Raw genomic sequence first — 72,089 nt, 5'->3', positions numbered from 1 at the left:
CAGAAATAGAAAGAAGAGAAAAAACTCATCAGGAATCGAGAAGCTATAGCTGCAAATACTAATTTTGTACTCAGAGAGAATTGGAGGCTGATGTATGTTTGAGCAAAGATATATTAGAATGGAGCAAAGCTTCATGATATTAATGCCTGCAGTAAAGGGAGGGAAAGTGAATGTCAGTGTTAACCTGAGTGAGATAACTTGAGGGATGATACACCTGTCCTTTAAAATGAAGCGAGAGATGTTGAAAGGTTGTAACATACTTAAGTATTTTTGGAATAGAAACTCGAAATGTAGTCACACAGTAAAGAGTATTGATAGGTCTTGGTACTTACGAAGAATTTTATTTGAAAAATTGCCATGCATGGAGGCAAAATGGTTTCAAATTTGAGTTTATCAGAAAGATGTCTTAAATATGAATTCTACCTCGCAGATCGCATTTTCACATCTGCTGCCAAACTTCATTGAATGTTGGTGGGATGCCGTCATTCTAGATGTGCTTCTCTGCAATGGATTGGGTATTTGGTGTGGAATGCAGATTTGCCACTTAATGGAAATGCGTTACTACAATTGGGAAAGTATCAAGTAGGTATATATATGTGTGTGTTTGTGTGTAAAATACTTGCTTTCTCATTGTAACTTTGGATCATACAGCAGACACCCAGTTGTTTAATTATTGCCTGTCATTGGTACACTATTTGTATTTGTGCAGATAATACCTGATGTATACATTTTGTATTATCGATTGCTGGGTATGAATGCAACAGTTTAATGATTCTGTGTTGGGGAAACAGATGTGATATATACATTTTTATTAAAAACTTATCTTTCTTTTGGTTTTGATATAAGTCATTTAATGATAGTGCTTACTGAAGAAACTTAAGTTTTAATTGTTAGTTTGTATTTAATTGGCAGTGGCATTGACCACTGAGTGGCCAGTTTGATTTGATGTTGGTTTAGTGGGCCACTGTCATTAGTTGGATGGAAGCAGTGGCAGATATAATCAATTCTCATTTTAACTTGATGTAACAGAACAGTACCTACAGGTGGTAATGAGGTGAACAATAAGTTATCTTTTACAGTTCCATATCATTGTCAGTAGACAGAAAGGAGTATTGTTTCAATGAGGAACTTCTTGCTCCAAAGCATCTGTGTGGAATCCAGTCTCAAAATTCCTGGGACTTCATAAAATGGTTCTGGGGTTTTGTGATTATGATAACTTTAACCTAAGGCTAAACCTTTAATGTTTATATGCTGGCAGGCTTAAAGACTGCCTCCTTAGGAAATGCCACAGATCATCATATTAATTGTTAATTTTCTCTCTGGATCTAAGCGGTTCTCATATTTTAGTTACTTTCATGATTACAGTTATTGTTGTCAAGTGAAATAATCATCTGATCATGGCTCTGACCACATAGCCTCCAAATTCTGATCAACAAGTCCTTATTTACTTGTAGTTTTTATTTTACAGTTCTAATGTGTTTCCAGTATAATGTGGTACCTTTCATCTAGGATATTTGGTTTTTATTCACTCTTAGGTTTTAGAGCCAGCTTTGGAGACGACTGAGGTAATAGTGGTTTGTTCTTATGCAATCATGAAAATAAGAAATAATGATTTGTTAACTTAGCATAATGATTCTTACGACCATTCTGAAGTACTAAAATTCTAGAAAAATTGGAGCCTCAGTGCTTTAACAGCATGTGCTCTGTGGAAGAACAAGAGACAGAAGTGGAAGTGTATCTATATCCAGCTTATACTGTATTAATGAACGAGATAGAAAAGGAACTTTTGGACATTATGAGGGAATTTACAAATGTGTGTGAAGAGAGGAAGTTGAAATTGAATGAAGGACAAGCTGGCATTGTTTGGAAAATTTTAATCAGTTTGAGTCTTGGGTGCATCCCTAGAGAAGGTGGGGAAATGATGCCAGTTATTAGAGAAACAAAGCGTCAGTCTGAAGAAGGCTTCAGAGGTAACAGATGCTAGTTTGCCAGTGTGGCAGGGCTTGTCAACAGGTATAGTTAACCCATCATTAGTGCATGGGAGTGAAATGTTTTTGCAGTAATTGAATGACAGAAAGACTGCAACCTGTGGGCACTGATTGCCCAAGATCAGGTTGAGGAGTAAGAAAATTGACAATTGAAAACTTATATTTCAAACAGATATGGAGTAAAGAAAGGAATAATTGTGAAATTGGAGAATAGAATACAGACTCAGTTTAGGCATCTGGAAAGAACAGAACAAGAAATACTAATTAAGAGGGTGTGTATCAGTAAGGTGAAAATAGGAAAGGGAGATTGAAGAGCAGAGGATGAGAGTATGTGACTCATAGGGTTGTAATTTGGAAATTGAAAGAATAGGGTTGTTGGAGGAAAATAAATAGCCACTTTGCTGGATAGTAAGTGATGGTTTATTAGATGAAAATAGGTAAGATTTACCACTCTAGTTGTTGCTAATTTGGTCACATGCATTCAGATCCTTGCCCATGTCATTGATTTTGCTTTGCATAAAGATATAAACAATGAAAGCACAGAAATGCAGTTAAGGTATACTTTATTTTTGTGTTTTATAGATGGACATGCAGTTAATTTACAAATTCAGATGATTTCCTTTAAGTTTTTGCATTAACTTGAATGATATTTGATTACTTATTTTCGATATTTGATTACTTACTTTCTCTCAGGGATATTCAAACAACAACTGGCAAATTGAAGCGTGCTGTCCTTCAGTTTACTCCAGAATCCTGGACAGCCATGAGATGGCTAGATCCTGCCTGCACATACATGCGCTTCTTGGCTGTCTCACAGCTAGTGATATTCTGGCAACTATCTGAACTTAACACCTTTTTTCTGAAGCACATTTTTGAGATGCCTCCAAGTCATCCACTTGTTTTTATGAGAATCTTTTTGCTTGGAGCTATGTCTGCCCCAACAATAAGGTTAGTATATTTCCTGTATCAAGAATTTTTTTTTTCTTGTTCTTTTTAAGCTAGATGACCAGACTTCAAACTCATTTATTGTGTTCCTGTAAATGTAAATGTACTTTTCATTAGTGACTAATAAATTCATTCCTTACCTTCATGCTGCATCACATTTCATAATACTCATTTAGATTATGTAGTTGTCAATAATAGAATGAAGAAATACTTTTGTATTGAATACACTAGTCTTATTTCATGTACACTTTTATCTCATATGTACTCTTATTTTATGCACAGACATGGCATTGGTGGTGAATAACATATATATTTGTTTATTTATAGTTATTATACTTGATTGCCGTTTTCCAAGTTAGTGAGGTAGCACCAGGAAACGGATGAAGAATGGCCCATCCACTCATATGCACATATATATGTATATATAAATGCCCATACATGCACATATACATATATATATATATATATATATATATATATATATATATATATATATATATATATATATATATATGCATATCAGCATATATACATACATTTTTTTTTTTTTTTTTTTTCATACTATTCGCCATTTCCCGCGATAGCGAGGTAGCGTTAAGAACAGAGGACTGGGCCTTTGAGGGAATACCCTCACCTGGCCCCCTTCTCTGTTCCTTCTTTTGAAAAAAAAAAAAAAGGGGGGGGGAGGATTTCCAGCCCCCGCTCCCTTCCCTTTTAGTCGCCTTCTACGACACGCAGGGAATACGTGGGAAGTATTCTTTCTCCCCTGTCCCCAGGGATAATATATACATTCATATACATATATACACAGACATATACACATGTACATATATAGAAATACTACACTTTTCACTATGAATAAGTGTGCGGACATCAAATGGCTGGAATGTGTAAGAGGAGTGTTGGAGGTATATTTTTGTAAGGCACATTTTAGTTCTTTACCTGTCATCTATAGCTGAAGTCCTCCAGTACCCCAGGATTACATAAAGAGAAGTTTAGGTGCAGTTGTTGAATAATTTCTTTACGAGCATGAGGTCAGTGGGGAGACCTTCCGTGCAAGCCTCTCTCCTTTTTCTGTAATCCATCTAAAAATCACTCTCTAAGGCATTTACTTCTCCACATTTCTCATGTTATTCCTCTTCACTTTCTTTACAAACCAATTCATGTTGTAAATGTCCCTCCTAATAACATTTGCTCAGGTATAGAAGGATGTGTGATAATTTTTGTATTTCTTGTTCGAGTAAAAGGGAAATGTGTTTTTCTTAGTTGGAAAATATTGAAACATGGTAGTTTGGCATTTTATTTTGATTTTTTTTTAAAGTGAATGTCAGTTGGAATGTGGTAGGTTAAGAAAATTCTTATCTTACACAATTAGTTTGGAAGATATTGTGGAATATTTGTAGATTGGTAATTTTTACAAATTTCTTTCTTTCTTTTAAACTATTCGCCATTTCCCACGTTAGTGAGGTAGCGTTAAGAACAGAGGACTGGGCCTTTTTTGGAATATCCTCACCTGGCCCCCTCTGTTCCTTCTTTTGGGAAAAAAAAAATTTTACAAATTATCCTTATTATTAAACTCTTATTATTGTACTTATCATTGAAATGAAATAATTGTAGATTTTTTACTAAGTGTTATTCTTCTAATTTGATTTCTTGCTTTTGAATAAAATTTGTTTTCTCTTTCTACAGGCAGTACTACAGCTATGTGACAGATCCCAGATGTAAGCGTGTAGGAACACAGTGCTGGGTTTATGGGGTTTGTATGTGCATTGAATGTCTGATTTGTATCAAGTTTGGAGCAGATATTTTCCAGCATACCCAGATCCGCAATATAATTTTGTGGGTGCTAGTTCAAGCAGGAGTGTCAGTGATGTGTGTTTACTTATGTGTAACACACCACAGGTGGCAACGCAAACGCCAAGTCAAAATGGTAAGTGCAGTCTTTACCTTTAATATGATAAAGATCATAGTTTTGTTGAAGTTTATACTACAGTCCTCATTGTTAATTGATCAACTAATATCTTTCTGTCTGATTATTTTAACTCCATTCCCATTTGCATGAGATGAATCAAGTTACAGTTACTTGTTAAAGGTCTTAATTCTTTGTGGATGTGTTATGTTATGACACAGCCAGGGAGCGTAGTGATTGCTTGGGTAGGTTGAGCTGCCACTGCACCTGCTTCTACATGACATCACATTATTCCCTATGTGACTCATGTCACCCACTTAATGCTTGAAGGTTACATTGCTTCAGAGGTTGTATTAGATGAGCTACTACACTTTTTACTAGTATATGTGCTCGCACATGGCATGTTTGATATATGTCAGAACTGATTATTGAGGTTTTTGCACTCAGTATAAAGAACAGCCATGGTCTTAAGTTGGGCCTTTGCAATTATATCTTCATCCTTATCAAGATTACATCAATCATTTTCTATATCATTTCTGTATTAGCATCATCCCCATTTTCATTTGTCGGGTTGTAATTCATCTTTATACAGTTTATTGCATCAAGGGTCAAAGAATACATCATCCCACCTTAAAGCACCATGGCCAACAAGGACCGCATAGTGTTTCAGGGTATAGATATTAAGTGTATGGATTCATGCCAGCACTGGTTATTAACACGACCCCCTTCCCCACTCACACACACACACACCAGTGTGGTGTAGCATTTACCGCTACTGACCTTTACACATGCATGGGCTGCCAGAGATCCTACCCACATAGGTTTAATTCCTGGTTAAATGCTGTTCCACAGTCCACCCAGCTTTTCATCCTCCTCTTAGGGCTGATTGATAGAATGGGTATCCGGCACAGGCTAGGGTGTGTGTATGTGTGTGTGTGCATACATACATAGGAGTAAAGATATGGTACATATATATACAAGGTTGAGAAGACAGGGCAAACGTGTAAAACTGTTTCCAATGAAATACGAATAGTAATCACACACAAACACTTTTTTTTTAAGATAACATTAGGAACAAATGAACCACAGCTCATTTGCACACATGCTCTTTAGCTGTCACATGTAATGTACCAATACTAGAGCCAGCCATCTACAGCTAAGCCCAAAAACAATTCCTGGATCACCTTTTATACCCTTATGCATTCCATTGGCAATGCATGCCTCTTGCTCTTCTGAATTTTCAGGCCCTGATAGTACTATCAAGTCAATTAATGAGTGGGATAATAATGTACTTTCAATAATAAAGTTCATGATAGAAATATTCAGTCAATATAAAAGAAGCAAACTTAAATGTTACATTGTTATGTTCTCCAGCTAAACAAACTGAAATGAAAAATAGCTCTTCTAGAATGGATTTATAACTACTTTACAAGTAAAATTAAGGAGATGGAATGCCTGAACTACCAAGAAAAGCTGAATGAGCTGGAATTCTACTATTTTGAAAAAAGGGAATTACATTTAAGAATTTGTGCTTGGCAGCATGCACCTTTAAATGATGATAACATAAACCACATTCATTGGCAAAAAAGTTTCAAATCTAAGAAGAAACAGAATAATGAAACATGAAATTGCTCCTGGGAATGTACTTAAAAGGTACCAAACAAATATACAAAAATGTCCTGCAAGAAAGATTAAGAGACTTATTTATTTACATATGAATAGGGAATTCTTCTGATATAAGTATTTAAATCATCAAAAGAAACTCAGATGAATGGTGCCATGGAGAACCAGATCAACCAGAGTTGATGATTACAAGAACAGTGTAGCAACAGAAGGAAACAGCAAAATAACACAAGCATAATATGGAATGCTCTTCCTCTTTTCATAAGAGAGTGCCAACTTCACTGGCAGACACCAACACTATAATATGTGGAGTAAATTTGCATAAATATGATTATTGTAGGCCCACTCGCGAGTACTTTATTGAAAGGCAGTGTACATGGATGGAGTGATAACAGACCAGGAATTAATGCTAGGGAAAAGTGGTGTGGAGATGGAATTTGTTAGTAAGGTATGGTGGCTAGTGACAAGCGTTTGTGGATAATCCTGTTTTGTTTGCTGAGAGTGAATAGGAGTTACAGAAGGAAGTAAGAGTGTTTTATGATATATGTAAGCTTAAGCAATTGAAGGTAAATGCTCGTAAAAGTAAAAAAGATGGTGTGAGTAAAAGTAGGGAAATGGAAACAGAGTGAAAGTATAAATTTTGCAAAGCCCTATAGAGTGAGAAAAGAAACTACTAAACTGTGTTATAGATATGGATGAGACAGACTGGAAGAGTTGACAAAGTTTAAGTATTGGAGCTATTTTGGGTAAATTTGGTGATATGGAAAGAGAGGTAAGTGAGAGAGCAGTATAGGGTAGAAAAGTCATGAGGTCCTATAAAAGAATAATGAAGGACGGAGGTGCAGCCAAAACATGGACATGAGATTTGTCACAGAGGTCAAGAATCCAAGTTATGGAAATGAATTATTTGAGAGGAGCTTGTACTGTGACTAGATGGAATGAAGAAAGTAATGATTGGTTGTATGAGAGATTTGGTATTTTCAGGGAATTTATTGCGAAGTGGTAGAGTGAGTGAAGTGTAATACTCTGAGGTGGCTTAGGCATGTGGAAAGAATGCAAGATTAGGAGTTTACATTGTAGGAGAGTGTATGATAGTACAATTAATGGGATTGTTGTGAGAGGGAGACCACCTGTGACATGGGAAAATAGCACTGAAGGGAGAGAAATGAGGGAAGAATGCATGCAAAGATGTATGTAAAAGAGGCATGTAAGGACAGGGATAAGTGGAGAGTCTTTTGCCATGGCCAACCCCTCAAAGGGAGTTCCCGGAAGGAACGTGCATTAGAGATATAGATTGATAGAAAATGATATTCTGATACCGCTACTTAGCCTTTACCCTAGAAGTGTACTTATTAACATATCAAAGTTTCTACCTATTCTTAGCCTTATGTTTAGATAGGAATGCTCTTCGCCTTGTTGAAGGAAATGTTTTTTGGTAAAGTTTGTGTCAGATTCTGGGGACTTGTGCCATACTTTGGCTAGTTGTATGACTGCAACCTTCAGCTTGGACACTTAATGTCTGTCAGTTTACACTCTACTTTGATATCTTCCTCTCCACTGTAGTCAGTTATAAGGCTTGCCTTCATGAGCTTCCACTTGTATCAGCACTTGGGCTTTTTCATTACTTTGTGATCCATGGGCTAGATCACACTAGTTAAAGTAGGTAGGAGAAAAATACTGTGAATGCGACCACACTAACTCGCTAACTCCTTCAGTGAAGGATGGGCAGAAGCATTATCCAGGATGATTAATGCCCTGACCTCATCTCTGAGGATGCCCTGCCTTGCTTCGTGGGAACCTGGTGACTACTGGCACAAAAACTTTGTGGGACCATTCTTCAAAAATAGCAGTGGTAAGTCACACTGTGCACTACGGCTATATCATGATGCAGCTCAAAAATGGTATTTTTGAGCAAAGCTCTCCCCTGTCCTTCACCCCATGTATTTCTCCTATAAAGATGTCAAAGCCATATGGCTAACATTGACAGGATAGATGAATGCTCAACAAATAATGCCTCAGTCATACTTAATGCGCACAAAGGGAGATGTGACAAAACTACTCAGAACACTGGTTATCATCTAATGCTGTACCCCCATGCTGATGCATTCCACCACCACAGCCATCCATGCTCTCAGTCTTTAATTGGTTTCAAGTTGGTGAGGATGAATCTTCACTCTGGTCAAGTTTAGACTCAAATATGTTTGCTTTCTCTGTGAGTATGCTTCTTATTCTCTTGAATAATAATATTTTTCCTATGTTTATCTTGCTAATGTTTGTAATATAAAGCTATTTGTGATACATTGCCATACCAGCAGTGAGCAGGCATCAGTCAGACTTGTGGTTTATGATTGTCATTGGGGATGATCCCCTCATGGGTATACCCTATTTTGTGGGTAGAACCGCGTTTAACTTCCCATGCCAGCAAGTGCTCTCTCAGATGCTCATAGGGTGTTGCTTGCAGTAAAGAAATATTATATCCTTCAAAACTTAGTTCTCTTTCTCGTCCATCTCTCAGGTTGACTCTTTGGATGAAGACACAGAAACAGACTCCAAAGTAGCTTCATATATTCAGTCCCTGCCCCGCAAAACTGTGACGCTGAGCACCCAGAGGACGAGGACAGTGATGATGAAGATGAAGCGCAAGTGAAAGTACACCGCAGGAGAAAAAATCCACAGCTTAGGCGAAGTAATAGATTAGACCAGTAACTTTAAAATGAGTAGACTATTTCAATTGAACTGAATTTGATTGTCACTACAGATTTTTAACCAGTAACAGATACCAAGACTGTATTCCATAATATTACCCAAGAAGATATATCCTCTAAGGATGTACTATATTGAATTTGTTTTATTATAATAGCTTTTGGTAAGATTTGCAAAGCCTGTGTGTCTTTCTTCTTGTAGATAGTTGAAATATTGGTTTAATTGTTTCGACCAAATGTTGCCTAAATGTTGTACCAGTGAAAGTGATAAATATTTCTTCAAGTACAATCTATTAGCCAGTTATTTCTAAAAGTCTTGTGGCCATAAATTTTGGATAGCTTTATGTTCTGTAGTTTAAGAACATGAAGTTATTCTATAGGTAGATAGATTTTTTTTTTCCATATGTCCTTGTATTTTTACTGTAGTTATTTGTAAGTAGGTGATATAGGAAAGTTATGGGTAACCAGTTCATAGGTTTTATCCAGGCCTTATCTTTCATGAAATAAGCATTATTTTATATTATTTATTTATTGCTTTAAATGTGTGAATATAAGGTAGGTACAAGAAGAACAGAAAATTTTTGAGACGTGGTCCTCATGAATGACTGTTGGTTGTGTGTATCATAATGAATTAGGAGTAGCCAATAGTGATGTATAATCTTTTGTGGTACTCTTGAATTTCTAAACTTGAAAGTTCAAGGAATTCACCAAGAAATTTAGTGTGTATTGAGAAGTGGTGTATTTGATATTGTTAAAATGTTCATGTTCATTGTCTGATTAACATAAATGTGTTTATTTCAACTAATATAGTTATATTTAAACACATTTTATATCATATGTGCCATTTTTTACATCCACAAGTTTGGCTCTTAAAGAGGGTTCAGCATATGCTGAAGTCACTTTTCATGTTCATACATTTGGGTGTAAACCTCCCAACATTTCCCAAAAGACCCAGCATGTCATTTTAACTGCCTTGAGATTAAAGCCTGTGTAACCTATTGGCACTATAGGAGGTTGAAACATAGTTGTGAGTGAACAGATACTGGATGTTTGACTTTTTTCGGTACGGCACCGAGGCATTTGAGAGGGCAAGATCAAAAGCAGAGAACCATGATTAGGAAAATTGTAGGCTTAAGAAGAAACCCTTATGTGATAATCTACTTTTGCTATAATGGAATCTTCCATGAATGACTGAGTCCAATCAGTATGTCTACTGTCAATAATAATAATGATAATAGTGATAATGATTATGATAATAGTGTTCTTATTATAAGGGATCTACTGTGTATGTATATGTCAGTATCTGTGTATCTCTCTTTCCATATAAATGTATCACAAAGACTTCTGTGGCACCCCCTCAAGTGACATATGGGTGGGGGTGTCCCAGCACCCATCCCCCAATCCCCCTTGAAATGTATGGCAAAGGCACACCTGCCCACCAAAGGTGGGCCCATCTGTCCTGGCTGATAGAATTGGTAAACAGCTAGTTGTAATAATAATAGTAATTATGATAATAATGGAAACAGTGATAATGATGATAAGGGCATTATTGTTGTTAGTATTATCATCTCTCCTTTGTCCTTAGGAATAGGAAAGAAACAATACTACCAACAAAGTTCCTGCATGATGATGAAGTTTACCTGAAGTGGCAGGTGCAAGGAATTTTAACTTTTCATTCTAGAATGGAGATCAGAGGATGGAACCAGGTGAGGAATTTTGCTCAAAGGCTAATTCGTTTCTGGCACTACCTCAATGAGGTAGGAAAAGGGAAGCAGGTATATTATTATTATTATTATTGTTATTATTATTATTATTAATGAAAAATTATTATTATTACTTTAAACTTTATTATTAATATTATTGTTGAAGTACAGGTACTGATTATTACAGTCGCATATTTCCAGTCCGAATATCCATAGTCCAACAACATCAAAAATTCAACTACTCATACATTTAAGATTTTCAGTAAAGTTGCACATGACTTTCTGAAGGTCACCCTACTTTATTATTGTCAAAGCCCTCATTACTGTTTTGTCAATGTTCTTCCAGTTTGTATTCAAGGCAGTTGTGCACTGTGCTTTTTATTACATTGTTATTTCGTGGATTTTGCCCATATACAGTTTTCCCCTGCTATGCATTGGAGAGGCATGCCTGTACGGTGCATCCTTATTTTGTGGATTTTGCCCATATACAGTTTTCCCCTGCTATACATTGGAGAGGCATGCCTGTACAGTGCATCCTCAGCGAAGAAAAAAATTATACAAATTTCACAACAGGGCAAATGGGATGATAGGATCCTTCCCTCTTAGGGGAGATTTCTCTTCATTTTCACATAAAATATGGTATGAATAAAATATCAAGAAATATGTCTACCTCGCAAATGCGGGAGAGAGCGACAAAGCAAAATAAATAAATAAATATGTCATACCATACAATCTAGGTATCCCTTGTAGTGCTCTTGTTCTCAGTTGAAGCAGGTTTAGTACATTACTGTTGTCCTCACATGAACCTGTGTTCTTTCCCAGCACAAGTTATATACTGCACACATTTTAGGCTCTTTTGGTTTGCCATAGATTGCATCTCAGACAAGGAATGAGTCACTGTAGCTGCTGCCTAAAGGCCTCAGTAACCCACTAGTGACTACAGTAGATGGTTGCATTCCTTTCCTAGGGACTTTCTTCATCTTTACCACTGACTACCATGTAGCAGCCAGTGCCACTCACTGGCCTATCCCTGACCATGCTGCCCATACTTAGGATTGGCAAGTCTGGTACATGATGTGTTTTTCCTAAACCAGCTATGTTGAACTCTTAATTCATAAGACAAAATAATAGTTTTAATAGCATTTTGTACACCTAATCACATCAAAAATTTATGAAAGGTATTGCATAATTATGACTAGCCCCTCTGGTGAATAAAGTGTTATCTTAACTAGAAATGGTTTACATAATCAAAAAAAGATTTTTTTTATTCTTATACACAATAATGTTTTATGTGTAGTAGGAGGCAAAAAAAAATTTTGCTTTTCATGTGAGAAGTACAAGATTCATTTGGACACTCTCCACTCTTAGTAGTAGGAAGTTTGAGGTCATATGTAATATTTCAAGATATAGAAGTAGATGGTATAACCACTGTATAGCCATGTGTGTTGGTTTGCTTAACTTGGGGAACGCCATCACTAACAAGCAGACACTCACTTGTTAAGGTGATCACCAATTATTGCTGCAATTTCAAAATTTTCTGAACCATTTTTTCATTCTTCATTATTCTTGATTTTTTCACAGACAGCATATACGTGAAAAACTGTATAGCAGGAGATATCTGTAGTGGCATCCAAGTGATAGTGCTGAGTGTAGTGGTGTAAAGAGGAAGCATGTAACATTTACCATTATAAAGTTCAGAGATAAGGATGAGTCTGTGGCCAACTTGAGGAAGTGTTATGTTGGTAACTTGACTATATGTAATGTCAAAGAGCAGTTTAGATTATATTAATAAGACTGATTAAAATAAGGATATTAGTAAGTGCAGAAACTATATGCAGAGCTAAATTGGCCAACCTCAGTAAACTTATTTGAGAGGGATAGTTGGGGCAGCACAGTGAGCCAGCCATGTGCTGTTTGTACATTTCCCCTTCCTGTCCCAAGTTAGTGTCTTTTCTCCTTGCTTCCCCACATATATAGGTTGAGTGATGTCACAGTGAAGCCTAATCTGTTTCTTGGCCACTTTTGTGTAAGAATTTTAAGCATTTTCATCAAGAGATGAAATCAGTGAACCTTATAAGTATATGCATGGGTGCTTGCAAAGGTTTAAATTGTACCATGACATTCACTACTTGAAAGCAAGTGGTAAGAAAATGTTTACTAATGAAAAGGCTGCTTTGGACAATTTTTCAAAGTTAGTAAAAGATAAATTGCTAGATTTACCTCCTGCCTTTCCTGTTGCCTAAACCAAAGCTATTTATGATGCCACCTCCAGTGTTTCATCTTTTATGTAGTCACTAAACGTTACCATAATTTGCTTCACTAGTTAGAAGCACAAGGAAGAATTTTGAATGAATGAAATATATCATTTTTTTTTAATCTTTCATACAACAGCTACATTAAATACAAACTGCATATAAACCATGTCAGGAATAGAAAAACACTACTTTTTGCATTGTGAAATGCTCAGACCTTATTTGGGGCCCACAAGAAAGATTGTTGTGTGGAATCCAAAAGAATCTTATAATTTGAACACTGCTTGGTCCCAAGGGATTCGGACTGGAGATCTATTATTTGTATTATTAAATATACACTGATAGAGAGATTAATTTATATGAGGTTAGGAAAATGGGGCTTGCATTATAACTTATTTTTGTTAAATACAGTACAGTCTGGTCAGAGTTATCAGCATAAGAAATGCCAACTACTGTATTTGAAATACAATTGTAGAGAAGTATTTAGCTCAGTAGATTCATGGTGTTATTCGTAATATTACGTTGTTTGATTTGTAGGTGTTATATTTTTCAAATTGAAAATTCAGATGATAAGGATCACTGATGCTGTGTGTAGCAGTAGGAAGAGAAATATTTTTTTATGTTTTTGAAGGTTAGGTGTTTTAAAGTATTTGTATATCAGCTGCCATTAACTCATGCAGCAGGACTCATTTTGGGTTTCAGCTGAAGGAATGAATAATTACTACTCATTTTAACTTTATTAAGGTCTGGTGATTATATTCTCAAACTCGGATAATGTACAATTTGTAGGTGTTGTGTAAAAACTACATCCTTGAAGAGATCTTTATATTCAGTGAAATATTTGTATTGATTCCACATATGCCATGTCAATAGTTTACAAAATGTAGTTTTGCATTTCTGAAGGCATTAAGTTACCTTTAATTGTAAACAGGTGATACCAAAGCAATATTCCATTTGGAGCATCTTACAGCTGGAAAGTTCCATTCTGGTTATGTTCAGTATGTCGCATACTTACTAGAATATGATAAGAAATCATGGATGTGTGTAAATCACCAGTGATATGATCATGGTTAATGGCCAGTTGTTGATATGTAGTTGAGGCATTTGAATTGACATTGTATATATTTACTACATTTGTAGAACTTCATCAGTAGACAGTAGATTTTAGAAGATAAAAAATTATTTTATATCCTTAGTCATTTTCCTTAAGATGTGTACTTTGGTGAGCTAATTAGTATATTGTATGAAAATTGTCATACCATAACATAGCTGGGGATGCGCTAAAGAAAAATATTAAATATTTCCAAAAGGGGCAGTCCATGGTAGGTATTATATACTGACCGATTGTGATGGAAATATTGGGGGTAAGTGACACATTTAGAATGTTTATATACTCAAAATTTTGTGTATATTAGCCAAATATTCTCTGATATAACTTTTAAAAGAAGAAATAATCAACATTTAAATGTATAGCTCAGAAACATACAGGATCATTTTCCTAGAAAATACTGACCATGAATTTTAAAGGTATGTCTATAAACACTTTAGGACATATTTGTTATATACACATGAGTTACAGAGAACAAATTTCAATGAATTTTGACATTTCTTTAAAAGAAATGAAAATTAAGCTTTTTTCCGAAAGAAGATTTATACCCCCTTGAGCGAGGTTTCTCTAAATTTTTGATAGTCAAAGACTGGTTAATAAAAGAGAATTCATATTGATTTAATGTTTCAAAAAGATGAGAAAGATTTTTGAGATTGATTTTGTTTATACACACTCAGTACTTTCTGCCCTAGGACTTCCTTTTTGTCATTATGAGGCTCTTGCAGCACTCATAAAGTTAGCCACATCACCAGTCAGGACTTTAGATCATGAAGTGTTTTGATGTAGTATGTCTGTGTGCAGGAAGTGCAGAGCTATTGAGTAGTATGTGCTTGGTGCCATATTTTTGTTTGTTGCATTGTAAGTATGAAAGGTCTTGGGATATGTTGAAATAAAGTTTTTAGTATAGTAGGGATGTGTAATGTCCATTGCAGAGATGGATGTGTGACTTGTTTGTCTTAGGAGTGTGGTTTTTGAATGGTGTATGTCTGGTGGACTGGATTTTAAGACATGAATTGTGTATTTGTCACAATGTTGTATGGTTATGAGTCATGGGTATGTTAAAGATTATATGAGTCTGAGATGTGTTTGAAAACAATATATGTTGTGAGGTGGACCAGGTATCTAATGCACTCCACATTTTCCAGGTTCTCCTTATTTAAACTTACACTGAAACAATCAATAAAACCATTCTGTCTCATTCCTCTGCTGCAGTTCATTTTCTTACTTTTGCTCACGTTTGCTCTTAAATTTCTGTGTTCACACATTTTCTCAAATCCATTACCAGCTTGTGGAGGTTCTAACTGACTCTGCTTCTGGACCCTATCATTCACGAAAAGCAACTGATTCACCTACAATGCCCATCCCCCAGCATACCATAGGTCCATGGTAACAGACATCCTTCATGCTGACACTTCTTCAACAGAAACAACCTCACAGCATTTCTGTTCACATACATGCCTTTATCTCCCAGAAGAATCTTCTCTACATTTGATAACTCCAATTATCTTATATAGTTGTAAGACTTTCCACAAGGCCTCTCCTATCATGTGCTATTTCCAGATCCATAAATGATACATACAGTTCACTTTCACAAAGTGTTTCTCACACGTTCCTCAAAGTAGACACTTGGTCCACACATCCTCTACCTCTCCTGAAACCACAATGTTCCTTCCCAGTCTGATGTTCTGTGCATGCCATCACCCTCGGTTACCACTCTCCCATAAGATTTACCGGTTATACTCAACAGACTTGTACCTTTGTGATTTAGACATACTCTGTTGTTCCACTTTCTTTTATACGAGGTCATTATAGATGCATTCTCCCAATTTTCAGGCACCTCTCTCTTTGGGCCATACAGCACTGAATAGCCTGACAAATCAATCAACAAAATTTGTAACCTTCCTATTCGATAAATTCGACTTTTCCGTCCACTATTTTTACTTAGCTAACCTTTGTTTTATACAAGGCTTCCACTTCCACCAGTCTTTTCACCAAAGCACATGCCACTTTGTAGCAAGTACACCGCATCCACTATCCTGTCACCTAACACTTGACTCAGTATATATTCACTCCACCACTTTTCCTTTTCGTATAATGGCTTACCCAGTCACATGTCCCTTTTCTTCCAAACTATGCAACCTAGGAAAGACTCCTCCCTCCTGCCACACATGACAAAGCCACAGGACCTCACCAGTGTCTCCTCCCTTTTACTGTTAAACGTCAGGAGCTCTGTAACGACTCTCTTCTGCAGCACCACAAAACCCGGCAATGATCTACTTCCCATACAAGACACTTACATCAACCACATCTGCACTGACTCCACGGGACACTCGTCACCTCCCTTCTTCATGCTCCTACACCAGCAATAGCAGTTAGCCCTTGAGCTGCACTTTCCTATACGTCAGAAATGCAGTGTTGTGTTATCTGTAATATCAGACCCTTCTGTCACAACCACAAAAACTTACACCCACAAAATTGGACAGGGAACAGAAGGTCCTTGAAGCGACCCTTCTTGTGAAGGTTAGGGGTAATATCATGTCAAGGTTAAGCCATGTACAAACCGGTGTGGTATCGAAGGGAGATGAGGAAGAATTTCCCACGACATAAAGGGCGAGTAGGAGAATTGTGGGAGACACACGTGGACTTTCCGTGTGAGAAGCACTAACCTAAGAAGTACTTGTTATAGATACGAATTATGCACAGTGCCATAATTGCATCAGAGGATTTGTGGTAAAACTCCAAAAACATCAGTTTATTGTGTAAAATACGGATGTGGTTGAGTAGTGCTTTCAAAAACTGAAAAATAAGTATATTTTCAATTATATTCAGTACAACATTCAATGTGTCCTTTTATATATATATATATATATATATATATATATATATATATATTTTGTTTTCTAGCATATATTGATATTCCTGGTATTTTCATCTTTGATATTTCAAGATGGTTGATTTGATTGTCAGTGTCAGATAAGATCACCGTCATTATAACTACCATCTGAATGATTTTAGAAACACCTATAGGTGTTCAAGATAATTCAAATATCATATATCTCTCCTCTCGCTGCATGTATGGCCACTTAGTGTACCGTAGAAAGAAATATTCATTTTAGTTTCATTTGGTCTCGAATCTCTAGAGGAATATTCATGTGGAATTCGCCTTGTGTCAACAGATGTTGTTTACATTTGGCTCTCGTCCGATATCTATCATTCTGGCGAGGAATTTATAGTCATTTACACTACATAAAGAAACCAGTAGTTTTAACCTATCAAAAATAATTTCATTTTATGATATATAGATTATACGTATATATATATGATCATTCATCGAAGGTATATGATATATCTCTATTGTTATAATGTCGGTGAGGAAGTGTATGAACACATTCGGACAGCGGTTGTGTTCCAGGTCTCTCAAGTTGCAGAAGTTGGACGTCCAGGGAATGTCACATGTAACCCTCCTGTCTGTCCTAGAGTGTGACATACCACATCATGGTGCACACGAAATTGAAAATCTGTGAGTAAATGGCCCATTTTGTCAACAGTAGATGGGAAGACATTACGGTAGAATTGAAGGAATGTCGAACACTCGATATTTGATACATGAATTGGCGTATCTTATGTAGTTATTTATTATAGATGAATTTGATTTGTAATAATTGCTATTATGGTCTTGAAAATTGACGTAATTTAACCGGGTAGTTTCGACAATTCATAATAAAAGGGGCCGTCGGGGAGAGAATGAAGGGCTCAGGGTTAACCTGCTTCAAATATCTCCAATTTGAATTCTATTTGACCAAACCCCTAACTGTTGGAATGGCGCCGTGGGAGATGTACTATGTAAAGACCTGGCAATTATAGTGATATGTAAAGACCTGGCAGTTATATTGATATGAGATCTGGATTTTATTACAGGTATTAGGGCTTTAGTGGGTAAAGTTTTTCCTTGTAGTAATCACATGGTAATTTTTAGGGACTTGCTGCTTGTAGTCGATCATTACTGTGGAAAATAATATAATTGGAATTACCGTAGTCTTTATAACTCTAGATACGGTACCAGTTTAAGGGACACCACAGAAATGACTTTTGGATTTGGAAGAAGATCATATTAATGGATTTCTTATACTGCGTGTAGTGGAAGTGATTTAGTCAGCTTTAGTTCTGCAATGCTTTTAACTTTCTTTATCAAGTGATTTTGCTATGGCAAGATATTGCCTCATGATATATCAAGAAACTATGCTACCTTCTCGATGTGCTTCCATATCTTGTGTTCACTGCATTGCATTCAGACAGTTAGTTGTTACGCTCTCCATTATCTCATATCATCCGAAGTGAGGCCCCACAGTCTAGAAGGATGAGAAGAAGCAACAGAAAGTTTTTTGTAACTTTTTCTACTTTCTAACTTTGTCGTCTTATAGTTTGCCATGGTGTCTGTCTCTTAAGTGGGTTGATAGTATAAAAGTAGAATCGATCATATTTGCCATGCTCAAAATTTCATTAGCAGTTCCCCCCACAAATGCAGCTTCTCAGGTTTAGGCAACATACCATTTTTTCTGAAACTTGCATATTTCATATATAAAATTCTTCATGAATTATTCTTAATTGTATGGATGGATGATACTGGATCACTTATATAGAAATAGTTACTAACAAAAGTTTTGAGATTTTAAAAGCTGTGCAGTAGGATGAAGATTGCTTTACTGTATTACTTTTATTTTAGGGGGGTGGGAGGTCCAGAGCCCTTAGAGTTAAGATTTACAGACCTGAATGCTGCTTGAATATTATCTGATCAGGTATCACATTTTTGAAGTATTAGATAAATTATGGAAATTGAAATTACTTGTGGAGTATGCAAGAGAGGGGCACTCTTATATGTAGCAGTACTTATTGAATATGGTAAAGACTTGCGAATATTTGCAGGTGTGGTAGGGGCTGGCGTTGGCTGGTCCTTATTGCTTATTTATGTCCTGTCTTCACTAAAATGGCAACCAGGAGACATTACTGATTCCCAGCAGCGCTCTGTACGTACTAATCAAGCAGATAATGTTCCTTTAGCTCGGGCTGCTAAAAGTCATGTAAGTACTTTAAGAACAGTAAACTTAGCTATGCAGGTTAAACATAGTGTATTTGAATCAGTGATGCAGCATTGTCATCTTTTTGATGTGTTATATTTTTAACTCTATGTAGAATGAGTGCACATAGTCTCACAGTTCATTCATAACTGTCCTTTGTTTAAGTGTGGAAAAGAGTAGAGTTCTACACACTTGAAGTTGAATATTTTGTATATTTTTGCTTTTCATGTTTCATATTGCACACTGAATTGATTTCACAGGCGAGACTTACAGTTCCATTAATCCTTCTAGTCATTAATACAAAATGTCTGAACTGCTCATAATGCATATTTGATTTCATTCTGTGTCTTAAGCAATACCCCTAGTCCTGCATTTCTTATTATAAGAATCCACCTGTCTTCTTTGTGGTCTGATTGATCCCATTGTGGAGTGAACTGTGCTCATCTTAAAACTTTACAATTCTTTCATCTCCCTTCATGATTGTAACCATAATGTTTTAGGTTAAGTAATGTGATTTGCAAATGACTTCACCTTGCCTTGTTCAATTCTCATATCTTTGAGACTTAATCTGTCTTTTCTCCTATTCATACTGTATAATGTATGTTATTCATCTTTACTGTTTTCATTTTAACCCAGTTGTATGGTATGTTAACAGAGACAGTTGTGAAAGTGTTGCACAAAAAGTGTGTAGCAATTTGGCATGAGTGGATGGAACTGTAGTTCAGATTCTCAAGGAAGTGGTAGACACTGCTAATGATTGGTTAGTAAGCTCTTTGTTGTTTGTATGGCCCAGGATAAGGTGTCACAGGAATGGTAGAATGCATGTTTAAAACCTTTGTATAAGGGTAAGAGGAGAAAAAAACGAATGTTTGAACAACCAAGGTATACAGCTATTAAATATACCTTGTAAGGTGTGATGGCATACACAGAGCATCTGACTAGGGAAGAGCATTGTGGCTTCAGTAGAGATGGAGGATGTGTAGACAAGGTGTTTGCTTTGAAGGATTTGTGTAAGAAATACCTGGAGAAAGAAAGGGATTTGTAAATGGCAGTTATGGATCTGGAAAAAAGCATATGATAAGGTTGACAGAGATGCTCTCTGGAAGTTGCTATAGATATATGGCATGGAAGGGAAGCTGCTAAGTGCAGTAAGCTTTCGATAGGAGAGTAAGGCATGTGTGTTAGTAGGAATGGCAGAGGGAGAGTGGTTCCCTCTGAAGATAGATCTGTGTCAGGAATGTGTGATGCTATCATGGCTGTTTAATCTATGCACCAGTGAAGTGGAGTAGAGGATAGATTCAAGAGATTTGGATCAAAGGGTGGCTCTCCAGTATGGGAGTTGGTTGGGGAGAATATACCTCTGTTGGAAAATCCCTGAGAGAAACTCCTGAAGCTGTTGTTACAGTTCTGTTGGAAAATCCCGAGAGAAACTCCTGAAGCTGTTGTTGCAGTTTGAGAAAGTGTGTGAAAGGTGAAAGTTGAGAGTTAATGTGAATAAAAGTCAGGTAATGAGGTGCAGTAGCAGGGTGAGATAGGATGGTTTAACAATAAGTTTAAATAGAGAGGACCGGGAAGGAGTCAGTTGCTGTAGACAGCTGGGAGTGATCATAGCAGTGGAAGAAACCTGAGAGGCTGAAATAAGTCATAGGATAGAAGAGGAAAATGCGGATGAAATCATTGTCTGTAGAGACAAAGATGGGTATGTTTGAAGGTATAAGTAGTCATGATAGTAGTGTATGGATGTGTCTTAGGCCTTAGATATAAAGGAATGGAAAAGGGTAGATATGTTGGAAATGAATTGCCAGATGATGGTATGTGATTTGAAACAGGTTGATTGTGTAAGAAGGAAGCATGTCAAATGTGGTGGAAGCACTTCAGGATGAGAGCGTTGACTGGGATATGCTGAAATTACTTGGGCATAAGGAAAAGATGAGCATAGAAAAACCAGCAAAGAGGATGTATATGTCAGAAATATAGGGAGTAGGGGATGGGAAGCCTAGAAAGAAAATGGAAGGATAAGATGGAAGCTCTGGGATATCTGGGCCTGAACATTCAGGAGGATGGAAGGTCATTTTTGGATAGAATGAGTTAGATGAATATGGTATATGGTGATGACATGCTTTGATAGGGTTGCATTAGGGCAGTTGAAGTGGTGAGGCTAAACATTGGAGTAGTCTGTGAAGTTTGGCCGTGAATGGGAGACTGGTATTGGTGCATCATTCATAAAAACTAGAGATTACCTGGTACCTCTTCAAGATGAAGGCAGTTGGGTTTAGAATCGATGGTGATATTCTGATTTTTTTCTCAAAGGTGCTTCTTGGTGAGCTTATAGAAGCAGGCAAAATCAATAATGGCAGCCAGCCTAAGGAAGTGACTACAGTACAGAGAATATTGCCACAAATGGACAGCTTTGACAATGGCACACAAACCCAAGGTTAGTATGATGACGCTATAACAAATTAAAATAATAAGATGTATATATCAATTTGGATTAAGATTTTTTTTTTTCCTCAGCTTTATTCTGTTTAGATAAGTCCTCTATTTACCCTTTTGCCACACCCTATCGAAACTTTTCAGAGTATTCAACCACTTCTCACTTGGCCAGTGGCATGAATAGTTTACAGTATTCATCACTGGTCATCTCATCCCTCATTACATTATTTCATCTCACTCATTTGTACTGCAGTATTTCATCTCACTCATTTGTACTGCACCAGTTTATCTCTTTATTTTCAGGAAATTTATTTTTCATCTTTCTTCACATATCCTTATTGCCGTTTGCTTATTGAAGGAGTTTTACCCAATATTCCTGCTTGTACATCCAGATTCATTGTCAGCCTCTGATGAAGTGCAGTTTCAAATGCTTTCTACCAGTTGATATCTTTGGTCTGCGATGAAGATCATTCTACCTTAGAAATTTGAGAGATATGTGATGCATGAGTTCCTTTCTGTGAATCTGTGTTTCCCCTAATTATGAAGTTTCTCCATTGCAAGTAGTCATTCATTTACTTTCTTATTATCTTTTTTGGCATTATAAAGATCACATTTATTAGGGAGACTGATCTGTAATTCAGCAGTATGTGTGTCGAGTTTGGATATATGCCTGTTTGTCTGTTTATTTGTCACTCTCTTTCTCTATGTGTATGTGTTTATTTTTCTCTCTTTTTCTCCTACGTACACTGTGGAATGCATTTATGAGAACTTTCACTTCTCAGGGATATTAATGACTCTTTATACTTTTTTTCCAGATGAAATATCATGAGAGCTATGTTTTTAATCTTCAAACAATATGTCCTTGATTCTAGGTAAAGTGGTGAGAGTCATCATATCTGGTGATAGTGACACCCTATTGGGTGTTATAGCAGCCATGAACAGCGTAGTCACGAACACAAAATCTCCTGTCCATTTCTATGTTACATTACCAAAGATCATCATCCCAGATTTCAGGTAGGGTGATGAGTTAATACCAGAGCAGTGAAATGTGTTAAGGAAGGCTGCCATGACAATTTGCTTTCATGAAAACAAAGGAAAATGATTCAGGCAGCTAAAAAGTAAGCAAAATGAATAGGTGACACCCATTCCCTGTCACTATATGCTTCAGAATCTCTCATGTGACAACCATTTGAGTCATTTTCATTTTTATTTTTACTCTACCAATCATTAGCCCAAAGTTTTCGATTTATGCTCACGTTCATGACTTTCATGTCTGTTTTTATAAAGGTGACTTTGCACTATGAAATATGATTTATTTATTTATTATACTTTGTTGTTGTCTCCCGTGTTAGCGAGGTAGCGCATGAAATATGTTACATGTGAATTTTGTATATTTTTGTTTTTTCAGCAGTTCTTGTGACAAATTTCTCCATCCATTGCTGTTTTCTCAGTTCTGATACAATACAAATTCTGTTTGGTCACCCCTCAAGCCAGCTGTTACTGTACACTGGGTTACACTTTTGAAGTATGGGTTGCAGTCATCTTATGCTTTCTGTGATCTTATTTATTTGTAGTTTCTTATGGTACTGTAAGGTAACAAGAAAAGAACGTGTTAATCCACTCTTTTAACTTTATTACAAGACTATTATTTTTTTAACAATGTGCTCACATCTGTAACTGGGTGCATTATTGTGCTGACTGCTGTTTATAGTTTTGTATGCTATAGTAGTTGGTTGCCTGAGTGTTCTGTTTCATTATTTTCGTGGGAAATAACATTTCATACCCGTACCATTTATTGTTTACATCTGTTGTTTATTATTGATTGCCAGCTATTTCTCCAAGCAACCACAGACCACCCTCCCACAGAGTGGCAATAAACATCAACAAAGCATGTGACACTGACCCCGGACATGTCCTTACACTTAACATACTTTGATGCCACACTCCACAGCTGTGACTGGGAATGCAGTAATGTCAAAGAATTTCATATTCCAAAGGAGTCCACATATATGTATGTACTTGAAAATAGGGGCAATAGTAACAAGAGTGGGCTAGGAAGTGGTAACAGGTATAGAAGAGGTGTACTTAATATTTTGAAGAACTGTAGAATGCATTTATTGATAGGATGTGATGAGTTGGCTTGTGGAGTGAGAGAATTATGGTGAAGAGAGATGAGATTGTTAAACCATTGCATAGGGTGAAGTATGGCAGAGCAGAAGGAGATAGGACTGCAAATGAGTTTCTTAAGAGAGGAGGTGACAGTACCATTGATTGGTTAGTCTGATTTTTCCAAGTTTGTGTGGCCTGAGGTTTTGTTCTAATGACTTTTATCTCTCTATTTCACTGAAGGAAGTGGGTGGCAAATACAAAGCTGCACAAAGTAAACTACAGCGTTCATCCACATGTCCCTCAGATACCTAAGGGAAAACCGCACTTTGCCAAAATATATTTACAGACAATATTTCCAGAATTGGATGGTAGATTCATTTACCTAGATGCAGATGTCATTGTTCAAGGTAAGAATAGGTTAAAGTTGACTGAAGTTCATGTAGATAATCTTACTCATTCAGTAATGTCTTCTAATAAAATAGATATTTTATGCAGATCCATTTAATGAAGGAACATTTTAATGAAGAGGCTACACATGTAGCCAAATATTAGGAAATGTTTGAAACAGGAATTTTGTGACACAACTTCATATTGGTCATAGCTTATAGTATCAAGGATTAGATATTGTTGGTTTCCATGGAAATATGCAGTCATATTCAAGTGAGTGCAAATGTTAAGTACAGACTAATTGCCTTGGTTTTAATAGTTGGTCACTGCCACTTTACCAGCAAAATAAGTAGTTAGTTATGCTTTTACAGTTTCTTTTTAATGTCTCTGTGCAAGAACCTCATTAGTTAAGTTTTTTCAGGTGATGTCAGTGAGTTAATTGATGTACCAATGAGAAGTTCTCATTTTGGTGCTTTCTCGGAAGACTGTGCCTCAAGCTCTAAACAAGCTAGTCTGGCGAAGCCTCGATACTCAGCACATATCAACTTCAGCATCCAAAGCTCAGAGGGGTCAAGATCAAACCCAAAGCATGTACCTTCAACACAGATGTCTTTGTTGCAAACCTGAGTGTTTGGAAAAGCTCTGGTGTTTCATTTCAGTTGATGGACTGGGTTAATAGCAGCAAAGAGTAAGTATTGGTATTGTCTTTGCATAAGAATTTACATATTGTGTTAGGCATTATGAACCACACTTTCAAATCCACGGGATGATTAGGAGCAAACCACCTTTGACATCATTTACACAACCTCAGCCCATTCCCATTATGTTTACCTCTCCACGTATGAAAGTGTTTTTTGCTATTTGATATTAGATATGAAGTTGATTTGTCTACTAGCGATAGTCAGTTAAAGTGTTTCTTGCTGTTTAACATTGCATATTAAGTAGAATTATTGTGACCCATATTTGTATTCATGCCACCTTTATTAACAATGTGCTTCCGTTGAATCAAGATAGTATAGTTGTATATAATGTTTTGGAGAGTTTTCCCCAAAACGTGTTGCAGATAAACACAAGCCCTGTCCATGACCACCTTAAATGAAAGGAAAACTAAAAAGTATGAGAAAATGAATATAGACCTTACTTGGAGCTCTTCAAGTGTTTGTCTTTAAAAAAAAGGTTATTGGTAGAGGGAAAGGAGGAAGAGATTTTCACAACTTCACTTCATGAAAAGGAGGTATGGTATCATAACGGTCTGCCCTTATGAGGCTAGTCTCCACATCGAAACTTTGGGAAGCAGCAGCCAGTCATGTGATGTAGGTGTAGTCCTTAGTGGCTGGGATGAAAGCAGAAAGCTCACAGGAACAGTGGCTGAAATACTCCCTGTAGAACAGACACTGGGCAGCAACACCACAGTGGACAGAAAGGGAAGATTGAAGAGTGATGATGATAGCAGGAGAGTTCATGGGATGAAAGTCTTTTGATTCTGATCTGGCTAAGAAGGAGCTGTAAGAAGAGCCACCCGGAGTTTGTGGGCAGTACTTCATACTGGGGCAAATGAGACCCCTTTAATTATGGAATGATAAGTTTTCAGTAAAATAAGCAGATCACCTATACATCATCTCCAGCTTTTGGAAGGCAGAATTTGTGGCATCCATTATTTAGGTTGTTCAGGTCAGAGTGGAGGATGTGGTTATATCGAACTTGTTTATGTTTTTGCAGAGTTGAAATGCAATGCTCTGAAATCTATACAGGTGGTGAGAAATGAGTTATGTTTAAAAAGAGATATGATTTTGTAAAAACTGCATTTTTTCACAGTTGACTTGAGCCAGTTTACTGCTTCCTTATTTTTAGTTAGATATATAAGATATTATCAGAGACTGTTATGGGAAACATTTTTATTCATCTAGGAGGAGCTTGTACTGGACTAAAAAACTGGTTGCACTGGCTCAACTTGGCCTATAATTCAGAGCCTATGATGTTGGAAAGGTATCTTTGGGAGCGCTAGTCTTTGTGAAAAATCTTTCTTGGAACAAGACTAACATCAAATAACAAACAAGGTCTTTTGTGTTCCTTTAACACTTTTGTTGAATTATGCCTTACTCTAGAAAATCAATCTTTTGTAGTGCTGGGCTTACCAACTTTGAGCTGCACAGAGATTTGCTGTGTGCTGCAAGATAACCTTATATTAGTACCTTTATTTCTTTCTTTTCACTTATTTTGATTTTGATATGACCTTAGTTTTATTCAAGGAAAAGTAGATCTGTGTAGTAGTTCCAGCACAGCTTTAGTAATTTTTTGGACCCTATGCAGCTTACTATGAGTCAACATTGTTGAAGGTATTTTGTTGGTTATTGTTAGTCAAATATTTTTTTCTTGTAGGATTAAGAATTTTGTTAGATTAAGGTACCATAATTTTCAAGATGCTACATCTGGATTAGTGGTAGTATTATACACTGAAGTGCCTTGTGTTTTTACAATGTCTTTGTCAAACTATTCTTGTACATTAAGTGATTGATATGTTGTGTCAGGGTAGATAAAGGACTCAATACTAAAGATTTGGTAGAGGAATTGATTAAAACTGGTTTTTGTATGACAGTATGACCCCATATGAATAAATGTACAGCAGTACTCTGTGACTGAAGTATTTGGGAAATTTTTTCTGCGAGCTGCTTTATATAAAAATGTGATATATAAGACATTGTACCTAGATGAAACAAAATATTAGATGGAAAGTGCAAAAATTTAATCAGATTCTCATTTTTGGCCCATAGTGACCCCATTTATGGATTGGAACCAGAGGCGGATGAGGCAGAGGCAGCAATGCTGATTGTTATGTACAAGCGTACCTCACCCCTCCCACACCTTTGGCATATTGGAGACCTAGGTGAAGTAGCAGTTATAACCTTGTTGTCATTAGACTTTATCTTTCAGAACGAATTATTTTAGTCATCTAACCGTTTTAAACTTTTTGGCTTAATTTTGTTCTTGGTAACCAAAACATTTCTTGCTTAGGTAAGATAATTCAGATTCATTAACCAGATCAGTTTTGCATAGAAGGGTAAAAAAATTTTGTCCAGTGTTCATTTCTGCTAAACAGTTTTCTCATTAGTTGACACTATTTGACAACATTGTTCTTTTGTCTGACTTTCCTCTACTGTCCATGAAATTTTAGGAAATAAACAAAATTGAAAGGGATTCCATAATGTCGAGCATGCTGGTGCTTTCTCACTGATGCAGGAAATAGTAAACATGTCTGAAATAATGACAATGAAAATAATAATAGAATAGCATAAACACCACTGTACTATCCTGACATACAGTGAATTGACAAAAGTATGAATTCTGAGGTAAAGAAGAATAAGTGTTGGTAATTAGGACATAATTATATATGTTAAATCACAGTTTCTCCATAAATTTGGCTAATTATATCATTTCAAGAGGTTGTCCATCATCGTTGAAGGGCCTTTATCACCTCAGATGGGGAATATATTGGCCACTGTGAGAAAATACAGTTATTGTCATGTTATCTTTCTTCTGATGTTTCCATAGTTGATGTAACCTTGAAATACCGTAAATATTCAAGTCCTTCTCTACAAATCTCATCCAAGTCTTGTTTATGTCATGCACTCATTACCACGGGACTCCAAATTATTATAGGAATTTTCATTGATATTTTTGTTGGTTGCAAGTGCTCCTTACATAATTGAACTCTTGAGCAGTGGATGGACATTGTAGTTCAAGTATTTGTTTGTTGTAAAGATACACACTAATCCTTGGGTGACAGAAAACATTGTCAAAGCAGAATGCCAGTCTTAAGCACTTACATTTAGTTAAGCAGTCTGGCTAACAAACTATTGTCACTAAGGAAACTTAGATGAATTACAGCAGTAAGGAATGCTTTTTCTTTTTTAACATTCTGGTATGTCTGTTCACATTATGTTGATTTGATTTAGTAGGGCATTTCCTTTTTTGTGTGTTTTCTAGTTACTTATGGTGTTAAAGAACTATAATGCAAATTTTACAAAAAAAAAAAAAAAAATTGTGGATAAGAGTAAATTGATGTATTTAATAACATTTTTTTTTTTTCATAGGTGTATCTCTGGGAGCAAGCTACTCAAAACACTTTATTCAAAAGGCTAAGTTGTTACACTGGAATGGTCACTTCAAACCGTGGTCCCGCAGAGCTGCATTCATGGAATGTTGGATGAAGTATTACATTCCTGACCCTGGCAAGAAGTACAAGCCAGTCAAGATATCTATATAAAAAGCGAAAGAATACAGCAGACTAGTTTTGCCTTCTTAAAGCTGAAAGATACTCATTACAAATGGCTTGATAATTATTGGTGCCAAGGAAATGCTTGTGATATGTTTTTGTAACAGGTGATGTGCTAAGCTTTAATTGAACATTTGTATTGATTAACTTTAAGGCCAACTTGATTATGAAAAATGTATTTTCCTTCTTGTATGATGTTTTTCATTCACAGAATCATAGCTAAATGCATTTTATTGTTGATGACATGATTACTTATCACAATTGTGTTATGAATAAAAAAAGATGTGATGTACAAAGGATTAACAGTTTTTGTATTATAGAGTATTAGTAGTTATTCTCATATTAATTTCTGAATAAACTTGAAAAAAGATGACTTTAAGATTTCTACCTATCCTTCCCTGGTTCAGTAATATTTCACCATTTTTTCATCATAAAGTTGAATTGAATAACATACTGTATCCTGTTTTTCAATGTCAGTTCATTAGAAGCTTACATGGATGAATACTTGTCCCAGAGCTGATGTATGACTGATACCTAAGTGTATACAGGTCAGGATAGGTAAGAAATAGATAAAAGCGGCAGAGTTGGATAACTTGTTCAGTATAGTTGGAATTTAAAAGAGTAGATATGAATAATTAGAATATTCTTGGAATATGTTTTGTAAAGAAAATCTTTAAGGAGGGTATGGTCATTTTAAATGCATGGTAGGCAAAGTGATGGTCAAGAAGATTTGTATAAGTACAGTAAATAAGTACAAGGAGGAGAGTTAGACCATGGAAGAAATTCATTGACAGTATTTATTTAGGTTAGGGATATTTTATTTAAAGATATAAGAAGAATGAGCAAGATGTAGATGAAATGGAAGTATTTTATAATTTATTTCATTTTGCTTTGTGCTGTCTCCCGCGTTAGCGAGGTAGCGCAAGGAAACAGACGAAAGAATGGCCCAACCCACCTACATACACATGTATGTACATACACGTCCACACACAAATATACATATGTAAGAGTAATGTGAACGGAGTCACCGATTTCAATACAGGAATCAATTTGGAGAGTAAAGTGAAAAAGTAAGAAGCCCTTTATGTGTGAGACTCAATTCCCATGGAACTAGGAATGGAGCAATGACAATAGAGTGATATATGTCCCCTGCAGAATCTCCCCAAACATTGGGAACTTTTCTTATTCCCATTGAGTTACCAGCACAGATCTCTATCTCATCTGTCTGTCTATGAGCCAGATCATTAGGAGATGTAATGCTAAGTATGCTGCTCATTCATTGATCCTAGAGTTTCTTTTGGGAGTAGACTAAGTTCCTTTGCATGATTTTTTTGTAATCCAGAAAAACTTGTTTCATTATTTGCCACGTAGACTTATGTAATTTTTGTTGAAGGGCCCCCATTTCTGAATGAAATATTGGTTAAATAAGGTCCTCACGTAATGTTACTCAAGTCATTGGCCTTCAGCTAACTAATTGGTCTAAACACACTCTGTTGGCTATGCCTTTGTCTTTGAATTATCCATTAGATCTAGTGAACATAAACACCATATGAGATTACCGAACCATGGACTCTGTGCCAGGAGTCAGTATAATGATGAAGTAAAAAAAAGTTTACTGTCCAATGTTTCTGATACATTTTTCATCACCGGCTCAAAGAAAAGGAATACGATTGTCATGATGTTCAGCTGCATGTCATTTACTGTTTGACTGTCATCATGACTAGGGTCTGAATTGGACATACTCATCTCTCCCATAGCTACTTGAAGTCAAGTGGTGAAGAAAGACAGGTTCCTTATATCACACCTGTCAATCTGACTTGACAATAAAACACATTTTAATGGAATGTGTTCTTTTTAATCAAGAGCAGAGAGCAAATTCATTACATGGCAGGTCCATGAATGAAGTGCTTGGTGACAACTGTCAAATTGACAGGTTAATGGATTTTTTAAAGTAGATCAATTTTTGTAATTTTGGAAAAGTAAAAAGTGGAGGGGAGGATTTCCAGCCCCACACTCCAACCCCTTTTAGTCACCTTCTACTTTATGTGGGAAGTATTCTTAATGAATTTTTAAGGTAGACTATTTTAATCTGTATTAAGAGTGCTGAATAGCCTTAGAAGCTCCAGTGCTTGGCTTATAAGCCAAAATTTCATAATCATATCTAATCCAATGTACTGTCTGACTTTCAGCATCCTGTTAAAACAACTTTTTACACTTCTCAGTACCTACTCCACTTGTAGGCCTAAAGTATTGCTTAGATGCTCTTCATGATAAATCAGAAATCAACCTCATCATTACATCCATCAGTATATTTGCCCTAAACTTTAATTTCTGTTGAAGAGCTTTGTTAGATTTAGTTGAATTGTGATTAGAGTTATCTTTTTAATCATCATTCCATGTTTGAATGAGGAGTGGAATAGCACATTTGTACATAAGTATATACACCCATCCCAAATTGTAATACCGATTGTTTATCTGATCCTATTAGATTTTCACCATCTCTTATTTGACCGCTTTAGCTTTCGTATCTTTCTATTAACCTGTCACTTTCTCTTGTACACTTTACAATCACTCACACTCCTTCACACTACACCTTTCACGATCAGTTTAGATTTATCATCACACCACACTCTACCCTTTCTAATAAATCCGCATCCAACCGACTCCTTTTCCTAAATTGATTATGTCCCACTAAGGTGATTTCTGCTTTGAAAGCAGTTACCCATTTGCTTCTGAATTTCTACTGACCACTCGTGTCAGAGAGCTTGATTTGCAGTACAGTATAATTTTTTGACCTCCATTATTCAAGGAAGGCACGAAGCACGTTTACTTCCCCTTCCTGGGCATGACATCATCCTCCAGCAACACATTAAACAATATTTCAAGCAGCCTGTCAGGTGTACCTGTACAGTTCTTCAGCATATACAGGAAACTTGATCAGGACCCCTCTGCCTTTCTTGGATCAAGGCCCTTTAACAATCAGATATTGTCTCTTCTGGCAAATTCTTATAATTTCTAAGACACTCTCCCCTTTTAATTTCACTGGTTTTTGGGCTATAGTGTCTTTTCAAGTGAAGACACTTTTAAACTTCGTTATTCATCCTCTCGGATGTCTCTACATCTTCCTCAACAAATTTCTGTCGGTGCCAAAAAAGAATGATCAGGAATACATGGTTTGAAGTACAATGTGTCCAAAGAACTTGTTCAGCATCCCCCATACATTTTTAAAGGCAATATTTCATCCACATTTTAGTACTTTGTCATCTTCCCTTTGCCCATGAATATCATCTGCAGATGTCTGTGCTATATGACATTGTTTTTTCCTTACTTTGAGCTAAGGGACCTGCCAGATATCCTATCCCATGGGCAGCTGTATAACCAAAACTAACTTAACAATATCCCTTGTCAGACACTTTGGGGCATCTTGTGCTGTACTTGTAAATTCCAAAGCTTTAGACTGGATGTCACATCTGGGTCTGATCTGCAGTGCTTTATTCTTGTAGCTCTCTTCCCACTCTATTATTACACAAAACGGTTACTTCTGTTCCTTTTCACATCACTTGCATTCCCTTTCAGGATTCTGCCTCTAAACTTCCCATTGGAAATGTAGTTAAATGAACAGTAAAATCTTGTGTTGAAGTTAATAGTTATTTTAAAGAATTAAATTATATCAGTGAAGAATAGATTGACCATCCTGTGTGAAGGATTGAAAGATGTTGGGGAAGATAGTGTTGATTAGTGAGGATAATGCATGAATTATTTGTTGAAGTTGGGAAACTTGATAACATTCTTTATGGATGTTCATTCGTTAAAGATACTGATGTTAACCCCTCACTTAAAAAATTATTATTTTCATATTTTTTTTTAGATGAGTTTAAAGGTTATGACAGTCTTTAAAGTGCACATATTTCTTTATTTTCACACATTTATTCATCTTTGTTGACGAATGACTGGTTCAGCCATGCACTTAGTTGTTCACCATATTTCCATAGGCATTGTATACGGAATTCCTGTTGATTGCTTGAAAAAAAATACTCTCTTTTACGTATAAAGCGTTGTTTATGCTTTTTAATTATTTGCAGGATAATTGCATGTTAGGTAATTACTTTAGGTTCGTCGTGCAGGTAAGCACGTGTGAATTACCAGTAGGCTCGTTGTTATGTCAACAAACGACTCGATGGAATGTATTATTATTAATTGTGTAAAAACCTTATAAACCGCAAGAGCCGAGGAATTAACCATAAATATTATATGGTAACTAGAAGGAGCGTCACATGGTACAATGAATTCGTATGATATATTTCGAAAACTGACAAAGGGAATAAAATTTGACCATAAGCGGTTCAGAAACGATCTAGAAAAAATAGGGGTAAGTATCTTTAGTATTAAAGCTATGCAAATATACGTCTTCTTTACATCCTTTTCTTGAATATTTTAAGATTTCCAGTCACTAGGGAAATGAGTAAGCCAATATCAGTAGCAACATTTTGTTTACAAAGATAAAGATTTGGTTACCAGTATAGTGCCGCCATGGACATACCCCTGGAACATGAGTATGTTTTCTGGTAATATACTCTACCGAAAAATATATTAAGAGTGGCATAGCGTGACTTAGAACGTTTTTATTGTAGACGTTAAAAGAAAATGGTACTAGGAAGGGATACGAAGAACTGGGAAAATAGGGTTATTGTAAATGACGAAACTTTATGAAATCAGTCAGGCTATGAAAACCAAATTCCCATGGAATGGATATTAACCCGAATTATTGATTTTGTGGTCTAAGTATGTCGTTAATAGTGCAAGTGTAGCCTACCATATGGTGAAGAATGTTTACTTGGAGTGGTTTTTACAACTGGAATTAAACACACGGCAGAGTGATGTTGAGCAAAAACTTGAAACTGTAACTCATGTTCAAGTATACTATAAAGATAAGACACTCATATTTCGACTCATGGGAAGTTAGGTGGGTTTTTTCATATTTGTTTTTTTTTTGTTTCCAAAAGTGTTTGACCAGCTTTTACAGTTACGAACCTTACAGTTTCACAGATCGTCATAGCCCTCCCCACAACCACTCATTCATTATCACAGAATAAGGAAAAAAATTGTCTAAGTCACAGAGCAGTGCTAAGTATAGAGTCCACTGTTGAATGTTTCCTCCAAATCCATAAAGTATTTCTTTAGTGGCCCTAAAGTAAGATTTACTAGAATAAATAGCAAAAGTGTGATTTTATCTATGTATTAATAGCTACCCTAACAACAGTTACTATGAAAGAGGTCTGTTGTTACCTGAGACCTTTGGAAAGGCTCCTGCAGCCTAAGGCTGTGCAACTTCCAGTAGCAGGGAAATATGTGCTTTTGGAGTGAGTTCTTTAACAAGACTGTACTCCTAATGTTACAGCCTCGACAGAGGTGACTTTTTACTCATGGTTTAACCTTGTACAGGCGGAATTGTGTAACACTCAAAAGTATCATTTGCAGCATTAAACATGGCTCTCACTTAAGAGGGTAGGTACTTTCTTGGAAAGTGGCTGTTAAGAAAATTCTGATGAGTGAAACTCATTCTTCCTTACACTTCCGTTTTGTAATTTAAGATGTGTCTCACTTTATGTTTGCACCTACTTCTGCCTAATGCTTATGCATAATGTTCTTACCCACTACTTCTATTTCTTTCTCCTACCACTTTGCCAAAAGGCAGGACTAGCACATAGTGCTCACTTCAGGAAAATCTAGAGTTATGAAGAGTGAGATTTACGAGTTAAGTGTTGTCAGGTGTTATGTATGACAAGGAGAGATTGTATGTTCGTAGACAGAATGCCATTAGTCCAGTTGTGGGTGAGAGTGAAAGAAAAGACAACTACCAATGTCAAAGGAGTGCATTATGATAACCACTAAAGTGCTGGTTTACACTGAAGCCATCACTAACCCTCGCAGTACCAGGCGGGTAGGACCAGTAATATGTAGTATACATTGATATTATAAGATTCACTCATCATACACCATCATTGGAGAATGTAAACCAGTTTTTAATTTCTCCTCAATCACTAGACAGTGAAACTTTTATGTTTTAAAGTATCTTAATCAAAGTGGAATAGAAAATTAACGTTATCTTTGTAGCCTTGAAAGTTAATAACCAACCCGTATTTATTTGCTACCTTCATTTCCTAGGTATTGTTTCAAAGTGTATTGAGTTGATATTCAAGGTGATGCAGCCCTTAATTGCCTTATTTTTGGATTTTAACACAAAGTGATGTTTGATAGGTGCCAAGCTTATGTCCCCTCCCAGACTTCCAGATTGAATTCCAGTAAATGTTAACAACCATCTGTAAATGATCTATAGATGTTATCAATTTTGTGATGTGTGTATTTTGTTTGAAGAATATGTGTCTGTCATTCAAGAATGTGATATCTTTTTTTTTTTTTTTTTTGGAGACACCAAGTCCTTTGTCATGAGTTAAATGGAAAAGTTTAGTTATGTAGCTTTAGTATATGGTTGATAGAAAACTTGTGATTCTTTTCCTGTCACATCTTTGTTATTCATTAGAATGGAAGAGACTGCCATTTGTAACAAAAGAAACAAATTTTAAGCTTTTGAATAAACACAGGAATCCATTGTATTGTGGTACTGGATCATGTACATTATTCAGTTATCAGTATGTGGGTGCTTTGCATTAATTGTATTTCTCACCTGGTGCCCGTATGAACTCAAATGATAACTAGTATGATTATGTTTAAGATGACATTTTTGACATATTTGTTTCCAGATTCCAGGTCTGGGGTTGATACTTTTTGTATTTTGATTTACTGTATATTGTCTGTCTAGTCATAGATCAAATTGACGGACAACATGATATGGGTCACATGGCATCATAGAAGCTAAGAATTGTGTAACAGATGATGGAAAATTAGGGTCATGTTGAAAAGGGTCAGACAAGCAGAAATTGTGTCAGTGGAGTGGAAGATATCAAAGCAACAGAGATTGATCCACTGGAAGCAAGAGCAGAGTATGTTCTTCAGAAAAGGACAAGATCATCTCGGAGAACATAAAAAAGGGAACCCTGTAAATATTAATGAAAGGTCTACTTTTCCTTTCTGTAAATTAATGATAGTGATTCAAGATGAACTTGGTGTATGCCTGTGAGAGAAGACTAGATATACTGCACATTATATATATATTTGATTATATTTATTATATTTATTTATTTTGCTTTGTCGCTGTCTCCTGCGTTTGCGAGGTAGCGCAAGGAAACAGACGAAAGAAATGGCCCAACCCACCCCCCATACACATGTATATACATACACGTCCACACACGCAAATATACATACCCATACATCTCAAAGTACACATATATATACACACACAGACACATACATATATACACATGCACACAATTCACACTGTCTGCCATTTATTCATTCCCATCGCCACCTCGCCACACATGGAATAACATCCCCCTCCCCCCCTCTTGTGTGCGAGGTAGTGCTAGGAAAAGACAGCAAAGGCCCCATTCGTTCACACTCAGTCTCTAGCTGTCATGCAGTAATGCCCGAAACCACAGCTCCCTTTCCACATCCAGGCCCCACAGAACTTTCCATGGTTTATCCCAGAAGCTTCACATGCCCTGATTCAATCCATTGACTGCACGTTGACCCCGGTATACCACATCGATCCAATTCACTCTATTCCTTGCACGCCTTTCACCCTCCTGCATGTTCAGGCCCCGATCACTCAAAATCTTTTTCACTCCATCTTTCCACCTCCAATTTGGTCTCCCACTTCTCCTTGTTCCCTCCGACACATATATCCTCTTGGTCAATCTTTCCTCTCTCATTCTCTCCATGTGCCCAAACCATTTCAAAACACCCTCTTCTGCTCTCTCAACCATACTCTTTTTATTTCCACACATCTCTCTTACCCTTACATTATTTACTCGATCAAACCACCTCACACTACATATTGTCCTCAAACATCTCATTTCCAGCACATCCACCCTCCTGTGCACAACTCTACCCATAACCCACACTCTCGCAACAATACAACATTGTTGGAACCACTATTCCTTCAAACATACCCATTTTTGCTTTCCGAGATAATGTTCTCAACTTCCACACATTCTTCAAGGCTCCCAGGATTTTCGCCCCCTCCCCCACCCTATGATCCACTTCCGCTTCCATGGTTCCATCCGCTGCCAGATCCACTCCCAGATATCTAAAACACTATACTTCCTCCAGTTTTTCTCCATTCAAACTTACCTCCCAATTGACTTGACCCTCAACCCCAGTGTACCTAATAACGTTGCTCTTATTCACATTTAACTTTCTTCTTTCACACACTTTACCAAACTCAGTCACCAGCTTCTGCAGTTTCTCACATGAATCAGCCACCAGCACTGTATCATCAGCGAACAACAACTGACTCACTTCCCAAGCTCTCTCATCCCCAACAGACTTCATACTTGCCCCTCTTTCCAAAACTCTTGCATTCACCTCCCTAACAACCCCATCCATAGACAAATTAAACAACCATGGAGACATCACACACCCCTGCCGCAAACCTACATTCACTGAGAACCAATCACTTTCCTCTCTTCCTACACGTACACATGCCTTACATCCTCGATAAAAACTTTTCACTGCTTCTAACAACTTGCCTCCCACACCATATATTCTTAGTACCTTCCACAGAGCATCTCTATCAATTCTTATCATATGCCTTCTCCAGATCCATAAATGCTACATACAAATCCATTTGCTTTTCTAAGTATTTCTCACATACATTCTTCAAAGCAAACACCTGATCCACACATCCTCTACCACTTCTAAAACCACACTGCTCTTCCCCAATCTGATGCTCTGTACATGCCTTCACCCTCTCAGTCAATACCCTCCCATATAATTTACCAGGAATACTCAACAAACTTATACCTCTGTAATTTGATATATTTGATGTATTTATGTATTTGTATGTATAGGGTTGTGGAATTCAGGAATTTAACCTGACATAGTGTTGAGTCTCTGTTGTACCTGTATAATTTTTAACATGCTGTGGTTTTTATGTGAGCAAATAATTTCCACAGGTCCGAAAGCCAGTTCGAAAACTACAAACTGAAAATGAAATCAACGCAGATATTGCTAGTGCTGAATGTAATGAGGAACCATTTTCTCCTGAAGAAGACTCTACTACATTGAAAGGTAAAGACATTTTTCTTCACAGATATCTTGATTTCTACAATGAAAAAAGTGTTGCATATACTCCAACCCTCTCGAAAGCAAATACAACAAAGCTGCAAACCATGCAAAATAGTGCATTCAGAACAATTACTGGCTGCCTGGTAACTACAAACACTCAGCGCCTTCACAAAGAAATGAAGATCCTCCCTGTAGACTTCCGGCTCAAGATGCTTGGCACTCAGTTTTATGCAACAGCATTAGAACCCTCCAACCCTAACCTCTTTATAACTAGCCACCATCCCACAAGTAGAAATAAAAAACTTACCCCTGCCTCATACTTCGGTGATATCTACTCACAGATCCTCCCACCCCCACTAAATATAACACAGACAATGTAGACACACTGAAATAACCTAGCAATGACTCAACAGCCTGCATAACAGCTCAGTCTGAAAAACCTAGTGTAACAGGAGTGTGGAGGTGCAACTTTTCAACTTTCTTCTTTCTCTCCTCTCATACCACCAGAGCTGCCCAGTGCTGGGCTAGGTTAATTGTGCTACTACTATCACTACTGAGGGGGAGGGAACTAACTGACTGGGAGCCTCCAGGACCAGTCGGTCGGTTGTCCTTCCGTCTGTTCGTCCTCACCCTTCCAGGTGACAACAGGACTATGGGGTCAGAGCATCCAACCTCTCACTCGCTGGTGTGTGAACTTCATTTTAGAGTGGGGCACTGGGCAGGAATGGGCTTAAACTTACTCTTAACTCAGTCTTAAAAGCAAGGTTAGGTTAGGTTTAGCAGGCATGAGGGAAAGGTTAGGTTAGGTTAGGTTTAGCAGGCTTGAGGGACAGGTTAGGTTAGGTTTAGCAGGCTTGAGGGACAGGTTAGTCCTAGGAGCGGACATAGCAGGGACTATGGAAGCGGAAGTGAGTCTTAGGATGCTTGAGGGGTACGAAAGTTTTGGGAGCACTGAAGAATGTGTGGAAAGAGATCATTATTTGTCAGGGCAAAAATGGGTAAATTTTATAGTACAGTACTCCCAACGGTATTATATGGATGTGAGGTATAGGCTGTAAATGAGGATGTGCAGAGGAGATAGATGTGTTGGAAATGACATGTTTGAGGACAGTATGCAGTGTGAAGTGGTTGTATTGAGTAAATGATAAGAAGATAAGAGAGTGGTGTAGTAATTAAAAGTGTGTGGTTAAGAGTGCTGAAGCTTAGTGTGCTGAAATGGTGTGGACATATGGAGAGAATGAATGAGGAAAGGTTAACAAAGAGGATATGTGTCAGAAGTGGAGGGAACAAGGAGAAGGGGAGACTGGACTGGAGATGGAAGGGTGAAGTAAAAAGATTCTGGGTGATCTGGGACAGAACATGCATGAGGGTGAAGAGTGTGCATAAGATAAGAGTAAATTGGAACAACATAGTATACAGGGATCAATATGCTGTCAATGGACTGAACCAGGGCATGTGAAGCAGCTGAGCTAAACCAGAAAAAGGTCTGTGGGGCCTGGTTGCGGATAGGGATTTGTGTTTCTCTGCATTACACATGACAACTAGAGAATTCATGCGAGTGAACGTGCCCTTTCTTTGTCTGTTCTTGGTGCAACCTCATTAGTGCAGAAAGTGGCAACCAAGTATGAAAGGAGAGGCCCAGGAAAGGTCTGTATTGGTTGGTTATGGATAGGGAGCTGTGATTTTGGTTGATAATTGCCTTTGGCATGGTTTTATCATTGAGAATACTGTCTCGTTAAGGACCTTCTCATTTCAAAGGAGTCTGCATTTCCATGTTACAGGAAGTAATGCAACCTTGGGCTGCAGCAGGTTTTAGAAAGGTGCTGCATAACACCAGGTTTCTTTCATTGAAATTGGTCTTGAGGTAATCATTGATTACTTTTCTATGTTTGTTTGTTGTTGCAATAGATGTAGTGCTAAGAACAGACAAAGAAGCAGCCTCAGTGAGTCAAATCCACCCTTTAGCTGTCAAGTGCAATTCACCATATCGGAGCTTTCTGTCCATAACCTGGCCATGGTTTCCCTTGACAACTTCATATGCCATGGTTCAACCTTATGACAGCAAATCATTCCTTGTAGGACACATTGCTCCAGTTTACTATATTCCTTGCATTCCTTCATGCTTGTTCAAGCCTCAAACATTCAGAACTTCTTTCAATCCATCCTTCAACCTCCTTCTCAGTGTCCCCCTTTTCCTTGTCAACTACACCTCTAACATGTATATACTCTTGATCATCCTTTTCTTATTCATTGCCTTTATATGCCTAGAACATCAGTACACCCTGTTCAGCTTTGTCATACATACTTCTCTGACCACCACACCTCTCTTACCCTATCATTTTTTATTTGATAAACCTTCCTCACACTGCTTATTGTCCTCCAACATTTCATTTTTAGCACTTCTACCCTGTTCCATACTTTTTATCTAGAGCCCACATCCACTCTTTAGCTGTCAAGTACAAATCACTTTACATCTTTAGGACTAATGTGCCATCAAACATACCTATCTTTGACCCTGCAGTGAGTGAGTAACCATTCTTTTTATACACTCTTCATTGCACCCAGTATCGTAGCCCCCATACCCTCCCTGTGACTCACTTCAGCTCCCATGCCGACTTACAGGTATCTAGACACTCCACTTCTTACAGGTTTTTTCCGTTTTAAGTTATAACCAAATGCCATGTTTTTCTCCACTTCTTGACATAATAACCATGCTTTGATTCACATTTACTCTATTCTCTACATTTCTATACTCTCACAAAACCAGAAACCAGCTCTTGCAGTTATTTGATCAAGTTTACCATCAGCACCATTTCATCAGCAAACAGTAACCAACTTATCCCAGGTCCCTACATTTTCATATAGTGTAAACTGCTCCTCCTTGGTCATGTTTACTTTTTAGATTGCTAGGACACTAAGCATGTGATAAGACATGTTAAATTTCCGTAAACATTTTCTAAGCAAGATGATATTTTCATAATGATATGCGTTGTCATTGCAGATGGCAGTGACAGTGAAGGGTGCAGTCCCAGTATGCTTGCAGATGTGCATCTTGGAAAAGCTGCACCAGACAAGGAAAAGAAAAAGACAAAGAAGAGTAAGATTAACAGTAAACAAAAGCAATTATTACTACGCCAGGAACAGGTAACATAGATGTTGTAAATTTATTATTCTAGACTCGTGAATCCATAGAACTCAATGTAAAATTTTAAGTTATAGTTATGTTTACACATGTATGCATCAGCATTGTAAACATTACTTGTGGGTTTTATGGACCATTCCTTAATCTGTCAGGAGAAATGTACTGTGGCATTTCCTTTTTGAAGATATTTTTTAAAGTAAACTCCCTTACTTATCTTCACCCTTCATGTAGGTCATTATGAATTGTAGGATAACCCTATGTGAGTTAGGAGAACACATGAATGATTATTCAGCAGTCAGGTGTAACTCTTTCACTGCTTATAATGTGTGTGTGGTTCAAGGATTTTTATTGATTCACTGCAGCAAACTTGTTCTGTCAATAAATTTTTATTTCCCTGTTTTGTAACAAATGTGCCATACAAGATGTTACTAGATGGAAGAATTCTTTGTATGGTTATTTGCATTTTAAGTAAATCTGTAATGACATGCTTGCATTAAACAAATAGAAATGCATAAAAAGAATGAAGGGATGTGTACAAAGAAGAAAGTATTAGTAGAAAAATAGAGAATGTAGAACTAAGAGGAAAAAATATATGTTAAAGAATTTAGAGATATAAATCCTTCATGTTAATGCTTCTTTGAATGATTGAGACCATCCTATATGGTAGATGTTGTACTGTATAATGTGTAGAGAGATTGTGATGAAATTAATAATCAGTGTAGTGGGAATTAAGAATAATTTTTTCTTTGTGTCTCTTATTAAGACTAGGTCTGTATTTTGAAGTTATGTAATTATGGTATGTATGTCATTTATTTGCAGATTTTTAAGAGAAATTTGGAAGTTGTTCAAGTACAATATTTCTAAGTGCCACGATACTTTATGGTGTCATGAGAAAAAAAGATATCTTGGTTTCTTACATCAATCATATTGTTTCTCATAGCCGAAAAGTTTGGCCATATTGTATTTGAACTCTTATTTGGTATACTTAAAATGCTAGGAAGCAAAACACTTTGAAACATTTCAGATTTATTTTTGATGTTCATTGATTAACTTATGAAACAGTTAATGATACACTTATGAACATTTTTTCTCTGACACCAGATAAACCTTATGCGTAAGAAGAATGGAATTCACATATGGGGAACTGATGTGCCTGAACCAGTAGATACATTTAACAAGGTAAATATTTTCTTAACTTATTTTCATGTATTTCTCTAGTTTGTAAAAGAATTTTTGGGTAAGCAAAGGGTGATTTATATACAGTGAAGCACCTTCCTTACTTTTTGTATTTATATATAGGTAAAACAGAATACTTTTGATTATTTATACTGTCAGTCAGTCTCAGAATAGTTGCTGCGTGACATCACTGTTAGTATTCAAGTATGCACTAATTTTCCTTTGGTGATTTTAAACAAAACCTACACAGACGAGAATACCCAAGTTAGGAACTCGAAGCAAGTGCCAATCCTGAATGGCCAGATGTTTTATTGTTATCAAAATGTAAAGCTATAACCTTTATATCTTTACACTTTTGACTGTTATGGTTGCAGTAATATCAAATTAACACAGAATACAGGACATTTTCAGAGTATGATGGAAGATTTTTTTTAATGCTTAATTGCCGTGTCCTGCATTAGCAAGTTAGGGCCAGGAACAGATGAAGAAAGGCCACATCTGCTCACATCCATTTTCTATTATGAGCAATGCACCAAAACCTTAGCTCCTTATCCACAACTAGGCTTTACAGATCTTTCAGTTGTTTACCCTGGATGCTTCACATACCCTGGTTCAATCCATTGACAGCACGTCGACCTCTGTATGCCACATCATTCCAGTTCACTGTGTCCAGTGCACATGTTGTACCCTCCTATATGTTTAGGGTCTGATTGTTCAAAATCTTCTTCACTCTATATTTCCATCTCCAAATTGGTGTCCTCATTCTCCTATCCCTCCACTTCTGACACATATATCCTTGTTTTTCAACATTTCCTCACTCATTCTCCCCATTTATCCATATTCTCTTCACATGTGAAGAAGATTTAAGCAGGTTATTTCATACTATAGACATGGAGTATCAGAAATTCCCTCTTCCTCCTAATGACCTCATTGTCCCAAACATTGTGAAGTTGAGGAAACAGCATGCAGTGAGAAATTTTTTTGATGAGAGGGGTATATCTGTTTTACTGGTGACACATGAAACATGACTTGCATGTTAACCTGCATGTTCTCCTTTTGTTAGAGATTACAGTACTTTTTGTTATGTAATGTAGAATTTCCAAGGTATGTAGTAAAATACAGAAATGTATAATTATCTCCTTTTCAGTTATTGGAGCGTTATAATGTAAATGAGATTATAGTGAGTAACTTATATAGCCAAGGATATGCTGGCCCAACTCCCATCCAGATGCAGGCATGGCCACTTATGCTTCATGGACGGGAAATACTTGGTTGTGCTCCTACTGGTTCAGGTAACATAATTTTATTTTCTTACCTTAAATTGTTGGATTTTGAAATACAAGGTGAAAGTTTGATTATAGTTTCATATACCTTATTATGTTTATATTTTTTCATTTTTGATTGATTGCCATTTCCCACATATGTGAGGTAGTGCCAGGTACAGACAAAGAAAGCCGCATCTGCTCACATCCATTCTCTAGCTGTCATGTGTAGTGCACCAAAACCACAGAATTTTCCTTGATTTACCCTAGATAATTCACATGCCCTGTTTTAGTCCATGACAGCATATCAACCCCAGTATATATCACGTCATTCCAGTTCACTCCATCCCATGAATGCCTTTCACTGTCTTGCATGTTCAAGCCCCAATTGCTCAAAATTTCTTTCACTCCATCCTTCTATCTCCAGTTTGGTTGTTTTATTTGATTATGGATGAGATGATGAGAAAGGTAAATTGGATAGTCTTGGAGAGAGGGGTGAGTATGTTGTCTGTTGGAGAAGGGGCCTGGGAAGTGAATCAGTTGTTGTTTGCTGATGATACAGCACTGGTGGCTGATTTGAGTTAAAAACTACAGATGTTAGTGACTGAGTTTGGAAGAGTTTGTGAAAGGAGAAAGTTGAGAGTAAAGGTGAATAAATGCAAGATATTAGGTTCAGCAGGGTTGAGGGACGTTACTTCAGATGTAAGTTCAATTGGTGAAAAATTGGAGGAATTGAATTTGTTTATGGATGGGGTTGTTAGGGAGGTGAATGCAAGAGTTTTGGAAAGAGGGGCAAGTATGAAGTCTGTTGTGGATGAGAGAGCTTGGGAAGTGAGTCAGTTGTTGTTCGCTGATGATACAGCGCTGGTGGCTGATTCATGTGAGAAACTGCAGAAGCTGGTGACTGAGTTTGGTAAAGTGTGTGAAAGAAGAAAGTTAAGAGTAAATGTGAATAAGAGCAAGGTTATTAGGTACAGTAGGGTTGAGGGTCAAGTCAATTGGGAGGTAAGTTTGAATGGAGAAAAATTGGAGGAAGTAAAGTGTTTTAGATATCTGGGAGTGGATCTGGCAGCGGATGGAACCATGGAAGCAGAAGTGAATCATAGGGTGGGGGAGGGGGCGAAAATCCTGGGAGCCTTGAAGAATATGTGGAAGTCGAGAACATTATCTCGGAAAGCAAAAATGGGTATGTTTGAAGGAATAGTGGTTCCAACAATGTTGTATGGTTGCGAGGTGTGGGCTATAGATAGAGTTGTGCGCAGGAGGATGGATGTGCTGGAAATGAGATGTTTGAGGACAATATGTGGTGTGAGGTGGTTTGATCGAGTGAGTAACGTAAGGGTAAGAGAGATGTGTGGAAATAAAAAGAGCGTGGTTGAGAGAGCAGAAGAGGTGTTTTTGAAGTGGTTTGGGCACATGGAGAGGATGAGTGAGGAAAGATTGACCAAGAGAATATATGTGTCGGAGGTGGAGGGAGCAAGGAGAAGAGGGAGACCAAATTGGAGGTGGAAAGATGGAGTGAAAAAGATTTTGTGTGATCGGGGCCTGAACATGCAGGAGGGTGAAAGGAGGGCAAGGAATAGAGTGAATTGGAGCGATGTGGTATACCGGGGTTGACGTGCTGTCAGTGGATTGAATCAAGGCATGTGAAGCGTCTGGGGTAAACCATGGAAAGCTGTGTAGGTATGTATATTTGCGTGTGTGGACGTATGTATATACATGTGTATGGGGGGGGGTTGGGCCATTTCTTTCGTCTGTTTCCTTGCGCTACCTCGCAAACGCGGGAGACAGCGACAAAGTATAAAAAAAAAAAAATTGAGATGTATAGGTATGTATATTTGTGTGTGTGGACGTGTATGTATATACATTGTGTATGGGGGTGGGTTGGGCCATTTCTTTCGTCTGTTTCCTTGCGCTACCTCGCAAACGCGGGAGACAGCGACAAAGCAAAATAAATATAAATATAAATCTGGCAGTGGACTTGGCAGCAAATGGAACTGTGGAAGCAGAAGTGAGTCTTAGGGTGGGGGGAGGGGGTGAAGGTTCTGGGAGTGATGAAGAATGAGTGGAAAGAGAGAATGTTATCTTGTAGAGCAAAAATGGGTATGTTTGAAGGAATAGTAGTTCCAAGAATATTATATGGTTGTGAGGCATGGGCTATAGATAGGACTTTGCAGAGGAGGGTGGATGTGTTGGAAATTAAATGTTTGAGGACAATATGTGGTATGAGGTGGTTTGATTGAGTAAGGAATGAAAGAGTAAGAGCGATGTATGGAAATAAAAAGGGTGGTTGAGAGAGCAGAAGAGGGTGTGTTGAAATGGTTTGAGCATATGGAGAAAATGAGTGAGGAAAGGTTGACAAAAAGATGTATGTTTCAGAAGTGGAGGGAACAAGGAGAAGCAAGAGACCAAATTGGAGGTGGAAGGATGGATAAAAACAATTTTGAGTAATCAGGGATTGAATATGCAGGAAGGTGAGAGGCATGCATGGAATAGAGTGAATTGGAATGATGTGGTAAACTGGGGTCAATATGCCATCAATGGACTGAACCAGGGCATGTGAAGTGTTCGGGGTAAACCATGGAAAGGTTTGTGGAACCTGGATGTGGATATATATGTGTGAGTGGATGTTTCTTTTATTTGTGATTCCTGGCACTAACGTGGGAAATGATGATCATGTAGGGGGCCTGGATGTGGATATGGAGCTGTGGTTTCAGTGCATTACACATGACAGCTAGAGACTGAGTGTGAACAAATGTGGCCTTTATTGTCTGTTTTCCTGGCGCTGCCTCACTAAAGCGGGAGGTAGCTATGCTGTTTCCTGTGGGGCGGTGTAGTGCTGGGAATGGATGAAGGCAAGCATCTACATTTTGTGGAAGCTAACCATGATTTCATGTTTCCACAGGAAAGACAGCAGCTTTCTTGGTTCCTCTGTTACATCAGCTGGGTGGCCCTCAGAGGAAAGGGTTTCGTGCTGTAGTGCTTGCACCTACCCGAGAGCTTGCCAAGCAGACCCACAGGTTAGTTTTTGATGGTTGTAGTTATGTATGACATCATCACAGTAAAATGCATGGTGTGAAGTATTGCCAATTCAAGCAACAGTCATCATATTGAGCAGCATTGCCTGTTATGGTTACAGTATTTTCATAACTTTTTTTATCACCCCCTGTTCTCATATTAGCCAAGATTTTTCTGCTGTGGAAGGATGAAATATGATACTTCAGTGATGCCCCATGGTCAGCTAATATTATGATAATGATATTTGCAGAGAATGTGTAAGGTTAGCAGAGGGTTTGGGAATACGAGCATTCATCATTAACAACGTCAACAAGGCTAGAGAGAAATTTGGCCCTCAGTCTGCTAAAAAATTTGGTAAGCATCATTTGATTACTATGTGCCATTATACTGGAAATGATTCGTATTCATGTTGAAGACAGCATCATTTAGAATCTTTTGTGAGCTTTGTGTCTTTAACTTGTATAGACTTTGAGAATTTTCCTTATATCTTTATATTTTTTGATGTAGCGATGCTATCACCCTTATGCTAGGGTTCCAGAATAAGTCATCTCTCTCTTTTACCAGATTAAAAAAAGAATTTTGAGGGATATCTGAAGCAGTCAGGAAAACCAGGAGAAAGTCTGTGGGGCTTGGCTTTAGACTGGGGCTTAGGTTCCTGTGTGTTATATGTATACTATGAGTATGTATAATGTATAAATTGATAAGTATATATTTATTTATTTTTTGTTCATTGTACTTAATCGCTGTTTCCTGCGTCAGCGAGGTAGCGCCAGAAAACAGACAAAGAATGGCCCATCCACTCGTATACACACAATTTTTTTTTTTTTTGCTTTTTGCTTTGTCGCTGTCTCCCGTGTTTGCGAGGTAGCACAAGGAAACAGACGAAAGAAATGGCCCAACCCACCCCCATACACATGTATGTACATACACGTCCACACACGCAAATATACATACCTACACAGCTTTCCATGGTTTACCCCAGACGCTTCACATGCCCTGATTCAATCCACTGACAGCACATCAACCCCGGTATACCACATCGATCCAATTCACTCTATTCCTTGCCCTCCTTTCACCCTCCTGCATGTTCAGGCCCCGATCACACAAAATCTTTTTCACTCCATCTTTCCACCTCCAATTTGGTCTCCCACTTCTCCTCGTTCCCTCCACCTCCGACACATATATCCTCTTGGTCAATCTTTCCTCACTCATTCTCTCCATGTGCCCAAACCATTTCAAAACACCCTCTTCTGCTCTCTCAACGACACTATTTCCACACATCTCTCTTACCCTTACATTACTTACTCGATCAAACCACCTCACACCACACATTGTCCTCAAACATCTCATATCTAGCACATCCACCCTCCTGCGCACAACCCTATCCATAGCCCACGCCTCGCAACCATACAAAATTGTTGGAACCACTATTCCTTCAAACATACCCATTTTTGCTTTTCGAGGTAATATTCTCGACTTCCACACATTCTTCAAGGCTCCCAGGATTTTCGCCCCCTCCCCCATCCTATGATCCACTTCCGTTTCCATGGTTCCATCCGCTGCCAGATCCACTCCCAGATATCTAAAACACTTTACTTCCTCCAGTTTTTCTCCATTCAAACTTACCTCCCAATTGACTTGACCCTCAACCCTACTGTACCTAATAACCTTGCTCTTATTCACATTTACTCTTAACTTTCTTCTTTCACACACTTTACCAAACTCAGTCACCAGCTTCTGCAGTTTCTCACATGAATCAGCCACCAGCGCTGTATCATCAGCGAACAACAACTGACTCATACATATTCGCCATTTCCCTCATTAGCGAGGTCGTGTTAAGGACAGAGGACTGAGCCTTAGAGAGAATATCCTCTCTTGGCTCCCTTCTCTGTTCCTTATTTTGGAAAATAAAAAATCAGGAGGGGGGATTTCAGCCCCCCCCCAGTTGCTTTCTGCGACACGCAGGGAATACAGGGGAAGTATGTGATAGGGTGTAAGAAACTAAACTCTAGATTGATATGGGTAAAACTGAAAGTGGATGGAGAGAGATGGGTGGATTATTGGTGCATATGCACCTGGGCCTGAGAAGAAAGATCATGAGAGGCAAGTGTTTTGGGAGCAGCACAGTGAGTGTGTTAGCAGTTTTGATGCACGAGACCGGGTTATAGTGATGGGTGATTTGAATGCAAAGGTGAGTAATGTGGCAGTTGAGGGAATAATTGATGTACATGGGGTGTTCAGTGTTGTAAATGGAAATGGTGAAGATCTTGTAGATTTGTGCGCTGAAAAAGTACTGGTGATTGGGGACACCTGGTTTAAAAAGCGAGATATACATAAGTATACGTATGTAAGTAGGAGAGATGGCTAGAGAGCGTAATTGGATTATGTGTTAATCAATAGGCACGCGAAAAAGAGACTTTTGGATGTTAATGTGCTGAGAGGTGCAACTGGAGGGATGTCTGATCATTATCTTGTGGAGGTGAAGGTGAAGATTTACAGATGTTTTCAGAAAAGAAGAGAGAATGTTGGGGTGAAGAGAGTGGTGAGAGTAAGTGAGCTTGGGAAGGAGACTTGTGTGAGAAAGTACCAGGAGAGACTGAGTACAGAATGGAAAAAGGTGAGAACAAAGGACGTAAGGGGGGTGGGGGAGAAATGAGATGTATTTAGGGAAGCAGTGATGGCTTGTGCAAAAGATGCTTGTGGCATGAGAAGCATAGGTGGGCAGATTAGAAAGGGTAGTGAGGGGTGGGATGAAGAAGTCAGATTATTAGTGACAGAGAAGAGAGAGGCATTTGGACAATTTTTGCAGTGAGATAATGCAAATGACTGGTAGATGTATAAAAGAAAGAGGCAGGAGGTCAAGAGAAAGGTGCAAGAGGTAAAGAAGAGGGCAAATGAGAATTGGGGTGAGTATCATTAAATTTTAGGGAGAATAAAAAGACGTTTTGGAAGGAGGTAAATAAAGTGCGTAAGACAATGGAATAAATGGGAACATCAGTGAAGGGAGCTAATGGGAAGGTTATAACAAGTAGTGGTGATGTGAGAAGGAGATGGAGTGAGTATTTTGAAGGTTTGTTGAATGTGTTTGATGATAGAGTGGCAGACATAGGGTGTTTTGGTCGAGGTGGTGTGTAAAGTGAGAGGGTTAGGAAGAATGATTTGGTAAACAGAGAAGTAGTAAAGCCTTTGCAGAAGATGAAAGCCTGCAAGGCAGCGGATTTGGATGGTATTGCAGTGGAATTTATTAAAGAAAGGTGGTGAATGTGTTGTTGACTGGTTGATAAGGTTATTTAATGTATGTATGACAAATGGTGAGGTGCCTGAGGATTAGCGGAATGGTTGCATAGTGCCATTGTACAAAGGCAAAGGGGATAAAGGTGAGTGCTCAAATTACAGAGGTATAAGTTTGTTGAGTATTCTTGGGAAATCATATGGGAGGGTATTGATTGAGAGGGAGAAGGCATGTACAGAGCATCAGATTGGGGAAGAGCAGTATGGTTTCAGAAGTGGTAGAGGATGTGTGGATCAGGTGTTTGCTTTGAAGAATGTATGTGAGAAATACTTAGAAAAGGAAATGGATTTGTATGTAGCATTTATGGATCTGGAGAAGGCATATGATAGAGTTGACAGAGATGCTCTGTGGAAGGTATTTAGAATATATGATGTGGGAGGCAAGTTGTTAGAGGCAGTGAATAAGTTTTTATTGAGGATGTAAGGCATGTGTATGAGTAGGAAGAGAGGAAAGTTATTGGTCCTCAGTGAATGTCAGTTTGCGACAAGGGTGTGTTATGTCTCCATGGTTGTTTAATTTGTTTATGGATGGGGTTGTTAGGGAGGTGAATGCGAGAGTTTTGGAGAGGGGCAAGTATGCAGTCTGTTGTGGATGAGAGAGCTTGGGAAGTGAGTCAGTTGTTGTTCGCTGATGATACAGTGCTGGTGGTTGATTCGGGTGAGAAACTGCAGAAACTGGTGACTAAGTTTGGTAAAGTGTGTGAAAGAAGAAAGTTGAGAGTAAATGTGAATAAGAGCAAGATTATTAGGCACAGTAGGGTTGAAGGATAAGTCAGTTGGGAGGTAAGTTTGAATAGAGAAAAACTGGAGGAAGTGTAGTGTTTTAGATATCTGGGAGTGGATTTGGCAGCAGATGGAACCATGGAAGCGGAAGTGAGTCATAGGGTGGGGGAGGGGGCGAAAGTTCTGGGAGTGTTGAAAAATGTGTGGAAGGCAAGAACATTATCTTGGAAAGCAAAAATGGGTATGTTTGAAGGAATAGTGGTTCCGGCAATGTTATAAGGTTGCAAGGTGTGGGCTATAGATAGAGTTGTGCGGAGGAGAATAGATGTGCTGGAAATGAGATGTTTGAGGACAATATTTGGTGTGAGGTGGTTTGATCGAGTAGGTAATGAAAGGGTAAGAAAGATGTGTGGTAATAAAAAGAGTGTGGTTGAGAGAGCAGAAGAGGGTGTTTTGAAATGGTTTGGTCACATGGAGAGAATGAGTGAGGAAAGGGTGACAAAGAGGATATATTTGTCAGAGGTGGAGGGAACGAGGAGAAGTGGGAGACCAAATTGTAGGTGGAAAGATGGAGTGAAGAAGATTTTTAGTGATTGGGGCCTGAACATGCAGGAGGGTGAAAGGCGTGCAAGGAATAGAGTAAATTGGAACAATGTGGTATACCGGGGTCAACATGCTGTCACTGGATTGAAACAGAGTATGTGAAGCGTTTGGGATAGACCATGGAAAGGTGTGTGGGGCCTGGATGTGGAAAGGGAGCTGTGTTTTCGGTGCATTATACATGACAGCTAGAGACTGAGTGCTCTGAAACCACAGCTCCCTTTCCACATCCAGGCCCCACAGATCTTTCCTGGTTTACCCCAGACATTTCACATGGTCTGGTCCAGTCCATAGACAGCATGTCGACCCTGGTATACCACATTGTTCCACTTCACTCTATTCCATGCAGGCCTCTCACCCACAAGTGTGTGTGTGTGTGTTTGTGTGGCCTTTCTTACTTTGATTTCAGAGCAGTTTCTTTGGTTTGTACAGTGAGCAACAGTGAAGTTGTCTGCTAGCAAACAGGAAAAAGAACATCTTTTGAACTAATGATACACTTGAGCACTAACACAGCATGTAGGCTGTATCTAATATAATCACCGTTGATTACTATGATTCTATCATGACTTAAATTGATTGCTCAGTCTGAAACAGTAAATAAGTTAGAAGAGGGCATTGGTTTACTGATATCATGTGAATTTCCAGATGTGCTTATAACAACACCAAATCGCCTAGTGCACCTCTTGAAGGAAGATAACGGTCCAACTCTCACCTTATCCAAGTAAGTGCATATAACATTGGCATTATGATCACCCAGCTGTATAGGTAATGAATTCACCCAGGCTAGATTTTGAGTGCTCGAATAAATGTATCATTGGAGACTTTGCTGTAGTGAATAGTGGCAGAAATAGTGAATGTAGGTTTGCGGCAGGGGTGTGTGATGTCTCCATGGTTGTTTAATTTGTTTATGGATGGGGTTGTTAGGGAGGTAAATGCAAGAGTCTTGGAAAGAGGGGCAAGTATGAAGTCTGTTGGGGATGAGAGAGCTTGGGAAGTGAGTCAGTTGTTGTTCGCTGATGATACAGCGCTGGTGGCGGATTCATGTGAGAAACTGCAGAAGCTGGTGACGGAGTTTGGTAAAGTGTGTGGAAGAAGAAAGTTAAGAGTAAATGTGAATAAGAGCAAGGTTATTAGGTACAGTAGGGTTGAGGGTCAAGTCAATTGGGAGGTGAGTTTGAATGGTGAAAAACTGGAGGAAGTGAAGTGTTTTAGATATCTTGGAGTGGATCTGTCAGCGGATGGAACCATGGAAGCGGAAGTGGATCATAGGGTGGGGGAGGGGGCGAAAATTTTGGGAGCCTTGAAAAATGTGTGGAAGTCGAGAACATTATCCCGGAAAGCAAAAATGGGTATGTTTGAAGGAATAGTAGTTCCAACAATGTTGTATGGTTGCGAGGCGTGGGCTATGGATAGAGTTGTGCGCAGGAGGATGGATGTGCTGGAAATGAGATGTTTGAGGACAATGTGTGGTGTGAGGTGGTTTGATCGAGTAAGTAATGTAAGGGTAAGAGAGATGTGTGGAAATAAAAAGAGCGTGGTTGAGAGAGCAGAAGAGGGTGTTTTAAAATGGTTTGGGCACATGGAGAGAATGAGTGAGGAAGAGATTGACCAAGAGGATATATGTGTCGGAGGTGGAGGGAACGAGGAGAAGAGGGAGACCAAATTGGAGGTGGAAAGATGGAGTGAAAAAGATTTTGTGTGATCGGGGCCTGAACATGCAGGAGGGTGAAAGGAGGGCAAGGAATAGAGTGAATTGGAGCGATGTGGTATACAGGGGTTGACGTGCTGTCAGTGGATTGAATCAAGGCATGTGAAGCGTCCGGGGTAAACCATGGAAAGCTGTGTAGGTATGTATATTTGTGTGTGTGGACGTGTGTATGTACATGTGTATGGGGGGGTTGGGCCATTTCTTTCGTCTGTTTCCTTGCGCTACCTCGCAAACGCGGGAGACAGCGACAAAGTATAAAAAAAAAAAAAAAAAAAAATCGCAGTTGAAACTAAAGGAGGAAGAATGGTTATGATGAGATCGTGATTAAAGACTGAATGCAAAGATTAGTTATTATGATGAAATTTAGAGTACTGTGACAGCCTTTGCAGAAATAGTATATAATAAGTGATCTGAGGTACATGCTACACCTGAGAACATATTTATCTAATTAATTCTTACTCAGCATTATCATTTGTAATCAGAATAGAAATAACATTGAAAATTAAAAGAAAGATCAGAAAATATTAAACTTTAATTGAGAGAAGGTATTTTTCTTTATTGTATTTGAAAGAGCATTGAGATGTTCAATACATCTTTAAGTCTGAAGTGTGCTCATATGCATTAGAAAAGTTTTGTATGTGAGGATGTTGTGACCGGAGACATTAGATTTATATGGTAAGTCAACCTAGTGTGGAAACCTTTGTTCACCTTAGCATAGTGGATGTAAGTTTAGCAGGAGTCTCATTAGGAATTTAGAACATGATGTGGAGGACATAAAACATCCTAGGTGCCCACAACATTAAAAGTTATTGATCAGGTAGGAACGTTTCCCCTCCAGGACTTAATGATATTACTCTCAGTTCCCATATAAAGATAAGATTTATGTGTGCAGCAGTTTTTTCAACACTTCTTTTGATACATTATTAAGGCCTTTATTCCCATAGCGTTGAGTGGCTTGTTGTGGATGAGAGTGACCGCCTGTTTGAGGCAGGGAAGAATGGCTTCAGAGACCAGCTAGCAGAAGTGTACCAAGCTTGCACTGGAACCAATATTAAACGAGCCATGTTCTCTGCTACCTTTGCAGATGAGGTTCAACAATGGTGTAAGCTGAACCTGAATAATGTTGCTGTAGTGTCTGTAGGAATTAGGTAAGATTTTAAATCCATTTTAGATTCTCATTTTATTTTCATGATGGTTTCTTACAGTGCTCCCACTTGTCATTCTTTTCAATTTCTAGCTGTGTTTATTTATATGCATTTTTCCCGAAGTTAACTTTAATTGAAGAATTTCGATTATGATCCACAGTTTCCCCTTTAAAACTTAAGAACAGCACTTAGATCATTGATTGAAAAAGTCTGCATGATTATATGGTTCACATTTTGAAGCAAGAAGAAAAAAGGGATCTGAAAAGAATTTAGAAAAAAAGAAAAGAAAAAAGTCTAGTTGCCATGGTACCTTACCTTACCTTCCTTCCCCAGGATTCCCTTCTGCAGGACTCCTGCAGCAGTTACGAAGCTGACCACACCCACTGTGCAAGACTGCAGGAAGCATTATGAGATATTTTCTGTTATTTTATGTACAAACATTTCATTATATCATATTTCAGTTTTAAAACTAAAAGGTATTTGGGCTAAAAAAAATCCCTGAACTATTAACTGTAATTTTTGGTAATTTTGTGAAGGTAATAGATTGGCTTGAAAACCTTGGGACAAGACTGATTTTTCATGCTAAATTCAAATCTGACGTTGAAATATACATTTGGGGATATTGAGGACCTTATATAATTAATGGTTACTCTTTTATGAGATTCTGTGATTATTCAGTTTGTATTTACTGGGTATCTGTCATCTTGGGGAAGCATTATGAGATATTGTCTGTAATTATTCCAAGTACAGAAGCATTTCATTATTTTACATTTCTGTTGTAAAACAAAAAGGTTTTTGGGCTGAAAAATTCCCTGCAATTTTTGGTAATTTTGTGAGGGTAATAGATTTGCTTGAAAACCTCAGTATAAGAATTTTTCATGCTGAATTTGAATCTGGGTTGAAAAATATATTAGAGGACATTAAGGTCTGTAAACAATTAATTGTTACACATTTAGAAGATTCTGTGATTATTTGGTTTGTTTTTGTTGGGTATTTGTCAACCAAGGGAAGTGTTATGAGATATTTTCTGTAATTATTTCTTGTATAGGCACATTGCATCATTTCATACTTTAGTGTTAAAACAAAAAGGTTATTAGACTGAAAAAATTCCCTGACCTATTACCTACAATTTTTGGAACTTCTCTGAGGGTAATGGATTTGCTTGAAAAACTCAGTATAAGGACAATTTTTCATGCTAAATATGAATCTGGGGTTGAAATGTATGTTGAAGGATATTAGCTTGTTAAGAAGTAATTAATTGTTACTCTTTTAGAAGATTCTGTGATTGTCAGGTTTGTCTTTATTGGTTGGCTTCGGCTTAGGGAATCATTATGAGATAGTTTCCGTAATTGTTTCAAGTATAGAAGCCTTTTATCATGTGAATATTTCAGTTTTAAAACTAAAAGGTATTGGTTTGAAAATTTCCCTCAGTTATCTCCTGCAATTTTTGGTAATTTTGTGAGGATAATAGGTTTGTTTGAAAACCTCAGTATAAGGGTGATTTTTCATGCTTATATTTCTGGGGAGTGAAATTTTAGATGGGTTGTTGTGAGGTGACATTTAGGACTGGCTTAGGACATTTGTTGCTTTTTGGGTCATTTTAGTGTGTATGCACTTTCATTGTTGTGTTGGTGTGGGAGGAGGGATCTTTAGTATGTACAGGTTAAGTGTGAGGCAGGGATAGTTTTTCATTCCTTCCTTGAGTGGATGGTTGGTTTTGGAATGGATGAGAAGGGTCTACTACTGTTACAAAGAACTGAATGCCAAGCATATTGAGTTGTGAATAAACTGTAGGTATTTTTGTTTCGCTGTGCAACTACAAGTTTTAAGTACATTGTTTTTGTGATTAGCATCTTTATTATACATGGTTTTGACAAGGTGGATAACCAGGCAGGTAAAGCATACTTCAGAGTGGAGCAGAGAAATTGCTTGTAGAGGATACTAAGGGATTCTTTTTTGTCTCCAATCTTGGTTTCAGTAAGTGTTCTCAGGGTGTTTTGTTGATTTATGTTTGCAGAATTTATATACATTATCCACAAGTAAATAAAAACCCTACAGTAATAGTAGATTTTTGTCTCTTATGGTTTGGTAGGGTTTTGAATGGACCACGTTGAGTTGAGCAGGAGGTCAGTGTGAAATTATGATTGTCAGACTGTAAATCATATACCATCACTACCACTACAAAGAAATCAAATATATAATTTGTAGTGAAATGAATTAGATAGTACTATGCAGTGTTGCACTGAATTTGCTTGCAGCCTAGTGTAGTATAGTACTGTACTTATTTCATTGCTGCTTATTGTGAATGAAGCTAGGAGTGGGAGATACTTTTTTGACAATAAATTCAGCTGACAAACCTTAGCACACTGGCTAGTTGCACCCATGTTGGTCACCGAGAAGCCACCACAGGTTGGCGGTACTTTAGGGCGAACCAAGGATACTTCACTCATTTTCTTTGTAGTGTGACACAGTCACAACTTCTGATTTTTGTATCTGTACTTTTTTTTTCACACAAGTTGGTTGGTAGTTGATCATAGGCAGCCAACACCCTATAAGGTATATTACCATACTACCTGCCTAGGTTTCAAGAGGGTTAGTGACAGCTATCCTTTCTTTCTGCCTCACCTGCGTGTGAACTATTGATATTCTGTCCTCAAACATACAGTCTCCCCTTGTCCACTTAACTCACACAGCTCCATCTTCATAACTAGATTTTCCTCTAGCAAACACTGTGTGCTCACCCTGCCTTTTGGCAAAATGTAGGGACAGTAGGTAGGAACTTGTAGGCTGGAGCATTAGGAAGAAGTAGTCAGTAGAACATTATGTAGGAACCTCTGCAAACACTGTGCTGGAGTAGCCTTCTGCCAGTGGCCTGTGATGAGGCACCAAAGACCAGGAAGCAGCACTAAAGTTCACTAGTTATGGAGACTATATCTGTGGCCACTTCCTTGAGGGAGTTCCAGTTGGGAAGAGGCATCAGAGATATAGGTTAGATTTCACTCATTGCTTTTATTTTACTTTTTTCCTAGACCCACGTAGCAGGTTGTGGGTCTGAAGAGTCCAAAATAGTAGATGAAATTGCAGACTGTATAGGAATCAGAGCACTTCATCATCATCATTTACTCAGATCATCACTTGTTTGATGAAGAGGTGTTTTTATCATCTTCTGAATCATATTCCCTCAATCTTTCTTCTGTTTCTTCATCTTTCAAGTCATGCCTCCTCACTTCACAATTTATTTTTAGGTATTCTGATGACACACCCGTCCTAGGTGAATTGCGAATTATCTCCATGTGATAGCAGCACCTCATAGGAGTGCAGTAGCATCCTAAATTTTCAAGGAGTATAGGTATCTTATGGCACTCATAGCCGACATTATCTTGGGGATCAAAAAGTGACAGTTGCATATAGCCGACAAAAACAATGAATAGGTTAAGTCATATGAAGTGCCTGATTCATGAATGAACCTTTTACCCAGAAACTGCTTTTTTAGCAGTCTAGAAATGTAATTTCTCTGCATATTAACATGCCTTTATTTATTTACAGAAACAGTGCATCAGAGGATGTAAAACAAGAACTGTTGTTTTGTGGTGATGAGAGTGGGAAACTCTTAGCCCTCCGTGATATTTTCCGGAAGGTTAGAGCAGTGTGCTGTTGTAGTTTTTATTTTCTTCTTGAAAGAAACATCAGCATCTCATTAAAATCTTTTTTGAAAAATCTCCTCTGGACAGCTTGATTAATGTAAATCAGTGTTCTCTCTTTTTGGTTCACCTGCTTCCTAGGTTTAACTAAGCCCCTCACTCAAGGAATTATTAAAGTAATAACCATTTATTCATCATGTATCCTAATAAGCTTTTATATATGTATGTAAATATTGTTATTTACAGGGTTATGAACCACCAGTCTTATTGTTTGTGCAAACCAAAGAGAGGGCTAAGGAGTTGTTCAAGGAGCTGATATATGATAACATGATGGTAGATGCCATCCATGCTGACCGTACACAATTGCAGGTAATTTTGTATAGAGTATTGATATGATTATTATAATCATTACATCTTGTGCTTACACACTAACAGGGAAAAGTTCCTGGAGATCCGTTGTTCTAGCAATCTGTTAATGTATGATTCACTGAAACCCACATTGATGGGGGGTTACATTCATGACCCAAAATTTCCCCAATCTTACTCTTTATGCATGGACTATACCCGAAACAGCTTACCATTGTTTTACCACACTTTAACATGAAATTTAGACTGCCTGATTCAGCAAGTGTTGCCATATCTTAGGTCAATCAGACAATATTTAATGACACTTAAGAGTAGTGGAGTGGGATTAGGGTGGAGTAAGGGTTACTGGAAAGGAGAGGAAGGGGAAATAGGTATGTTTGTGTTAACCCATGAATTATCTAATACAGCATCTGTCTCAGCTGAAGAGGGAGAGGTTTGCAGTGATCTTTTGAAAATGCTCTCCAATGATACTAAGCTTTGAGATCTGCCTTTTTCCTTTTTTAAGTTTTTATAAGCACCTGAAGCATCTGTAAGCTTTCTAGAAAGCACTAGGGTTCATTCGTGGATCCATGTCCTTAATTGTTTAAATGTTTAAACAGTTCTGCTAAGCTCTTCATTGTTATTCTACATGTGGTAGGGGATGTGCTGTTGCCAGTATCTTTCTCTCCTCTTTGAGTTTCCCTGCCGTGATCTGCATGGTTTTTTCAATGGTCAGATCCCCAGTCAATTCAGTCAGTTCAAAGCTAACACCATTAACAAAAAACCTGGTATTATCCTGAAAGGCAATTATCAGAAGGTATAATTGGACATTAGATAACCTTTATTTGTTGGTTAAAGATAGTACGTCATGTTAAATGTAAATGGTGCTAATTGCTGATATGTTATTAACCTAGAATCCATACTGTGCAAGTCAGCTTCCTAAAACAAAAGTTTGTGTAATTGAACCTTTGAGACCATATGTTAAAGTTGTTTATAAAGTTGTCTATGCAAAGTAGATTATGGCCTTGTTTTTTGTTTACTTCATGTTGCTCACAACTTTAATTAAAGCATGAACTTCAGAAGTTCATCTTTTATATGTTATACAGGAAGAATAGTGTTTTAATAGCATTCATGATATTAATTTTTCATACTTGATCGCCGTCTCCCGTGTTAGCGAGGTAGCACAAGGAACAGACCAAGAAAGGCCACATCCACTCATATCCATTCTCTAGCTTGCATATATAGTGCACTGAAACCACAGCTCTTTATGTACATCCAGGCCCCACAGATTTTTCCATGGTTTTCCCTGGACAATTCACATACATGATAAACTTAAATGCTAGAAACTTGAAAAAATTTGAAACTTATGAGCCATGGATTAGACTCATATAGAAGGAAAACACCAGGATGAGATATTAATACTCCCTTTTTTTCAGCGTGACAACGTGGTTCGGGCATTTAGGGAACGGAAGTTATGGGTTTTGATATGTACAGAACTAATGGCCAGAGGAATAGACTTTAAGGGCATTGGTCTTGTCATCAACTATGACTTCCCACCATCAGCAATCAGTTATATTCACAGAGTAGGTCGAACAGGACGAGCTCATCACCCAGGACGTGCCATTACATTCTGGACAATGGATGATAAACCTTACCTGAGAAGGTGAGCCAGAAAACAGTTGTGTTGGTATTTCCCAATAGTTTTCTCTTGTACTTTAACTTCGCACCATGTATTTACTGGTTACCTCATTTGCTATGGAAGCCCCTTTCCTTGATATTCTTATTTCTTTGAATTCTTCAAGAAGATTTTGAACATCGATGTTATATCTTCAAGGCTTTAATATATTGAGCTATATGGGGTGAGAAAAACTTGTAAGTGTCACCAACATAAGCTTACTAGTAACATATTATTGCACATTGTGTAAAAGGATAAGATTTATCAGATCTTTTCAGAAGAGGATTTGAAGATATGAAGTCCTTTCATAACACTGGAGCTTTTATACCCAGCTTCACACAGGGTGTTTGATCAGCCATTTCCTTGGACTTTTGTTATTAAAGAGTATAACCTTAAATAGAGTTTCAGCATCTAAATAGGACTTCCAGTTTCTTAGAGGCAGACTTAGTTATTTCCTTAATGCAAGGTTTCCAAGACAGAATGGATGTTATAGTAATGCCAAGTATATTCAACGAGTTGAGAAGTGGAATTACAGAAAAGTCAAAGGAGATAGGAAAGTTGTAAGGAATTTTCATTAGAAAGGTTGGTAAAAACTTGGTCTTAGGAGAATTAAACTCAACCAGATTTCGTTGCCTGACCAAGATATCCTGTCTTAGTCTGAGTTTATTGAGGCTGCTATTTTAAGATGAGATGCAGATGAAGTGAAAAAGGAAGGGGCAGAATTGAAGGATATGAAGGAATGCAGTGTTGAGTCATCATAGTATGAATGCATCTTGTCATTTGTAGAAAAAATGATTTTGTTAATAAATTGGAGAAAAAGCGAAGACAGGACAGAACCCTGAGGAAGATCTCTGTTGAAGGAGAAAGTATTGGGTGGTCTATCAACTGCCATGGATATAGATCGGCCAGAGAGGAAGCTAGGTATGAGGGAGGTAAGCTAAAAGAAGGGAGCTTAGAAATGAGACCCCCATGCCACACCCTGTCAAAAATTTTAGATATATCAAGGGCAGCTGCACAGGATTCCCCAAAATCTTTCAGGGTTGATGACTAGTAAGATAGGAAAGAATATCACCAGTGGATCTTGCTTTACGGAGGTTATATCGGTGATGAGAGGAGAACCTGAGATTCAAGATTTCTGAGGATATGGGAGTTGAGGGATTCAAAGACTTTGGAATTGATAGATGTCAGAGTAATAGGATGATTGAAGGATTAGAATGGTCACCCTTCTTAGGGATGGGATATACCAATACTAGCCTCCAAAGAGAAGGGAAAGTTCCATTTTTTAAATAGAAGTGGAACAAGACAAGCAAGCATAGATACAAGTTCAGGGGTAAGAACCTAAGAGAGTTGCTTTGTTTATGGGAGTCATAGCTATTGTGCCACCAAAATGTAAAAGTAAAGGAAGGGTGGAGCAATAGATCATGTTAGCAATACCTTTAGCTAAAGACCAGAAGGACTTATCAATGGATGAACGGGAGAGGTTATTGCACTTCTTTTGAATAAAGGAGCACTGCCTCTTGGGCAGTTATTACAGGCAGTGATAAATGTTGAATGGGAGTCAAGAGGAAGCTGTTTTTTTTTTTTCAAGCCTGATGTGCCTAATCCCTTACTTGAATGTCTTCAGTATAAGATCAGTTGAACCAGGGATTGGAAAAAGAGGTTGTCTTGGAAAAGAAGGGATAAATGCTTCCATTCCCACGATAATAACCTCTGCTGTGTGCTTGTGTTTGGTGGACACAAAAGCATCACCACTTAAGAAGCAAAAATATACTCAAAGAAAGTCTGCAAAGAATTTTCTTTAGCTATTCCAGTCAGCTTTGTTGTAGTGCTAATATTTATGTTTAGAAGGGGTAGCTGGAGCATCTTCCCACCTTTCTGAATTTTCAGGCAGCAGTACCCCAAAGCTTCCAGAACTTCCTCCTCCCATCTCCATGATATCCCACTCCGCTATAGTTCCATCCACTTCTGACAGTGTTTCCTCATTCTTTCCTTTCCGTATGTACATACCATTTCATCAAACCCTGGTCAACTTTGTCACTCACACTGTGCTGACTACTGCAACTTTCTCTTCCACATTCATTCTTTACATGAGCAACCCATTTCATACAACATGTTTTCTGTAAGGCATTTAATTTCCAACGTGTCCACTCTTTCTTTAATTTTTATTCAGGATCTGTGGCTCACATCCTTACAGTATTGTTAGGACTACTTTACCTTCAAACATTACCATATTTGTCCTGATTGACATTGACCTCTCCTTTCACATACTTCTGAATGCACCCAGGACCTTATCCCGACATCTGTCCGTGACTCATTTCAGCCCCAGTGGTTCCATCTACTGCTGTGTCCACTTCCAGAGGTACTTCTCTACTTCCTCCAAATCCTCCCCACTCTCTCATCTTGTTTGATTCCCCTTAACAAACCTTTGTTCTCATTTATTGCAATTTTCACTTTTCATTTACACTTTGTCACCAGCTTTTCAAGTTGCTCTTTGGAATCTTGTCTCCAGAGCCATCATAAGCAAAGAGCAACTGATTCATATTGTGTCCCTTCCCACCTTTAGCACATTGTAGAATTGACTCTCACCATTGTATCCATGAACAGACTAGCTAAACAGTCAAACCCCCCTTCTTTTCTTGATCGATTCAACTGCCATACTTCATTTCTCTGTTCACCAAACCATTTATCATGACACTCTCACTCCATGCATTCCCCTGTACCAGACACCTATCTGCTACCCTGTATCTTCTAATACAGTCAGCAGTCCTTCAAAATCCTCACTCCATCTCTTTCCCTCAACATTGGTGTTATGACTTCCCTGTCGGTTCTCAGTGATGCTCCCCTTTGTTGTCATTAGGCTGTTCACCTAAAATATTTTTTTATTCTCCCTTTCTCATTTTGCCTTCTTTTTTGTCCCTGCACCTTCCTCATGACCTCCTGTGTGTTTCTCTTGTATACCTCCAAATCACTTGTACACCTTTCTTGCAGGCATCACCTATACTGTACACCTTTTCTCTTCACTTACAGTTTAACTCTCATCCCACCATACACTACATTTTCCCAAATGCCCATATCCCACCTTCAACGTACTACACACTTCACCCATCCACTCTATATACCAGATTGATATAAGGAAGTTATACTTTCTTTTTCTTTGTTGATGTTTGGTAGGCATATTCTGTAAGGAAGGTTTTTCTCCCTTTAAGAGAAGGTAATTTCTGAGGAACTGCATAGTTAAGAAATCAGGATGCATGATAGCTTGGCCCTGTGGGATGCATTGCAGATAATTGGTAGGTGAAGATATATTAGTATAGTTGAAGTTACAAAGACAGGAGATAGATGACAGAAGGGATGATGGACATATGATGCAGGTGAATTGTGAATAACCAGAAGAATTTCATATAGGGATGCCAACTTGTCAGTCATGTACTGTGTGATTACTATTTGTATGCTGCAGGGAGAGCTTTACACACTTGTTGGCCTGCCTCAGTCTTGTATATGTGTGTGTACTCCTTTTTATGTATACACACATATAGAAAGATATAATACATATATAAGATTGAGAGACAGGGCAATGAGCATAAAAGTTTCTCCCATATGTGTGTGCGTGCATGTTTGTATAATCAAAGACAAGGAAGCCCTTTTACTGATGTGGAAGCCCATGTTTACTGTAGTGTCGAGGAAGTTGGTTCAGGATAAATGTGTGGTCTGCCTTCCTGTATGCACTCTGTCTTAGTACATATGGGACATTAGATATACCGTGCAGTAGAATGAAAATACTTGTTGCTTCAGCACATTACTGATCCTGAATTTTTTTTTTTCTAAAAAAGACTGTGGGGGATGATGGAATGATGGAAAAAGGTAAATAATTGTAGAATATTTGAATATGAGTGTTAATGGTGAGGTGACAGACATTCTCGAAAAGAATATACTGTACTTAAAAAGATACTGATGATTTAGGAATAAAAATCTAAAGTATGTACAAGAACAAGAACCATCATGATATATGTACTAATCTTAAGGGAAGTGATTTTCTGTACATGTGTGATACCACAATTTGTGATACGTTGAGTGCAAAATATTTATGAGTATTATGGCTTATGCACTTAACCATATTTTTCAACTTGTGGTATGCTCGTCTGACTCACATACTTTTCTTTACTTTCCCACAATGAATGTCAAACACTTTACTCTTTTTCCTTTCATTCATTCAGTGTTGCTCATGTGATCGCAAGTTCTGGCCAGGAGGTACCAAGCTGGATGCTGAAGCTCAAGAAGCCAAGTAAAAATGAAAAAAAGATATTATCCACACAGCACCCAGAACGGGGCCACATTTCAGCCACTGTTCTTTTCGAGATGCATCAAAAGCGAAAACGAAAGTGAGTCTCCTTATGTTCTCAGATATTATTGCTTTTATGAGAAATGTTAACAAGTAGATCAGCTTTGTTGTGAAAACATTCAAATTGTACATTATAGTCGTCTTAACTTTTATATGGATATCACTTGATATTAGAACACTGGATTTAAGTATTTTGAGTTCTAATTTTTGGGAGGGAGTAGTTGGTAGGCAGCTAACAACAAAGTAGGATATATTATCAGTACTGACTGCCTGGGTATCAGGAGGATTAGTGACAGCTGCACAGTGAGCCGCCAGCACTCTTGTGACCGAGGAAACTTGTCTTTTCCTTATGGCTCACCCACACATGGACTACTAGCACATGATCCACAGACATGCAATCTTTCCTTGTCACACATAAACATCTCTTAACTCACACAGGTCATTCTTTAGAATTCTAGATTTTCCTTGTGAGCACTATGTGCTAGCCCTGCCTTTTGACTGAATGGTAGGAGCAGTAGATAGTTGTGGAAAGGAACATTAGGCTGGAGCATTAGATACAAACATTAGGTAAAGTAGTTGGTAGGTATATTAGGCAGGAGCATTAGGTAGTAGTAGTCAGTAGAACATTAGGTTGATGCGAGGCACTGAAGGACAAGAAGCATCACTGGAGTTGTGGCCATCCCCTTGAGGGAGTTCCAGAAGGGAACAGGTGTCATAGATATAGATAGAGTTCTTATTTTTACCAAATTTCCTTTTTTTTCTTTTTTAGCTTATTTAATGTAACCAAGACCTTGACACCTTCAGTCCATAGTATGACCCACCCCAGTCCCCATGGTTCCATCCGCAATTATGTACAGTCCTAGGTTAATAAATAATTTTAAATAATCTTTAATTCCTGATAATTAAAACTCCACTTCCACCACATCTCACTCCCTCCCCCAATGCTGTGCCTTATCTTTTGTTCACTCCTAAAGTAAATCAACACACTTGTTTTAACATAAATATGCCATTAATAATATTATACTTGATCCCCGTTTCCTGCATCAGCAAGGTAGCGCCAGAAAACAAAGAATGGCCCATCCACACATAAACACATATATATACATAAGCGCATATACACATATCAACACAGACATACTCATACATATATATTCATTCCTGGTGCCACCTCGCCCCACAGGAAACGGCATCACTGCCCTCCGCTTCATTGAGGTAGCACCTGGAAAATAGACAAAAAAGAAAAAAAAAGCCACATTCGTTCACACTCAAGTCTCTAGCTGTCATTTGTAATGCACCGAAACCACAGCTCCCTATGCACATCCAGGCCCCACATACCTTTCCCCAGATTTTTCACATGCTCTGGTTTAGTACATTGACGGCATGTCAACTCACAGTCGACATGTTAACTATCACAGCCTCTAATATCTACATGTATGGAATATTTGTGACTAGATTTACTATTATGCTTCTCATCTCTAAAAGGGGTTTTCCTTCTCCCTACAGGCAAATGTTTAAGAATTCAAAAAAGATGAAAACTTCATCAACAAGGAGTAAAAATACTGGCAACCATGATGTGACAAGTGATGAGATTCAAGAGAGTGAAAAAGTATCATCATAATGTAAGTGTGATATAACTGTGAATGAATGATACATTTTTCTATCATTAACTTTCAATTTTATGGTCCTAATAGTACTTTTACAGCTGTAGATGAAGTCACATTGATAATTCAATGAGGTGAATAAAATTAAATAGATAGGGGAGAAAGAATACTTCCCATGCATTCCTCATGTGTCGTGGAAGGCGACTAAAGGGGACGGGAGCGGGTGGGGCTAGAAACCCTCCCCTCCTTGTATTTTAGCTTTCTAAACAGGGAAACAGACCATTCTTTCGTCGTGTTACCTCGCTAATGCGGGAGACAGTGACAATGTATAATAAATAAATATAAGATTCATAAAGGTGTAAGCAAACACTTACACTTAAAATGTGACATACAACACCTATTGATACATGATCATGTGCAGCTTACATCACCCAAGACTGGATTTTTGTATAAACATTTTGGGGTAAACCATGGAAAGCTGTGTAGGTATGTATATTTGCGTGTGTGGACGTATGTATATACATGTGTATGGGGGTGGGTTGGGCCATTTCTTTCGTCTGTTTCCTTGCGCTACCTCACAAACGCGGGAGACAGCGACAAAGAAAAAAAAAGAAAAGTTTGCTTAGCATTCCTGGGAAATTATATGGGAGGGTACTGATGGAGAGGATGAAGGCATGTACAGAGCATCAGATTGGGGAAGAGCAGTGTGGTTTCAGAAGTGGTAGAGGATGTGTGAATCAGGTGTTTGCTTTGAAGAATGTATGTGAGAATTACTTAGAAAAGTAAATGGATTTGTATGTAGCATTTATGGATTTAGAGAAGGCATAGAGAAGCTCTGTGGAAGGTATTAAGAATATATGGTGTGAGAGGCAAGCTGTTAGAAGCAGTGAAAAGTTTTTATCGAGGATGTAAGGCATGTGTACGTGTAGGAAGAGAGGAAAGTGATTGGTTCTCAGTGAATGTAGGTTTGTGGCAGGGGTGTGTGATGTCTCCATGGTTAATTTGTTTATGGATGGGGTTGTTAGGGAGGTGAATGCACGAGTTTTGGAAAGAGGGGCAAGTATGCAGTCTGTTGTGGATGAGAGAGCTTGGGAAGTGAGTCAGTTGTTGTTTGCTGATGATACAGTGCTGGTGGCTGATTCGGTGAGAAACTGTAGAGGCTGTGACTGAGTTTGGCTGTGGATGGCACCATGGAAGCAGAAGTGAATCATAGGGTGGGGGAGGGGGCGAAAATCCTGGGAGCCTTGAAGAATATGCTGAAGTCGAGAACATTATCTCCGAAAGCAAAAATGGGGATGTTTGAAGGAATAGTGGTTCCAACATTATATGGTTGCGAGGCATGGGCTATGGATAGAGTTGTGCGGAGGAGGGTGGATGTGCTGGAAATGAGATGTTTGAGGACATTATGTGGTTTGAGATGGTTTGATCGAGTAAGTAATAATAGGGTAAGAGAGACGTACGGTAATAAAAAGATTGTGGCTGAGAGAGCAGAAGAGGGTGTTTTGAAATGGTTTGGTCACATAGAGAGAATGAGTGAGGATATATTTGTTTCAGAGGTGGAGGAAATGAGAAGTGGGAGACCAAATTGTAGGTGGAAAGATGGAGTGAAAAAGATTTTGAGTGATTGGGGCCTGAACATGCAGGAGGGTGAAAGGCGTGCAAGGAATAGAGTGAATTGGAACAATGTGGTATACCAGGGTCAACATGCTGTCAGTGGATTGAACCAGGGCATGTGAAGCGTCTGGGGTAAACCATGGAAAGTTCTGTGGGGCCTGGATGTGGAAAGGGAGCTGTGGTTTCGGTGCATTATAACATGACAGCTAGAGACTGAGTGTGAATGAATGTGGCCTTTGTTTTCTTTTCCTAGCGCTACCTTGCACTCATGAGGGGGGGAAGGGGTTGTTTTTTTATATATGTGGCGGGATGGTGATGGGAATGAATAAAGGCAGACATTATGAATTATGTACATGTGTATATATGTATATGTCTGTGTGTATTTATATGTATACGTTGTGATGTATAGGTATGTATACTTGCGTGTGTGGATGTGTATGTATATACATGTGTATTTGGGTGGGTTGGGCCATTTCTTTCATCTGTTTCCTTCCGCTACCTCGCTAATGCGGGAGACAGCGAGAAAGCAAAATAGAAATAGATTTTGCATTGCACTCATCCAGTTTAGCATTCATAAACTTCAACACTCAACCATGGGAAAACAAAGGTACTACTAATAAGAGTATTTATTTATTCTCAATTTACATGCTGATGCATGCATTATATTTTTACGTGTATACATGTGTATGTGGGTGGGTTGGGCCAATCTTTGGTGTGTTTCCTTGCGCTACCTTGCTGATGCAGGAGATGGCAATTAAATTAATTATGACCATAAAAAGGACATTACCAGCCACCAAGATTAAATACAAAACAGGGCTGTTGTGATACTTCACCATCATGCAGCAGTGGAAAACCAGAAACAAGACTTTCCCCACGGTTAATTACAAAGCCAAAATGGTATGCAGTCTGTACTCACCTTTTTGAGGTTGGAATTGCTGATATACCAGTAACTGTTAGTTGCAGTGTACAGTGCTGTTGTCATGGGGATATTGAAACAGATTGTCATCATATTAACTAAATTTACCATGTTGCTGGACACCTACCATGTTACTGGAGACCATCTGCTTAAGGTTACACCGAGTGAAAAGTCGCCATGGGCGAGGGTGTATCTCCATCCTATTCCTGATACAGATTGTAGTGCTGCCTTGAAGCTGTAAGACCCCTAAGAAATGGGTCCTGGGTATTTATGAATTAAAAACTAATGTATGAAGTGATAATACTCCACTGTGCTGTATTTTACTAAATCATAAATTTAATAATACACACTGTATTGGGAAACAGTATTGAAAAATCACTATTAACAGAACACAGTGCAAAGACTTCAAGTCCTACTTGTACTTTGCTGTGCAATCTGAGAATACCCAGCATTAGCTTCTATATTGGTACATGTATGTATTTTATATTTTAATCATTTTTTAATTAAAAATGAATTTCCAAGAATATTTTAATCTGTATTAAGAGCACTGAATAGCCATAGAAGCTCCAGTGCTTGGCTTCCCAGCCTGAATTTTATAATCCAATCCCAGACTTAGCTGTAAGTCAGCATTCTGGTCGGGGTGTTGGCATGTATTTATGAGCTAATGACTAACCGCAGAACAGTACAGTGAGTCTAATGGAAGTTATCACAACAGTCCTGTACTGGTAATTAAAAAATTGGTGTCATGAGGATGTGTTGGGAAAACCCATACCCTTGCGCAAGGAGTATCGAGTGAAGAAAATAATGACGAATGCAAATTTGGAAATGAGTGGTGTGGATGGGAATGAAAATTATCAGGCAAGAGAGAAAGAATGGAGTAAGTTGGTAGGCAGTCAATGACCAGAGGATTGAATGAAAGCTATTACTATTCTTTTGTTCACAGGAAAAGGTGCGAAGGATTTATGTAGCAATTACAAGAGGACAAAGTCCATGCAAATACTGTGGAAGACTTGCCTTCTGCCAGTGGCCTGTTAAGGGTGAGGCACGAAAGGCTAAGCTGCTACACTGGAAAAGAGGTGCAGAGATGGAGTGTGGTGGTGAAAGTATGGTGGCTAGTGGCAAGCCTGTTTGTGGATGATACTATGTGAAGAGGAGTTGCAAAGGCAGTAGGTTATTTTTTATGATGTTTGTTAGCAATGCAGTTGAAGGTAAATGCAAGTAAAAGTAGAGTAATGGCTTTGAAAGAAAAAAGTGAAAATATAATTTTGTAAAGCCATATAAAGTGAAAGAAAAAAGTTTACTAAACTGTTTTGGATATGGGGGTAGAAAGACAGGAAGTGGAGAGAAGTCATATATTTAGGAGCTGTCTGTGTAAAGTATGGTGATATGGAAAGGGGTTGGTGTAAGAGAAAGACCAACAGTGAAATGAGCAAATAGAGTGGAAGAATACTAGGGGGAGAGAAATAGTGGAATGGTGTATACAAGGGAGGCATATTAAGGACAGAGATAAGTGAAGACTTTTGCCATGGCCGCCCCCATGATGGAAACTCCAGGAGGAAATGGGCATTAGACATAGATAAGAGGACTCCAAAAGGAAGTAAATATATTGGAAATTAGAATAATTACATAAAAGTAGTTGAAAATGTGGATTACTAATATGCAAGGCAAAATATGAGGGTCAAATGAATCAAATAGGTATTATAACCAAATTTTCTTTTGATCATCTCAGACAATATCAATGCTAAGAGTATAAACTATCTTCAAATATTACATATTAAATTTTATATCGTATAATGAACAAATAAATGGTTCTGCTAACTAAAAAGCTTACACAATACTATAGAGATTAGACAAAATATTTATCACATTATAAAGATGGAACATAAAACCGTACAAGACATAACTTTTTCTGTAATAAGTTATTTCACTGTTGATGACAGTATTTACCAAGTGTTCAAATTCCAAGAATAAAGAACTACTGCTTGAACATTTCATTAACATAAAACTTCAATAGGTGTTCTGTGTTCTACAAATGAACCTTATTTACATTTGTATATTTCTTGGTCTCCAAAATAATTATGGTATCTAAAAATATCTAATTTCCATATGACTTTAGTTACCAAACCTGTATCTTGTGGTTTATAAGATAAAGCACTTCAAACTTAACTCGCATACCAGCATGCATTAGAGGAAAATATTTGTATGATTAAATATATTTTTGACTGTAAAATGCTATAACCTATCGAGGAATGATTGCAGATACAGTATTGTATAAAAATTGAGCCAAACAATTCTAAGATTTAAAAAGAAAAAAATCTAAGACCTCTGCTATAATTACATGTAAAAAAAAAAAAATATCAACAGCAAGTAGACAATTGTACAGTTACTGAGAAATTTATTACACAAAAAGAAGTCTTTCAGAATTATGTGCTGGTAAAATCACAGTTCCTTAATAAACTAAAAGAATGCTTCACAGATTCATAATGAAAAGGACCAGCACTTATCTAAACTACAGCTCACTCATCATGTACATGACCAGGTTACCTACATATCAAAACCAATTGCATAAATTTCTGAATTCTACATTCCATGAATTATATACTACTTAATATTTGTTTATGCTATATGTATTCAATAAGCAACTGAACTGAAATTATGTATTTTGTGACCGACATTACCTGTGAAGAAAAAAAAATCCATATTCGTACGTTACATAGAAATAAGCACCATAAATTTCAATCCTCTGGTACATTTCCACAAAAACGCACTAAAAAAAGCTTTCATTTTCAGGAAATTAATGAACATCTATTTATTAAACTAACTAATAAGCATGAAAATAGTTACTATTAGGAAGTACTTCACAAATACATGAAAACCAAAATAACGTACAACTTAAGAAAATGAATACTGAATTCATGTTGATGTTATTGGCAAGTTAATTCTTATATTATTACAATGATCGCACAGGTCCTGCATATACAATATCATCAACCAGCCTTCATTAAAAATTTGACCATAACACTACACAAGAAACAAGAAAAAGTGAAAAGCAGAGTAAAAAATATATGGATGGCTGACTTCATGGCACTCCCATCACTGCAACCTGCATAAGGTACAGAAGCCATGAGCATTAAGTCCCTTGTTATGCTGTATATCCACAGTTGGAGCATTTCGGCTCACGGCAGCAGCAGCAATATGCTATGATCCCTGGGACGATGCCAAGGGGCAGGAGCAAACAGCAAGTGATCCATGTACAGCAGGATGCACTGTTTGTTATTTTTCCTTTCTGTGGGAAAGTGTATTCATTACTATGCATGTAATTCATAATGATTCATAGAAAACAAGTACAAGAAATAAAATGCTAGGGAAGTAGGTAACAGATGGTAGGCAACCAGTGACTAGTGAGGTATATTACCAGTACTGCCTGCCTGGGTGGGTATAGGGATGGTTAATGATGGCTGCGTAGTAAGACAGCACTGCAGTAGTTGTCAAGTTGCACTCCTCTGGCCCAGGTAGCTATCTTTCCTTTCTACCTCTCCTATATATGGACTAGTGGCATTCTGTCCACAAACATACAGTCTCAACTCGTCGTACATAGCACTTGAGAACACTTAACCCACACAGCTCATTCTTTGTAACTCAAGATTTTCCTACGGTGAGCGCTATGCACCTGCCTTTTGGCAAAATGGTATGAGCAGTAACTTTAAGTAGTAGGTAGAAACATTCAGACAGGAGCATTAGGTACAAACATTTAGTAGAAGTATTAGGTAGAAAGATTAGGCAAGAGCATTAGGTAGCAGTAGTTAATAGGAACATCCGGTAGGAGCCTTTGCAAATGCTGCGCAAGACTTGCCCTCTGCCAGTGGCCTGTCAAGGGTGAGGCATGAAGGCTAAGAAGCTGCACTCGAGTTCACTAGTTATGGAGAATGACTCCTGTTGTGGCTACCCTCTTGAGGGAGTTCCAGTTGGGAGCAGGTGTCAGAGATATACTGATAGAGAGAACACTACAACCTAACAACTAAAAAGATACCATATTTTGTCTTTTCTTAACAAGCAAATAAATAAGCCACTGACATTGCCATATTTGTGAGTCCGGTATATGTGTTGGCACATGCAATTTATTATCAAAATTTTAAAAAAATATCAAGACAGAATACCAAGCTAAACATAACAAGAGATTACTGCAGGTGTCTGCAGAAC

General features: G+C 37.9%; 3 protein-coding genes across 4 annotated transcripts in view; all 3 read left to right on the top strand.

Annotated features, from left to right (window-relative positions):
- Pss (phosphatidylserine synthase 1 homolog l(3)77CDf) overlaps positions 1 to 14,309 on the top strand; it is a 24,045-nt gene extending 9,736 nt beyond the window's left edge. The window contains exons 5-8 of one of the 2 annotated variants that reach the window (XM_071672538.1): positions 431 to 582; positions 2,682 to 2,936; positions 4,623 to 4,863; positions 8,981 to 14,309. In XM_071672538.1, coding sequence (XP_071528639.1) covers positions 431 to 582; positions 2,682 to 2,936; positions 4,623 to 4,863; positions 8,981 to 9,112 — 780 coding nt within the window. In that variant the 3' untranslated portion in view covers positions 9,113 to 14,309. Of the gene's footprint in view, positions 1 to 430; positions 583 to 2,681; positions 2,937 to 4,622; positions 4,864 to 8,956 lie in introns of both variants that reach the window. The other variant, XM_071672537.1, reaches the window with a different exon arrangement.
- A 3,287-nt stretch (positions 14,310 to 17,596) lies between these two features.
- LOC139754761 (glycosyltransferase 8 domain-containing protein 1-like) lies at positions 17,597 to 28,699 on the top strand. The gene is given in 9 exon segments (XM_071672535.1): positions 17,597 to 17,750; positions 19,154 to 19,308; positions 21,616 to 21,739; positions 22,611 to 22,752; positions 24,088 to 24,254; positions 24,656 to 24,778; positions 24,781 to 24,922; positions 27,006 to 27,118; positions 28,326 to 28,699. Coding segments are annotated over 9 exon segments (1,164 nt in total). The 5' UTR covers positions 17,597 to 17,725; the 3' UTR covers positions 28,499 to 28,699.
- A 3,954-nt stretch (positions 28,700 to 32,653) lies between these two features.
- ais (DExD-box helicase 52) lies at positions 32,654 to 69,992 on the top strand. Its single transcript, XM_071672534.1, has 15 exons — positions 32,654 to 32,876; positions 37,582 to 37,696; positions 40,695 to 40,837; positions 41,937 to 42,014; positions 43,159 to 43,303; positions 46,179 to 46,293; positions 46,542 to 46,645; positions 51,551 to 51,626; positions 53,558 to 53,761; positions 57,305 to 57,395; positions 57,646 to 57,768; positions 59,181 to 59,407; positions 63,634 to 63,798; positions 65,262 to 65,377; positions 68,833 to 69,992. Exons 1-14 carry the CDS (start codon positions 32,790 to 32,792, stop codon positions 65,374 to 65,376), a joined length of 1,788 nt encoding a protein of 595 aa, XP_071528635.1. The 5' UTR covers positions 32,654 to 32,789; the 3' UTR covers position 65,377; positions 68,833 to 69,992.
- Positions 69,993 to 72,089: the final 2,097 nt, after the last annotated feature.

This window comes from Panulirus ornatus, chromosome 17 (assembly GCF_036320965.1).
Source record: "Panulirus ornatus isolate Po-2019 chromosome 17, ASM3632096v1, whole genome shotgun sequence".
Lineage (NCBI taxonomy): Eukaryota > Metazoa > Arthropoda > Malacostraca > Decapoda > Palinuridae > Panulirus > Panulirus ornatus.
The sequence above is the reverse complement of the archived record's forward strand: the minus strand, read 5'-3'. Positions and strand labels throughout refer to the sequence as shown.

Excerpts from the sequence above, each read along its gene's own strand:
- ais (XM_071672534.1), top strand. The coding sequence starts at position 32,790 with ATGAATTCGTATGATATATTTCGAAAACTGACAAAGGGAATAAAATTT. Across the intron at positions 40,838-41,936 it reads TATTACTACGCCAGGAACAG|ATAAACCTTATGCGTAAGAA; the intron begins GTAACATAGATG and ends CTCTGACACCAG. Across the intron at positions 57,396-57,645 it reads TCCGTGATATTTTCCGGAAG|GGTTATGAACCACCAGTCTT; the intron begins GTTAGAGCAGTG and ends TGTTATTTACAG.